Source organism: Muntiacus reevesi, chromosome 20, assembly GCF_963930625.1.
Source record: "Muntiacus reevesi chromosome 20, mMunRee1.1, whole genome shotgun sequence".
Lineage (NCBI taxonomy): Eukaryota > Metazoa > Chordata > Mammalia > Artiodactyla > Cervidae > Muntiacus > Muntiacus reevesi.
In genome coordinates this window covers 22,297,244-22,364,360 of record NC_089268.1, presented here as the reverse complement: position 1 = coordinate 22,364,360, position 67,117 = coordinate 22,297,244, and the positions used below count along the sequence as shown (strand labels likewise).

Below are 67,117 nucleotides of genomic sequence, written 5' to 3'. Positions count from 1 at the left end.
CGGACCTTTGTTGGCAAAATAATGTCTCTGCTTTTAAACATGCTATCCAGGCTGGTCATAACTTTCCTTCCAAGGAGTAAGCATCTTTTCATTTCATGGCTGCAATCACCATCTGCAGTGATTTTGGAGCCCAAAAAAATAAAGTCTGCCACTGTTTCCACTGTTTCCCCATCTATTTCCCATGAAGCAATGGGACCAGATGCCATGATCTTAGTTTTCTGAATGTTGAGCTTTAAGTCAACTTCTTCACTCTCCTCTTTCACTTTCATCAAGAGGCTTTTCCTCTTCACTTTCTGACATAAGGGTGCTGTCATCTGCATATCTGAGGTTATTGATATTTCTCCCAGCAATCCTGATTCCCACTTGTGCTTCCTCCAGCCCAGCATTTCTCATGATGTCCTCTGCATATAAGTTAAATAAACTGGGTGACAATATACAGCCTTGACGTACTCCTTTTCCTATTTGGAACCAGTCTGTTGTTCCATGTCCAGTTCTAACTGTTGCTTCCTGACCTGCATACAGGTTTCTCAAGAAACAAGTCAGATGGTCTGGTATTCCCATCTCCTTCAGGATTTTCCACAGTTTATTGTGATCCACACAGTCAAAGGCTTTGACGTAGTCAATAAAGCAGAAATAAATATTTTTCTGGAACTCTCTTGCTTTTTCAGTGATCCAGCGGATGTTGGCAATTTGATCTCTGGTTCCTCTGCCTTTTCTAAAACCAACTTGAACATCTGGAAGTTCATGGTTCACATATTGCTAAAGCCTGGCTTGGAGAATTTTGAGCATTACTTCACTAACGTGTGAGGTGAATGCAATTGTGCAGTAGTTTGAGCATTCTTTGGTGTTGCCTTTCTTTGGGATTGCAATGAAAACTGACCTTTTCCAGCCCTGTGGCCACTGCTGAGTTTTCCAAATTTACTGGTATATCGAGTGCAGCACTTTCACAGCATCGTCTTTTAGGATTTGAAATATCTCAACTGAAATTCCATCACCTCCACTAGCTTTGTTCATAGTGATGCTTTCTAAGCAAACTAAGAACTTTTTCCTTTAAGCTACCTCAAATCTTATGTGATATAGCAGGATCATTGGTGAAGAACAAAGTTCAAAATACCTAGGTCAAATAAATATTAAATTTATTTTTATGCTTTATTGTCAAGATCCAGTAACATAACCTGTTAATGCTGCTTCTCAATAAACCATTCTTCATTTTCTCTCTTCTTAACCTGTAATTTATATGTATATTGCAAATTTATGAATATGCTGATTTTTACCTTAATGAGTTTTACCTCCTTTTGAATTCATTCATTCTTTATTTTTTTTTTTTTTCCTTTTTAATTCATGACATTAGGAGACCTAGTTGAAAGCTGTAAAGTGCATATCCTGGCCACCGGCCTCCTATACTGGAAGGGTGCACAATAGAGCAAGTGATCAATAATAGATAATAGCATTTCTGTTTGTAAGATGGCATGATCAGTGCTGGCTGGCATGATAGAACGATCTAAAGGGCGATTCTGAACCTCCCTCTGCTAGTGACATGCATGCCATTCTACCAGTTGCTCTCCATTCTGCAGCCAAGACCTCTGTAGCTTCTCAGAGGTTCCAGGCAGAGTATAGAAGCAAGGACGTCTTTTTGCAATGTGGTGTGCCTTTCTTTATGACCTCAAAATTGACTAAATTCGAAAGCCAACTTTGTAACCTCTCTTCAAAAGCATTCGTGAGTCTACAATTAGAATAGTCTTTCATTTCTCAATCAGCGGGTACCAGATCCATTTAACAAGCATCAATACTCTCATCCCTGCCTTCTTGGATTTCCATAAAACTTGCTATGAAGGCAAACAAATCAAAATGGACTGCTCCCTGAAGAAAGCCAAGCATATGAAAATATTGATAACTGTATCAAGTAAACTGAAAAGATGCTCCAACTTCTGCTTATTCATTGAAAGGCATCAAACCTTCTCTTAAGTCTTTGGTTATCGTGGTCATAGTTGGTAACTTGGCTGTGCCCAGTCACTCAGTCGTGTCCAACTCTGCGATCCCATGGGCTATAGACTGTAGACCACCAGACTTCTCTGTCCATGGGATTTTACAGGCAAGAATACTAGAGTGGATTGCCATTCCCTTATCCAGGGGATCTTCCTGATCCAGGGATTGAACCCACAACTCTTACATCTCTTGCACTGGCAGGCAGATTCTTTTCTGCTAGTACCACCTGGGAAGTAACCTGGCTAAAAACTGTCATACCTGGGAGATCAGAAGTTGCTTTTTGGTGCTCCAGACAAATATACTGAATACTAGCTGATTTTTTTCCAAAGTATAAAATAGATTCTCATATCATATAAAATACCAAAAGTTAATATAAATACTATTAATTAATATTAGCAAGAACAGCTTACTGAAAAAAATACATAATCACATCAAGTCACAGACTCTTGATATAAAGCAATAATCTCATCTGGTCCAAGGCAATAATGATTATTATTCTTTTTTTTTTAATATCCTTGCTAAAATCATGGCCAACTATTAATTTTTGTCTTTAGAACTTTGAAGGAAAAAAAATCTTGGAAGGGATAGGAGTGGATTGATTGTCCTTATGTGCTCTGACATGTTTTTCAAAGAGATGCTTCACAATTTGTATACTTAGATGGACTTACAATTTCCTAGTAGTTAATGCCATGGAAAGGATTTGTAAAACACACTCTTGTTCCTGACACATGAAGTCCACTAAAATCTTTCTTCTAACATATGTTTCTTCTAGAAGTATAAAGGTATACAAATCTTGAAAGATATATGATTTCTAAAGATAAGTGGGTCAAAATATATATTGAGTCTGGCAACCACTAATGGTGCCATTCACTCCCCTGTGCAGAGAAGCGGATGCCTAGACACCCTCCCACCATGGCTTCTGTCCTGTGCTAATATTGCTGACACGAAAATAGACTACTTTTACAACAGTGATGATGTTATAGAATTGACAACTAACTTTTTAAAGTCAGAAACTTGCTATACATGTTGCTATTGATATGGTTAGATTTTTTTCACCTTTGCTAAGACATAATTGATCCATAATATTGTGTGATTTTAAGATGTATCACATGATGATTTGATACCTCTGTCCTTAGTTTTGTTAACTGAAGATAATATAACCAAAAATAAATAAATAAATGAAAAGGTAATGCAGATCTTGTAGCAAAAGTAGTTCTAAGAGAAAAGTTTAAAGTAGTAAATTTCTACATTAAATAAAAAGGAAAATCTCAAACAAACAACCTAACTTTGCTAGTGAAATGAAAGGAATCAAGGAATAATAATCTGCACATTAGGAATTGCAACATATTTTTAAAATATAGTGGTACCTAATCAGTCGGGGGGAAAGGTATGTTTCACATATGTAATGTTTCTGAGTAATTGAAGCCGTTCATTTTATATCCTTGTTATTTCAGGGATCTTCAATTTTTTTATGGTAGAAATTTGTGGATCGTGTATTATATATTTCTGCCCATCATTAGATTTGAAGTCAATATGGATGATTTGTAAGATAATAGACCATAGGCACATCACTTGAGCTTTTAGTATTTCTGATCCTTACCTATAAACTGGAAATTAAATTTTATCCTCTGGCTGCACACAAGGTGTTTGTGAGGGTCAAATGATAAAGCAGCTTCAGAATTTGAAAGTACTAAACAAAAATAAGAAATGTTAGCTATGGGGCTTTCTTGGTGGCTCAGTGGTAAAGAATCCACCTGCCAACGCAGGAGAAACAGGTTCAATCCCTGATCTGGAAGATCCCATTTGCCGCAGAGCAGCTAAGCCCATGCGCCCCAACCATCAAGCCCGTGCTCTAGACTCCGCGAGCCAAGACTCCTGGAGCCTTCACACCGAGAGCCGGGGCTCAGCAGGAGAAACCACCGCAACCAGAAGCCGGCACAGCGCAACTGGAGACAGCCCCCAATTGCCACAGCTAGAGAAAAGCCCGTGCAACACTGCAGATCCATAATAGCCAAACACAAATAAATAATTGGTTTTAAAAAATGTTAGCTATGATATTCTAGATGATTCAGGGCTATTGTTATCAGTTCAGTTCAGTCACTCAGTTGTGTCCGACTCTTTGCAACCCCGTGAATCGCAGCACGCCAGGCCTCCCTGTCCATCACCAACTCCTGGAGTTTACACAAACTCATGCCCATCGAGTTGGTGATGCCATCCAGCCATCTCATCTCTGTCGTCCCCTTCTCCTCCTGCCCCCAATCCCTCCCAGCATCAGGGTCTTTTCCAATGCGTCAACTCTTTGTATGAGGTGGCCAAAGTATTGGAGTTTCAGCTTCAGCATCAGTCCTTCCAATGAACACCCAGGACTGATCTAAACATCAGTCTTTGTTGTATGCTGGAATAAGTGATATCTTCGGATTTGTCTAGCTCCTCAGCACTCCATATTCCTCACTTTGTAGGCCAATATGCACGGGTTTTGTGAGTTTTGAAGTCTTCTTCTTAGAATCTAGGCTGTGATTATTAAATAAATATGAAAGGAGCAAGAAACATACACACACACATTCTCTGTTTTTGTTTATTATTAATGCTTTAATAATATTAAAAAGGCAGCAACTCTCCTTTTAAAGAATCGGAACTCTCTTCTTTGTACAATTAAAACTCCATCATAAGTTGTGAAATTGCCTACCCTGTATCCTCTTGTCAGGGAAACCATGTAGGTTCTGACTTATTGTCTTGTGAGACTTTTCTTCTTCCCATCCAAATTCAATTCTCTAGTACCTGTGTTTCTTCTCTACTCATGGACTCAGTTCTGAGAAGACAACCTATGAGAGAAATAAAATGAACATTTTATTTGCACCTCCTGAGTCATTTTGATTCACACAGGTAAGAGTCAGGGTTTAAATTAGGCAATTTCTGGCTGTGCAAGTTATGCTGTTCCTAAAATGGAACACAGAGGATGGAGGTGTGACCACAGTGTAAAACGACTCATTGTCAGCCACAATTAGACTTTCTCAAGCGCCTGCCAAGTGCTTGACAGGCCTGGACACAGGGCTGCCTAGCCCCTGCTAAAGACTTCCTTGACTTCTGGTAATCTTCCTCAGCTACTGAAAACTATTGATCTCGTTTCCACACATCTCAATGGTAATCAGCTTCTCTTCAAGCGTCCCCATGGATACCACAGACTAACCCGACCTCCTAAATAAGCAGAGTTGTTTCCTATTAATATTTTCTCTCATCTGAGTTAAAGAGTCAGACACCACCAACTGTGGCAACTTTTAATTTGTTCTTAAAATAGGACAGACATTTCCAGATGACCCACTCATATGAGTCCCTATTTCTGAGAGTGATTCAGCAGTATAATTGGTACCCAGAGAGATGGTGGTACAGGTTACATCTAGGTAGTACCTAAATGAAAAAGAAAAAGAAAAATCACAGAATAAACTAAATAAGCCGTGTGTGTGTGTGTGTGTGTGTGTGTGTGTGTGTGTGTATGTCAGTTGCTTAGTCATGACCAGCTCTTTGCAACCCCATAGACTGTAGCCCACTAGGCCCCTCTGTCCATGGGATTCTCCAGGCAAGAACAGTGGAGTGGGTTGCCATTTCCTTCTCCAAAAGGAACTATAGAAAGAAAGAAAGTGAAGTCACTCAATCGTATCCGACTCTTTGCGACCCCATGGACTGTAGCCTACCAGGCTCCTCCACCCATGGAATTTTTCAGGCAGGAGTACTAGAGGGGGTTGCCATTTCCTTCTCCACAAATAAGCCATAGGGGTTTTGAAATCTGTTTAAATCCTTGAGCTATCACTTTTTAGCTATTTGTGATTATCTATAAAAATTGCTGTTGTTCAGTTGCTCAGCCACATCTGACTCTTTTCGACCCCATGGACTGCAGCATACCAGGCTTCCCTGTCCATCACCAACTCCCGAAGCTTACTCAAACTCATGTCCATCGAGTTGGTGATGCCATCCAACCATCTCATCCTCTGTTGTCCCCTTCACCTCCTGCCTTCAATCTTTCCCAGCATCAGGGTCTTTTCCAAGGAGTCAGCTCTTTGCATCAGGTGGCCAAAGTGTTGGCGCTTCAGCTTCAGCATCAGTCCTTCCAACGAATATTCAGGCTTGATTTCCTTTAAGAGTGACTGGTTTGATCTTGCCATCCAAGGGACTCTCAAGAGTCTTCTTCAACACCACAGTTCAAAAGCATTGCTTCTTCAATACTCAGTTTTCTTTATATATATTTATATTTTTATGTATGTATATATACACATATTTGTTGTTTAATTGCTAAGTCTGACTCTTTTGGGACCCCATGAACTGTAACCTACCAAGCTCCTTTGTCTGTAGAATTTCCCAGGCAAGAATACTGGAGTGAGTTGCCATTTCCTTCTCCAGGCATCTTCCCAACCCAGCATCAAATCTTTGTCTCCCGAATTACCAATGAGCCACCAGGAAAACCTATATATATATGCACACTTAGGTTATTTTCATGTCTTGGAGATTGTAAAGAGTGCTGCAATGAGCATTAGGGAGCATGTATATTTTTGAATCATGTTTTTCTCCAGATAAATGCCCAGGAGTGGGATTATGGAATCATATGATAGCTTTATTTTTAGCTTTTTAAGGAACCTCATATTGTTCTCCATAGTAGCTCTACCAATTTACATTCCCACCCACAGTGTAGTATACCATACCCTCTTTAGCATTTATTTTCTTTTGGTAATAATAATAGATAACAAAATATAGATTTTGTGATAAATGGCCATTCTGACCAATGTGAGGTGATACCTCATTGTAGTTTTAGCTTGCATTTCTCTAATAATTAGGGATTTGAGCATCTTTTCACATGGTGACATTCAGTTGAGAACTCTGACCTCCAGAACTTTAATATATAATATGCTGGGGGATTCTTTGCTGTCGCTGTTTTGATTTTATTTATTTTTGGTTATGCGGGATCTTTTGCCATGTGGCCCTTTCTCTAGTTGCAGGGAGCGGTGGCTACTTTTCAGCTGAGGTGCCGCGGCTTCTCATCGCTGTGGCTTCTCTTGTTACGGAGCACAGGTTCTAGGCGCGCGGGCTTAGCTGCCCTGGAGCATGTGGGTTCTTTCCAGATCAGGGATCAAATCCACGTCTCCTGCATTGGCAGGCAGATTCTTTACCACCAAGCCACAAGGGAAGACCAATTTTGTTGTTTGAAGCCACTACATTTGTGGCAAGTTGTTATAATAGCCACAGATAGCTGGCACTCATGCCTATCAAGGCCAGCCCACCTCTCATCCCTTCCCTGGCCTGCTACTACCCATATCTCCTGCTTTCTGCCTCCTGTGTACATATATCGTTAACAAAAAAATACATATATATTTTTCACAATTTTCTTATACAGAGTTTCCATACTATATACAAACTCTTTGCACCTAGGATGTTTTTTTTTTCTTCTTTTACTGAACAACATACATTCTTTGTTAGCATCTACACAGGACTCCACAGTGAGGATGTTCTATAACTCATTCAACCAGTCCTTAAATGATCAACATTTAGGTGGATTCCGATCTCTGCTGATAAAAATGGAACTTCATAAAGAATGACTTTATGAATATGGTCTCTAATAATCAGGGAGGTGCATTATCACACTAGATTTTTAGAAATGTTTCCCTACAGTAAAAGTATATCTGTGCTTGCTAAAAATGCTTCAGTTGGGTCAGACTCTTTGTGACCCCATGGACTGTAGCCCACCAGGCTCCTCTGTCCATGGATTTCCCAGGCAAGAATGCTGGAGTGGGTTGCCATGCCCTCCTCCACGGGATCTTCCCGACCCAAGGATCGAACCCGGGTCTCCGGCACTGTCGGGCAGGTTCTTCACCACGAGCACCACTTGGGAAGCCCATGTTCTTTTGTAAATACTGTCAAGCCCCTCCATAGAAGTCATACTAGTTTTCACTCCAACAATCAATACATGAGAATCCCTATTTCTTCACAATCTCTCCAAAAGCAAGAGCTGTCAAACATTTGTATTTTTGCTGATCTGATGGTTGGAAATACTTTTTAGCGTAGTTTTTAATTTTCATTGTCCTTATGAGTGACAGTAAGACACTCATATAGGCTATTCATGTCCAGGCAGATTTCCGTTTTCTCTGCGGAAAAGATCTAAGGGTGCTTTCTAGTTAAACATGGTTGAATACAAAATTGAGAAGTGTTGATTGTGCATAACTAGTATCAGGAGAGTAGCGGTCTGATAAATCTGATGGAGTAAGTAAGGCTTGAAGGGAATGAAAGTTCCCCAGCCACCATCGTCATTGGCTAATGGTTCATAGGCAGGTCTTAGGAGCAGCCTGTGTTCTATCAGGTCCTTGTAATAAAAGGCTGTATCCCTGAATGTGTGTAAGTTGAGCTTCTTTTTCCACTGTATTATTAGGTAATCCATATGAACCATTTCAACCGTATTTCATCATCTGATCACAATTAGCCTCCTGCCCTGCTTGGGGGATCGTATCCCTGCTCTTTGTGGGGAAAAGCTATGGGCAGACATTTCAGGTCCGTCACTGTAAGATTTCAGCCACCAGAGGGCGCTAAAGAGCTTAATTAATTCAAATCAATCGTTTGCACTGTCCGTTTGTCAAGACTGCGACTAATTTGCCTGTGAATTATTTATGACAATGTAGTTACAGCTACTCTATTAGCTTCCTATCACTACTGTAACAAACTACTACAAATGTATTGGCTTAAAAAAATACAACATATTATCTTACAGTTCTGCTGGTCAGAAGTCTAAAGTAGGTCTTGCTGCCTTAAAATCAAGGTATTGACAGAATTGCATTCCTTCTAGAAGCTCTAGGAGAGAACTCTTTTTTTTTTTTTTTGCCTTCCCCAGATTTTAGAGGCTGCCTGTATCTTTTTACCAGGATTGTCACTCCCCCCATAGAATGCTTTGTATGATCTCAGTTTCACCAGGCAGAGGGCCCTGACCACTAGTCCTCCATAAAATGTACATTGGATTGTGGGATTAAGTGACTAAAGTAGTTCAAGAACGGGACTTATCTTCTGTATACTTCATTACTCTGAAAACTCTTATTATCCAGGTAGAGTTCTTTGCTCTCTGGCACCAGCTTCCAGATCCAGTTTTAACTTCTGTTCCTTGCTCTGAAACCTTGTCCATTTTCCTATCTTGGGGACCTGGCCAATCCACTAGAAGCACATTGAAAGGCCTCCTCTGACCCTTGCCCTTCAGTCTAATGAAAGCCCTAGGTCCTCAATTTCACTTCCTTATGAGTTAGTCCACACCACCACCCAGCTTGCTGCAGAATCAAAAGCTCTGCCACACAAAAAGCAAAGCTCTCACGCCCCATCCCCAGACAGGTGGAAGGATGGGGAGGGGAACTAACATTTCTCAGACATCTACTATGGGGTCAGGGTCATTCATAGGCATCTCTTCTTTGCTCTCCACAATACCATAAAGCACGTTTCATAAAACCATTTAATAGAGGACCAAAGTAGGAGACTCCCAGGGACTAAATAGCCTCCCCAAGTCACTCATTAGAAGGTGGAGAGGATGGACTCCCTGGTGGCTCAGGGTTGAGAATCCACCTGCCAGGGCAGGAGGAATGGGTTCATTCCCTGATCTCGGAAGATCTCACAGGCTGTGAAGCAAAGCCCGGGTACCACAGCTGCGGAGCCTGGGTTCCAGAGCCGGCGCTCTGCGACAGGAGAAGCCACTGCAACGAGAAGCCCGTGGACCACAACCAACCCAGCCTCTCCCTCCCCCACCGCAGCTAGAGAGAAGTCCTCGCAGAAGTGAAGACCCCGCACAGCCAAAAGTAAATAAAGAAAATTGCAAATTTAAATCTTCCACAATTAAAAAGAAGAAGGAGGTGGTAAGGTAAACATTGAAACACACATCTGTCTTCAAATCCTGTTTTCTGGCCCACACGGTTTATGTATAAAGGGCATCAGTGAACCAAGGCTCAATCCATGCTTCCTCTTCCCCAAATTCCCCAGGCCCAAAGGCTGAGGTGTTTGTGGTCTTCACCCCCTGAGTTTTACAGCCCATTCTTGTGTCTGAACAAAGGTTCTACCCACTGTCTTAAAATGGCTTCTGTCAACACGTGACTGTTTCCTGGTGAATGGGTTTCAACATTCTTCGTTTTGTTTTATCAGCTGAGAGCTTCTCTTTGCTGCCTCATCACATCCTGTGCTGAGGGCTCTTAAATCTTAGCAGAAGATTGAAGAGGAAATTGTGGGAAAGAGCAGGATATGTTTCCTTCTCTGTTGCCTCTTTAAGTGATTTTGCTTTCTGACTGACTGGTTCCCAGAGATCTTATAACTCTCTAAAAGCCAATTCCCCTCTCCCTGAGCAGTTTTTAGCTCTTGGAGACTTGGGCTGGGAAACCAAACACTAAGTGAAAGCCACGCCTGCTGTTTGCAATGCAAACTTTTAGCCACACCACTTTAGGCAATGAATGGAAGGTGGGAAGGTAGAAAGAGATGGTCAAGTATCACCAAACCACCTAACAAGGGTGAAAAATGTATTTCTCAATGGACTCATCGAGTTATGTCCAAAGATGAGAATTACCAGGAGGGGAAAATTTCCAAAAAGAAAATTAATCTTCAAACTGAGCTGCTCAGGTCTGAGATATCTCTGCCTAAGGTTCACACCTGGATGTTGGAGCCAGAAAACAAGATACTAATGCTTTGAAGAATGTGGGTATTTCACTTCTGAAAGCATAGGATTATGCAGGAGATATTGTATGTTCTATTTTGTAATATAATTATTTTAAATAAAGAGACAAAAAAGAAAATAAAAGTTTTCATTTTTACTTCTAAAATAACAACCAAAATAGTTGTACATATGTACAGTGGTTTAAACAGACACACACACACATGCACACACAAATAATAACACCTACAAGAATTTTTTTTTTCTGCTTCACAAGTGAAGGAAGTAAGGTCCCAGGGGCAAAATTATTTTACTCAAGATCTAAAACAGAGCAAAATAGCAATCACACTGAAAAGTCCTCTTGGGAATTGCCTGGTAGTCCTGTGGTTAGGATTCCACAGTTTCACTGCTGAGGGCCCAGGTTCGATTCCTGGTTGGGGAACTAAGATCCCACAAGCTGCACAGTGAAGCTACTCCCGCCCCAAATAAGTCCTTTTTTTTTTTTTTTTTTAATTGTTCCCTATCTTTAGGAAACCTAGCATGCTTTAACTGTCTCCAAAGTAAATTAAGTATGTTCCCTGCCACCCCATCCCCATGCCTATCCCCAACCAGCCCCAAACCTGGATCCAGATCCTGACCTCCCAAAGTGCCCAGGATCCATGCAGAGACATGGGAGGTTGAGCCAAGGAACCGCAGAGCAAATCCTGGGGGGTGGAAGGGGATTAAGTCTTAATCTTGCCAACACTGACCAAGAAGCTAGGCTTTTGCAGGTCATGGGTAGATCAAAGGGTCCATAAATCCACGTCCTTAAAGCCCAGTCACCAAATGCTCTCCTCAATTTTTCCTCGGCAAACCTTCTTACTGAAGCCATCATTTCTGGCAAGAAGAGAAAGTCTTCCAAAGAAACATGACTGTCCCTCTACATTGCAGCCTGTCTTCCAGCCTCCTGCAGGAGTTCAACTCTCCAGCCAGGACCCAGGACTTTCATGAAGCATGGGGGAGCCTAGGCAAAATGATTGACATGCTGGTTAAGTCAGAATAATAGCTGGCATGTACGGATAACTTGCCTCCCAGGTGGCTCAGTGGTAAAAAAAAAAAAAAAAAAAAAAAAACAATTCTGCCTGCCAAGGCAGGAGACACAGGTTCAATCCCTGGGTCGGGAAGATTCCCCTGGACAATGAATTGGCAACCCACTCCAGTATTCTTGCCTGGGAAATCCCATGGACAGAGGAGCCTGGCAGGCTACGTTCCATGGGGTCGCAAAAGAGGCGGATACAACAACTAAACAAAAAACAACAAAAACCGATAATCTGAACCAGGTATTAGTCTATGAATCTTGAATATGTTGGCTCATTGAGTCCCGAAACCTGAGAGGTATGTACTGTTATTATTAGCTTCATTTTACAGATGAGGAAATGGAGACACAGAAACATTGAGCAATTTCTTCAAGGCCACACAGTAGGAAGGCTAAGCTCCCAGCTTTATTTTTCTGGGCCTTTTGCCTTCCCCATGCCACTCCTGCATGCCTAAATTCTCAAGGCCCCCTCTCACCCTTCTGTTAAGTAAGCTTGATCTCTAGAACGACTCAGTCCTCTGAATTTCCAACTTTCTAGGAAAATCTTGGTGCTTCTCTCCGGGTATCTGTTCTATCCGTCCCGTTTCTCACTTGCAATAAAGAGTTTTTTTAAGTGAAGTTTAACCACGAATACGTGGAAGAGATTTCAGAAGAAGGGAGGAGCCATCCTAGTGACTCTGAAATCCCACTAGGTTAGTAACAAGCTAATGACAAGCTCTACTGGGTCCTTTTAAAGGCAGGCCCTCCGAATGAACAGCAGAGGGCGCTGTGCCGCGTTGGCTGCGTGTTAGAAACGCCCTTCCCTTTCCTCCCCTGCTTCCCAGCACGGGGTCCCCCAGTTAGGATGTGGGGAAAACGGCCCGGTTTTCACGCCGCTGCTGTCCTTCCACAGTCCCCAGACCTCTCCTAACACGTGTCCAGACCTTGTTCCTAATAACAGTCCCACCTGAGGTCCCTGGGATATGTGGTGTTTCCAACAATGGGGGGCCCTTTATCTGACCTCCGGCCCCTTTTCTGACCCAAGACCCCTTCAATCTAAGATTTTGTGTCCTGGTTTAAGCTCTGAAAAACTGCCTTTGCCTTGTGATTAACCCCAGCCTCGACCGCGATCCAGCCTTATGCTCCCCAACTGCCTGTGTCTTGAGCTGTAATTCTGTTCTCAGCCCCCTGACGGGAGACCTGCTTTCTGCTGAAAGACCTTCCCCAGGGCTGCAGAGGATCCCTGGTCATGAACTTCCCGTCCTATCCTCTGAGCCTGTTTTGCCTCCAGCATGGTGCCAGCTGCTGCTTTTGAGCGATTCTGATTCTTCCTGGGTCCAGAGGTAAAAAGCAGAGAGACTGCAATTACCGGGAAAATTCAATAGGCCCAGGGTCACCCACAGAAGATGTGCTGAAAGAATCCAATCCTCATCCACCCCCCACTTCACAGGGTCAGAAATAGAGGTTGAAAGCTGAAGAATGAGGCGCTGAGCATTTCTTTGGGCAAAATTGTTAGTGTGTTGCCGCCTCCTTCCTCCATTTCCTCCTGATCCCGGCCAAACACTGAGCACCTCCGATTCTACTAACTGGTGCAATCCCGGATCTTGTCTTGTGCTGGTTGTCTCCAACAATTAATACAGTCAGCCAGGTGTGCTGAGCTAGCTAAAGTGGAGACTTCATCTACACCTCTCTTCTCTAGAATCGTTAGAGGTCATATCCCCAGGTGGCCCAGCCTCCTCCACCCAAGATAGTCTAATCCAGGGGTCCTCAACCTCTGACATCTAATGTCTGATGATCTGAAGTGGAGCTGATTAGAATAAAGGACCCAATAAATGTAATACTCGTGAATCATCCTGAAACCATCACCACCCCCAGTCCGTAGAAAAAATGTCTTCCACGAAACCAGTCCCTGGTGCCAAAAACACTGGGGACTTCTGGTCTAAAAAGCTTCCCCAAACAGATCCAATTAGAACCTTGATGGAAAGATTGGACTTCCCTGGTGGCTCAGTGGTAAAGAATCCACTGCTAATGCAGGAGATGTGAGTTCAATCCCTGGTCCAGGAAGATCCCCTGGAGAAGAAAATGACAACCCACTTCAGTATTCGTGCCTGGGACATCCCATGGACAGAGGATCCTGGTGGGCTACAGTCCGTGGGGTTGCAAAAGAGTCAGAAATGACTTCCAACAACAATGGAAAAGATCGGCTTTACTTGGTCATCTGAACTACCTCTCCTCAGGGACTAATCAAGAAATTCTATAGCAATGTCCCACCATGGAAGATCCCTATGGACTAGGATATGGACAGAAGTTGGGGGCGTTAGCTATTCAAAGTTCTACTGAATCCTGCCCTTTAAAGTTCTAAAAATTAAAATTCAAACATGAAGGTGATTAACTAGGGCTAATACACCAGTGTTTTCCCCTCTCTTTTCACAGCACCAGGGACGTGCCAGTCAATGTATATGAAAGAGCCCCTTCCCTCTTCTGGGGACCACGTGACAATGGCCACAGCAGCATGACAGCAGGTTTGTATCATCTTTAATCCAGGAGGTCCCTTAAAGTTTCTTCCAACTCAGAGAGTTTTTCATTCCATGAGATTGTTTCAACCCCTTCCTTTGCCCCATTGCTCAATAGATGGGCCATGATTCAGAAAGGAAAGGAATGTGAAAGAGGTTGTGCCTGTTGCTGGGTGGTGTTAAAAAAAAATCTGAGACTCCTCTGCATCCATGCAGAAAGGCAGGAAACCTCTCCAATTACCCTGCCCACATTCCCCTTTTACCTCTCAGGCTTCAGGCTGCCACCTTGTGATTTATCCTCCCCTGCACGACTGACTAATATTTGTTTTCCCCTGATTTCGCCTGTGTAGAAATAAGGCTCAGAGGGTGGCTGTGAGGAGGCAGCTGATTTGCGCAACTCCACCCTCATCCCTTTAGGGATGATTCCGAACACCAGCTTCTTTAGGGAGAGACGTGCTTGTTGCTTTGTGATTCCGATCAATGAGGTCTTCCTGCTCAACAATGGGGCTACTGTAAGTATCAACACTCACTGGCAAGAGGGAATTAAGGTGTGTGTAATCACTGCAGATGGTGATTGCAGCCATGAAATTAAAAGACGCTTACCCCTTGGAAGGAAAGTTATGACCAACCTAGACAGCACATTTAAAAGCAGAGACATTTCTTTGCCAACAAAGGTCTGTCTAGTCAAGGCTATGGTTTTTCCAGTGGTCATATATGGATGTGAGAGTTGGACTATAAAGAAAGCTGAGTGGGAAGAATTGGTGCTTTTGAACTGTGGTGTTGGAGAAGACTCTTGAGAGTCCCTTGGACTGCAAGGAGATCCAACCAGTTCATCCTAAAGGAGATCAGTCCTGGGTGTTCACTGGAAGGACTGATGCTGAAGCTGAAACTCCAATACTTTGGCCACCTGATGCAGAGAGCTGACTCATTTGAAAAGACCCTGATGCTGGGAAAGATTGAGGGCAGGAGGAGAAGGGGACGACAGAGGATGAGATGGCTGGATGGCATCACCGACTCGATGGACATGGGTTTGGGTAGACTCTAGCAGTTGGTGATGGACAGGGAGGCCTGGCGTGCTGTGGTTCATGGGGTCACAGACAGTCGGACATGACTGAGCGACTGAACTGAACTGAACTGAAGCAGCAAGATATATCCTGTATCAGAATGGGGATAATGACTGCATCCTCTCACTGAGGACAGAAAAAAAAAAAGATGTATTCTTGAGATCTGATCAAGTAAACTGAGCTGACGTGGGTTTTAAAGATGTGTGTATTTTCATTAATGTGCTCGGCAATAAAGACGTTTCCATTCTCTGAAAGATGTCCCTAGCTCCCTTCCCGAAGCTTCTCCTTGATTTTTCAATACTCACGTCTTATCCTCAACGATTCATTAATTTAGATCCATAGGCTGGGCTTAACGATGCATTCTAAATTGGGGGAAAAAAGTAACACTGATGTCAATGAAGAATGGCATTGGCCGGAAAGCACATAGATTTATATTTATGTCTATGCCTGACTGAAGATAAACATGTTAACAATGGAAACATGAAGTACCAAAGTTGACACAGCTACCCTGAATTAAATTATCATATTTCACTGAATCTCACATTGTAAGCAGCATCATTATAATTTATGTCCGTGGAGGAAGGACATGAAAAAATAACTTGCCAATTAAGTCATGCATGCCACTGATTACCCAATGTGTACCAATTTCAGAAATATTCAAAGGTAGATAAAAAATGGCTATCTTAGAATCGATGGTCTCTGGCACTAAAAGTCACTCTTAGTACTGACTATAAATTCTGACTCTGTACGTCTCCAGAGAGCTTTTTATTTGTTTGTTTTAAAAGCGGCTCTTATTGAGAAACTGTTGATTGAGTAAATGACTTCTTTCTCATTAATATAACAACGGTGGCAATTTCAGTTGGTAGTTGATAAGACAGATAACTAGGTCAAAAGTCATCTTCAAGATGTTTAGATACACAGACACTTCAGTTCAAGGGAGTGTGGTTTGCTGCAGAAGCCCGGGGCAGGAAGAATGCTAATTCTCACAAATTGCTGGGTTGCTCTGGTCAAATCTCATAAGTACTCTGGGCCTTGGTTTCCTTACCTCTGAAATGACAAGGGTGGTCTAGTATCTCATTTCTAACTCATGTCTTATTTCCAGCTCTGGCATTTTATGAATCTATGGTCTGCGTTCACATTGTCTCTCTCTCAGTGGTCCAAATGTATTTAGTTGAAATACAACCAGTATGGAAACTTTGCTTTTTTTCTTTTCTTGCCATGCTGCAGGGCTTGCAAGATCTTAGTTCCGCAACCAGGGATCAAACCCAGGCCCCGAGTGTGAAAGCATGGAGCCCCAACAACTGGGCCATCAGGGAATTCCCTGGAATTCCATTCCAGGATTCCCTGGAAACTTTTCTTGAGGGGTATGTTCCAGTGACCCTAAGCTCTAGCAGAATGCTCCAAATTTGTTGATTGAAGAAATGAATGAATAAAGGTATGCCCTCATGATTCTGTTTGCTAACAAATCCCAAATATTGAGCTATAGTATTTGTCTGCATGACTCGACTGAGAACACTGACCTTCCAGTTTTGAGACTGAAAGGGAGAGGCTTACCTCTACTACCCTCGACTGCCCCTTCAGTGAAGACATCCTCATCCTCAAAGCATCTCGTATCTAAAGAAGCAATGAGAGTGAAGAAATGACAACATCCTCAGACCTGGGTCCTGAAACTTTGAGGCCAGCAACTCTGGCAGAAGCAGCATCGGATGGTTCAGCACCGTGCTTGAAAAATAATGAAACTTGGATAAAAGTTGAGGTGTAATCATAGCTAGATTTGGGATTAAGATTAAAGTTCTGGTCATGGTTTCTATTTTTTTCACCGGCTATATTCAAATATAACCTCCAGTTGACTTGAGAAGGAACAAGACAAGAGAGAGTCTAGCTCTTCTCCCCCACCTCCACCCCCAGCTGATGCCTCGAACCACCCCACAAACTCAACTCTTCTCCACTGTCCTCTCTGATCAAGGCTGTTTCATCCTCCTGCTCCCCCCAACCACAAGGAAAACATTTACAGTGAGTGACACAAATTCAAATTACCTTGTGGTCCATAATGGTTCCAAACAGCAAGATGAAGAGCCCCTGTGACAGAATTCAACAAAAGTATGAGGGACAGTTCTGCAGACTATAACCCAGTAGTTGTTTTAATACCACTCTTCTAGATTCCATCAAAGATAGTTATCATATATTAGAAACTTCAGTGTCTACTGACTCTCATGCACTAATGAGTGTTTTCTTTGAATGGACCTCAAAAAAAGAGGACCACCTTCATGTTTGTGCGTGAGAGTGATTGATATTTCTTGAATGACTTCAAATGTAGGATACTTTTCAAACTTATTAAATCTGTTTAGTTTCTTCCCAGGTATTAAGGTGGTTGTTCTTACTCATGATGATAATAACACACACGTAAAATTTTGTCATTCAAAGTCACAATCAGGGAAGGTGTCATGGGAAAATGAAATGTATTCTAGCCTACTTTCAATGGAAAAGTCGAGAAACAGGCAGCTAGAGTCTCTAAAACTGGTGAAAGAAGTTACTGCATAAAAAAAAGAGAGAGAGAGAGAGAAGTCTAAAGAAACCTGTAAGACCAAGGTCTCTTGTAGTTTAAATTATGTGGTCGCCTACAAAGTCAGAATAATTGACAGTCAATCCTTTTAAGTCATGGGAGTTAGGGGTCCAAGAAAAATCTGAATCCTGCCACAAGAGTGAAGGGAAGTCTGGTTTCTAAGGATGGTTTCATGGAGAAGAAACACTGATCAGAAAACTGAAAATGTTTAATTGTGAGCCACAGAGAAAGCTTGTTTTAGAAAAATGGAATGTGTATAACTAACGGGAGTCTAGAAATTTTCTTTCTATCAAGAAAATAGAAACAGAAATTATCCAAAATAGAAATGTAGAACAGAATTTCCTGGGGTTTAATTAAATTGCAAAATAATGAGGTGAGGTCAGTGGTAATGAGTATAACTTCAAGAGCAGGCGAGATTTATGTGAGTCCAAGAGCTTTTGATCCCCACCCCCAAAGAAAACCTTAAGTAAAAGGTTTCTCTTTAAGGCAATACAGAGGAAAGATTGAAATAAATGTTCTCCATAGCTATTAAGGAATTATGAATAAGGTATATAATTGTACTGAGTTGGCATTACTTTAAAGTTGGCTTTATTATTTCACATTAGGTTTTGAAATAGAGTAATTGTGACATGGAATATTTTGTTGCTTTATTAAACAGTTACATTTATTTTATTTAAAGCATTGGTCAAAAATTTTTTGAAGATATTTTTCTGAAAAGAAGCAGATAATAAATATTTTAGGCTTTGCAAGTTCTACAGCCTCTGTTCCGACTATCTCACCCCTGCCACTGCAGCACAAGAGACACCACAGGGGAAATGTGTGTGTGTGTGAGTGTATTTCAATAAAACTTTTTCGAAAAAAGATGTGTTTGTAAGCCTGTGTGTAAGGTGTATTTCAATAAAACTATTTACAAACACAGGCGGCAGGCCAGTTTGCCAGCTCCTGATTTAAAATATATTTAAAAAATATGAACCTTCTGGGATTTCCCTGATGTCCCAGTGGCTAAGACTCCACACCACTAATGCAAGGGGTCTGGGTTTGATCCCTGGTCTGGGAACTAGACCCTACTTGCTGCAACTAAGACCCAGTACAGTCAAATAAATAGATATATTTAAATATATATACATAAACTTCCTAAATTTTCTATTACCCATGGGTGCAGAAAGCAGCCTAATGACAGCTTCCTAAAAGTGGCTTAGTAGCCAAGATGAAGTGGAATGACTTTTAGATGGATAATCTTATTAAAGCAAGCATGGTAAACAAGAAAAGACATTGGAGATCATTTTAGATCTATCTTTATCTTACAGAGGAGAAGTCTGAGGACCAGAGAAAGTGACATTACTGGGATCCATTTCTGTGAATAACAAATGACATTTATTTTACAGAGAATAGCAGGGAGGGGGTACGAGAATCCCTGACTGATTAACATCCAAAGTGAGTAGCACGGGCCATCATCTCTGCATGCTGTGAAAAAATGACTATTATTTCATAGATTCCCCAGACTATTTGAGAAAGGATAAAAATTGTGCTTGTTTTGAGACATAATATGTAACTGTAGCCTCACATATCCCTAACCAAAGACTAGTCCTCCATAAGTGAAGGCCAACGCCTTTTCACGTGGAAACTTTAGAAAAGACAAAAGGAGATGCCTGCCCAATCAGCCTGATCATCAAAATCCAACTAGACAGTCAAAGGACAAAGAGATGTCACAGATAAATGTCTTTAAGATATGAAAGGAAATGGAAGGAATATGTGGTATTCTATATTTTTAAACCATAACCATATTGTGTTGTATAGCCAAAACACCAAATTATAAGATAATAATATCTTGTAAATAAAAAGTGGCTATTAGTATCAATAGTATCAATAAAATAAATCTCTCTCCCAAAACTTACCTGGAAAGCATTGAGCAGGGCAAAGATTATATGGAATATCAAGGAAGTGCCTTCTATGAGCGTAGCTATTCCAAAACCCCAGGTCAGTCCCAACAGTGGGGTGAGTATGGCGACATTTTTGCTGATCCTCAGGATTATGGCCACATCTTGAGACTTGGAACTGCCAATAGAGGGTCTCTGAGTGTTGACAGCAACAACCAAAACCACAACAAGATTCACAGCCACAATGACCAAGGCTGGGATGGCAAAGGCTAAGAGGGCTTTGGTGTCATCCCAGTTAAGCCAACAGGCACCACGTCTCACGTAGCCTTTCCCCGGCACTGTGATAGCCACGGTGGTGACCGCAATGACTAACGGGCACCCATAGCCAACGGCAAAGCCAATGGCCAGCATGCGGGACTTCATCATCCTCCGGAAAACGACCAGTAGTCCATAGATGATGAGCAGGGCTTTGAAGAGCATCCAGAAAAACAGACAGAGATAGAAAAAGTGGCTAAAAAATGTCACTGCAACACACCAGTTGTAGTCCTGGGCCTTTTTGTTGAAGTTGGAGCCTAAGATGAACCACACATTGGCAGTCAAGAGCGACACAGCTATATTCACAATGCACACATGTCGCATATATGATATGTCTGTCATGACCACACGGGACCAGACAGTGGCTTCAATAATCAGGCAAAGAATCAAGCTAAGGATGGAGATGCTGAGTCCAACGCAGGTGATATAGTCCAGGACTTCGTTGTCCACAGATATGGGGGACATGAGGATGGAAAAAGACATCATCACGTTGGTGTAGTTACACCGGCATTTCACTCGATGCTTGCTGTCCAGCGTTGTTTTGCAGACATTCTCATCCCACCTCCTTTTCCTGGAGTGCCAGCCAACACATTGGGCCCTGGCATTCTGGGATTTGTTGATCTTCTCAAAGGTGAGTAAGATTTGCTCCAATCTTTCTGGTAAAATCACCGAAAGGACCAGTCCATTTACCAGCCTGGGAAGGTGGGCATTTTCCAAGTGGGCCTCTTTCAGGACAGCCCCCAAAGTGGGAAAAGCTATGCCAACAGCTTGGGAGGCATTTGGGGGCAGCTTCCGCAGCTCTTGCCTGGGAATCTCTATGATTCCTAGGATACCCTCCACTGTATTGTTCAAGTTCATGGAGAAACTGAGACTTCTCTCCGAGGTATTGTTGTTGATGGGAAACCCTTTTGTCTGAATGAAGAATTCATCCACAATGTGCTCAGGTTCGTTTTGGATGTGGAGTTGCCTCGCAAACCAGTTCACTGACTGCAACAGATTGGAGCTGACATTTTTGTCTGGAATGAAAGCCCAGTTTGGAATGACCGCTGGGTCGAGGATGTGATTGGCCACTTTGCTGTAGCTCTGCAGTGGAGAAAAGTGGACACTATACTGGGTATGTCCATGCTGTGGTACAAAGTTGATTTCTAAAACCTCAAGTTTCTAAAAATCAAATGATTTGCTATTATGTGACATGTTTCTCTTCAAATTCACTGTTTATTAGAATTCTCATACTAGTAGGACTTCAGAGAGAGGAAAAAAATTAGAAATGTGAAAAACAAAATATGATAAAAAGAAATGAAAAATGCAAAATAAGATTGAGGGTTGACATATATACACTATTATGGATAAAATAGATAACTAATCATATTGATAACCTGCTGCATAGCACAAGGAATTCTGCTTAATGCTCTGTGGTGACCTAAATAGGAAGGAAACCCAAAAAAGAGGGGATCTATGTTTACTTGAAGCTGGTTCACTTTGCTGTACAGCGGAAATTAACAGAACACTGTAAAGCAACTATACCTCAATTTTTAAAAATCAATAAATATAAACTAAAAAAATAATAAGACAAAATAAAATGAAATAAGCAAATAAGATGAAATGAAACCACAGAGCAGGGTTACCTGCTTTATCATATGCCCCAGGCAGCATTTCCAACTTCAGTTTGTGTAACCCAAGTTTTCCATGAGATATTAATGACTGTTTAAGGAGGAAGTTGGGAGTAGATCCTATGACAATCCAAGTATAGCACACCATATCCCTATCCGCCACCCCCACCCCGACCCTTGTGAAGAGTGCCAAAGTTTATTAACACATTTAAAGCTCTATAAATTCCTGCCATAAGACCTACTTGCCTTCATTTACCCCAGAATTCCTATATCTGCTGTACTAGAGATCTCTCTTTTAAGAAATGGAACCTCCACTAACATTTCTCAGTCCAATTACATTTTACAAAAATAAAATTTGGGAAACTTTATAGTAGTCAAAGGCTTCCTCACAGGATTACTATGTGATAGGTCCTTGCAAATATTCAGTCTGTACAAAAACCTGTATCAAAAATATTCTTATTTCAGGGGTTTCACTGAGAGCTCAGTTGATAAAGAATCCATCTGCAATGCAGGAGACCCCAGTTCGATTCCTGGGTTGGGAAGATCCGCTGAAGAAGAGATAGGCTACCCACTCCAGTATTCTGGCCTAGAGATTTCCATGGACTGTATGGTTCATGGGGTCGCAAAGAGTTGGACACAACTGAGCGACTTTCATTGTTTCTTAAAAACGTCCACAAACTAAGATGAATCCGTACCCAAAACTGAAATGAACTGTTATTGTGGTTATGGTAGTTTTTACCCTGAAAACTATTTTGAAACTATTAAAGTGCTAGATTTTGAAAAAAAAAATTGTTAGATTTTTTAATGAAATTAACAAAGAATACCTTCATTTTCTCTCTGGTGACATTATCAGACAAATCCGTAGAAATGTTTTTTAGTAACTCCACTATAAATGCAATATTTCCGGATGTTGCTTCTGATGATTTCACAGCATTAATTATGCAGGCGTAATCCAGTGGGCAGTTCTTTTGGATTCCTTGAGCTACACTCCTGATGGGCTCTGGGGCTTGGTAGTCAAGAATGTGCAGAGTTATAGACGGTGCTGCCACGGAGAGGCGTGATGCACTGTTTGAGTCCTGTTGGTAAAAAGATGGTTGTTTCACTCAAAAATGATTAAGCACCCAACATGTCAGATGAAGGAAGTTAAAGGCACAAATAATCCACATGAGAAAAAAAGAGGAGCAAGAGGTCCTGAAAAGTGGTTTAGAGGCTGAAAAATATGGAGAAGGTAAGGGAGCTCACAGCAGGGCAGGAGATTCCACCAAAATCCCCACAGAGGTCAGGATGTGAACCTTTCTTACTAGAATCTGCTTTCAGGACAGTGATTGTAGCTAAGTATTACAACAAGACAGTTTTCTCCAGAGATATGGAGGAATTCTAGAAACAAAAATTGTCTAATGATCTTCATTGTTTTGTTAAAGAGGATCTATATAAAACTTCAGAGGGGAGTAATTTTTGGAGGTTGACAGTTAAACACAGAAGACTAAAGCACTGTAATTTTTAAGAGTTTAGAGTTCACTAAATAGAAGAAGCTGGGCTTCCTGACGGCTCAGTGGTAAAGAATACACCTGCCAATGCAGGACATGCAGGTTTGATCCCTCAGCTGCAAATATCTTCTGGAGAAGGAACAACCCACTCCAGCATTCTTGCCTCAGAAATCCCATGGACAAAGGAGCTTGGCAGGCTACAGTCCATGAGGTTGCAAAGAGTTGGACACAATTGAGCAACTGAACAACAGCAAAATAGAAGTTGTTTGCTCACTTCCTCATACCTTTTACCTAGAATTTCCCAGACTAGGCTTTAGGATAGGCCAAAATAATAATTTACTTCATTTAACTCCCTTTTAAATGGGCTATAGTTGCAAGGACATCTATGTGATTAGCCAAACAATTATACAGTGGAAATGAGAAATAGATTTAAGGGACTAGATCCGATAGACAGACTGCCTGATGAACTATGGACAGAGATTCGTGACATTGTACAGGAGACAGGGAGCAAGACCATCCCCAAGAAAAAGAAATGCAAAAAAGCAAAATGACTGTCTGAGGAGGCCTTACAAATAGCTGTGAAAAGAAGAGAAGTGAAAAGCAAAAGAGAAAAGGAAAGATATACCCATTTGAATGCCAGAGTTCCAAAGAATAGCAAGGAGAGATAAGAAAGCCTTCATCAGTGATTGGTGCAAAGAAATAGAGGAAAACAATAGAATGGGAAAGACTAGAGATCTCTTTAAGAAAATTAGAGATACCAAGGGAACATTTCAAGCAAGTATGAGCTGAATCAAGGGCACAAATGATATGGACCTAACAGAAGCAGAAGATATTAAGAAGAGGTGGCAAGAATACACAGAAGAACTATACAAAAAAGATCTTCACGACCCAAAGATAATCATGATGGTGTGATGACTCAACTAGAGCCAGACATCCTGGAATGCAAAGTCAAGTGGGCCTTAGGAAGCATCACTATGAACAAAGCTAGTGGAGGTGATGGAATTTCTATTGAGCTATTTCAAATCCTGAAAGATGATGCTGTGAAAGTGCTGCATTCAGTATGCCAGCAAATTTGGAAAACTCAGCAGTGGTCACAGGACTGGAAAAGGTCAGTTTCATTCCCATCCCAAAGAAGGGCAATGCCAAAGAATGATCAAACTACCACACAATTGCACTCATCTCACAAGCTAGTAAAGTAATGCCCAAAATTCCTCAAGCCAGGCTTAAACAGTACATGAACCATGAACTTCCAGATGTTCAAACTGCTTTTAGAAAAGCAGAGGAACCAGAGATCAAATTGCCAACATCTGTTGGATCATAAAAAAAGCGAGACAATTCCACCAAAACATCTACTTCTGCTTCATTGACTGTGCTAAAGTCTTTGACTGTGTGGATCACAACAAACTGTGTAAAATTCTTCACAAGAGGGGAATTCCAGACTACCTTAGCTGCCTCCTGCGATATCTGTATGCAGATCCATAAGCAACATTATAACCGGACATAGAACAACGGACTGGTTCCAAACTGGGAAAGGAGAACGTCAAGGTTATATATTGTCACTCTGCTTATTTAACTTATATGCAGAGTACATCATGAGGAACGCTGGGCTGGAAGAAGCACAAGCTGGAATCAAGATTGCCGAGAGAAATATCAAGCACCTCAGATATGCAGATGACACCACCCTTATGGCAGAAAGTGAAGCGGAACTAAAGAGCCTCTTGATTAAATGAAAGAGAAGAGCGAAAATTTGACTTAAAGCTCAACATTCAGAAAACTAAGATCATGACATCCAATCCCATCTCTTCATGGCAAATAGATGGGGAAACAGTGGAAACAGTGGCAGACTTTATTTTGGGGGGCTCCAAAATCACTGCAGATGGTGACTGCACCCATGAAATTAAAAGACGCTTACTCCTTGGAAGAAAAGTTATGACCAACCTGGACAGCATACTAAAAAGCAGAGACATTACTTTGCCAACAAAGGTCCATATAGTCAAAGCTTTGGTTTTTCCAGTGCATGGATTTGAGAGCTGGACTATAAAGATAGTTGAGCACCAAAGAACTGATGCTTTTGAACTATGGTGTTGGAGAAGACTCTTGAGAGCCCCTTGGACTACAAGGAGATCCAGCCAGTCCATCCTAAAGGAAATCAGTCCTGGGTGTTCATTGGAACGACTGATGTTGAAGCTGAAACTCCAATACTTTGGCCTCCTGATGCAAAGAGCTGACTCATTTGAAAAGACCCTGATGCTGGGAAAGATTGAGGGCAAGAGGAGAAGGGGATTACAGAGGATGAGATGGTTGGATGGCATCACTGATTCAATGGACATGAGTTTGAGTAAACTCTGGGAGTTGCTGATGGACAGGGAGGCCTGGCATGCTACGATTCATGGGGTTGCAAAGAGTCGGACACGAATGAGTGACTGAACTGAACTGAACTAAAGTAAGAGACTGCATTGATACTCCTATTCTAAAAACACTTGACATTTTAGGATATGCAGAAATCAATGTGCTTCTACAAGGATGAAGGAGAGGCAGAAGGAAACAGTGGCTAAGTGAAAGGATACAAAATAAAATATTTCAATTGAGAATTGTTTTATTCATTGAATTTTTATTCTTTCTGGAACACGCACCTCTGTCTTCCTTTGGTCAAGTGACTGAAAGTATTAGAAAAAGATATTAAAGTGAATTTAACCCTAGACACATTCTGTTGCTTAATTCATTAGCATAAGAGGTATAAAAATCCATTTGGAAAGCTAAGACTTTAATCTTTAAGTGTTTATCACTCTCAGAATGAATTTCAGGTCCTTTTTTGCTGTTGTTGTTGAGAAAAGATTTTGAGAGAGAGAAATAAAGTGGTTGAGAGTTTGGATGAGGAAGGAATGATAAAAGACAAACTTGAACCCACTCTGTAGAATTTCTCAAGTCCAGATCTGAAACTTATTATCATGCTGAACAGAAAACATTTAAAATGTTTCTGGTAGGATATGCAAATAAAGTGCAAATATGCAAATACATCACCATAAAGAGTGTTTCCACAGAAAGGCTTGTACATGTTTCAGTTGATTTCTGCCACTTGTTTCCATTACAGATAAATCCTATTTCTCCATGAAAGTGCTGAGCACAGGGCTCGCTGCAGTTAGAAGAAGGGCTGCAAGGTCCATGGCATTTTCCTTAGAAGAGAGAGAGAGGCCTGATTAGCATTTCCACACTTTGACAAGGACACCTAACTCCTTCCTGGGGCTTGGGGGTTGCTTCCCAGAGGAGACGACTTAGAACTGGGTTCTCAGCCACCAACCACTAAGACGTTTCAGGCAGACTGTGAAGCTGATGTCTAGAGAGAGTGAAGAACATGTGGAAAGGAGGGTCATTCATAAAGACTGGTTCAGAGCGTCTGAGGGGAGAGTGGCAAGAGATGAGGGTGGGGAGGAAAGCAGGGTCAAGTCCTGAAAGACCTTGGATTCTGTGCTTATATGAGGGATACCAGGAAACATGATTAGATTTGTATAAGATAATTAACCATGCATGGAGCAGGAGTTAGTAAACTTTTCTGTAAAGGACCAGGTAAAGGACCAGGTAAATAGTGTTGACAGATAAAATACAGGTTAAATGCCAGTTAAATATTGATTTTATTTTCAGATACAGTCAATTCTCATTATTTGCAGCAGTTGTAGTCTATAAAGTTACTGCCACAAACACTGAACTAGTGAATATGTAACCATCGCTTCTAAGAGAAACACAAGGTAAGGTGCCTGTAAGCTTTGCTCGCATTTTCACCAGCCAATCAATATATCAATATATAAGCTTGTTTTGTGTGTTTCCATTTAAAGACACCTTATTTAATATATGCTTTTGATTCACTGACATTGAACTCATAGCCAAGGGCACTATAACTAATGACAACACATTAACAAAGCTTATCTAGCATATTTTCCCCATAAGGCACATCACAACCTTCTTAGGCACAGTACACATCGCTTTGGAACTATATTTGGGGGCCATTTTAAGCAGCAAAATCACCAACTAAAAAACACAAAACACGTGACACTACATAGACCACAAAAAACACTTGTTTATAGTAGGAAGGTCAAGTACCGCCTCATTCAACTGGGAGCATGCACCTTGGCTGACAATTTTTCTGTTATTCTGTGCATGTCTGTTAAAGATTCAGAGAGCACTGTGACTGCTGATTTGGAAAAGATGCAAATACAGAATCCATGAATAAAGAGAACCGACTAAATATGTTCAGTAGAACAATGGGTAATTTTTCATTTATGTATAACCCATGAAATATTACTCATGGCTTATCTGAAATTTAAATTTCACCAGGCATTCTATGTTTTTGCTAAATACAACAAAGATAACCAGAGAGTAAACATTTCAGTTTTGTGGCCATATGGTCTCTGTCACAAATACTCGGCTCTGCTTAGTAGCATAAAGGCAATCAAAGACAATGTGTGAATGAGTGAGCATGGCTGGGTTTCAATAAAACTTTATTCAAAAAAACTGGTGGCAGCCTAATTTGGCCCATGAGGAGAGTGGATTGACTTGATGCAGCTGTTGAAGTATTCTCAGGAAGAATTACCTTCAGATAGCAGCAGTGCAGTAGGAAGAAGTAGATGATATTGAGAACTATCGAGGTATTGAAATAAATGCAAAGTGAAGTGCCCCACTGGCTGTGAGCCAAAGGATATTGATGACCAATATTTATGATTCAGACAGAAGAATAGAAGCAGGTTATTTTGCATCTTTCTTTGACATCTACCCAAATGTATTCATTGTTGCAATTTCTTTAAGCTGAATGCATCTCATTTTTTCATTCATATAGTTTGGAGATAATGCCATAGTTTTGTTACAAACATTGAATGAGACAGCATCTTGTACAGCACTTAGATCAGTGTTGTCATAAATGTTCAATGCACATTAGCTACATTTCTCTCCTCTTTCCTTTCTTAGTTCCAAATCTGTATATATTTGTATTTGCCCCCAGAAATATACTTGGCCATGACTGTGCAGATTCCAGTAATCTATGCGGGTGAGAGCCACAGGATTCACTCTTACTTCTCATGATCGTTCCGTCGTTTGTTTCTCACTTCTCTAGAGTTACCAATCTTGCCAGTTCAGTTCAGTTCAGTCGGTCAGTCGTGTCCGACTCTTTGCAACCCCATGGACTGCAGCATGCCAGGCTTCCCTGTCCATCACCAACTCCCAGAGCTTGCTCAGACTCATGTATATCAAGTTGGTGATGCCATCTAGCCATCTTATCCTCTGTCAGTCTCGCCAACATGATACCTATTACATCACTTGAAGAGATCGCTGAGCCTCAGAGTGCTATGTGCTTTTGAGAACCTTGAAAGTATCTTTGAATGAAGGAATGAATGATCCTGTCCTCTTCACTCTTCTGCCTCTTGTTAGCTCATTAGTTCAGATTTCCCTTTCGAGTTTTAAAAGGGACTCTCGTCTACTATTCTAGAACATGTATGAATATCTCCCAACTTGTTTCATTGACTGTGCTGTGGGTAATAGTATAATTGCAAGAAAATCTATTGATGATGTTTAACATTTAGAACTTATTTGAGATGGTTATTCTATGTGAAAACTTGTGGTCTGGGGATTGATCTGCAATATCCACGCCCTTTCTTTATTCTGCCCAGTCTTCAAATGGAAGAAGACTGTTCTGTAGCTACATACCTTGAATTCTTCCAGTCTTGGGTTTTCTTTCAGGACCTTGAAGTTTATCTCCATCCTGTAAAACATAAATTCTCAGAGGTTTTCTTTACAGTGGGACTCTACTCTCTCATCTCAACTTAGAGACTCCATGTGAATATGAAGAGAAAATGTGTTCAGGACTAGGAAGAAAATGGCATCTGATATTGCAGGAATTTGCTGAAGGGATGTGAGCCCTGACAGAGAACACGCTGCCCCCAATAAAGGCTAGAAACTGGGTGTGGTCACTTAGGCTCTGAAGGTCAGGGGATGGGGCACATCTGTTGGAAAGTTTAAGGACCCATGCAGAGCACAGTGACAACAATTAGAGCACTAAACTCTTCTCTGCTGTATTAACTGTAGCTAGGATAGGGAACTAATATGGTTCACCCAATACACAGAGAAAGACCTGAGCAGATACTAGGAATCAGTGCTAGGTTGCAATAATAGAATCATAAATTTTTTGGTAACTATGTGCTGTTGTTTAGTTGCTAAGGGTGTCCAACTCCTTTGCAACCCCATAGACTGTAACCCGCCAGGCTCCTCTGTCCATGGGATTTCCCAGGCAAGAATACTGGAGTGGGTTGCCATTTCTTTCTCCAGGGGGATCTTCTTGACCCAGGGATCAAACCTGAGTCTCCCCGGTGGTTCAGTGGTTAAGAATCTGCCTGCCAATGCAGAAGATTTGGGTTCAATCCCTGGGTTGAGAAGATTCCCTGGGGAAGGAAGTGGCAATCCACTCCAGTATTCTTGCTTTGGAAGTCCTATGGACAGAGGAGCCTAACAGGTTACAATCTATGGGGTCACAAAAGGGTCAGACACGACTTCCTGACTAAGCATCTTGTAGCTATAAAGGACTATTAAAACTCTAAAAGAGAAAAAGACACTCTTCGTGTTATAGGTAAGGAAATTAAGACCCAGAGAAGTTAAGGTTTGAACCTAAATTGCTTGACTGCCAAGTTAGTGCTTCTGCCTCTCAAGAGCTGCCTGTCTACATACTCCATGGCTTGCAAAGTGGTTTTTCTACTAGACTGTTGCACCCTGTGACAATACTGCACTGTCACAAGCCCCAGCCACCTCTCAACTTTTCATTGTCCCTTTCTTTAGAAAGTTGCCATCAGAAAGGGTAACATCGTAATCATTTGAAAATTTCTTTGAAATGACATGTTATTTATCATAAATCAATCGTCTCAGAGAACTGATTGATTTCTCATGGGATCACATAAGAACTGATCAAACTTACTTTTGTGCGGATATGGAATCTACTATGAGAATATTCTGTGGCCAGAAATAATATTAAACAGCAAATCGTGGTTGCCTGGGACTTCATTTTCACACATGAGGATCTTCACCTGCAACAGAAAAGGGTGGATCCAGCTGAAGATGACAACACCACATAACTAACCTAATATTTAGTCAGCTAACCAACCACTGAGTCTGCAGCAAACGTAAATTTCCTTATGCTCTAATGGAGATGCACTCACTCTTATCCATTTAGGCTCCCAAGGCAAACTGACCAGGAAGCAGATGAAACTCATGGGTCTTGGATCAAAGCCTTCCTGACTGGAGTCAAGACTAAGAGGGACTTTCACAACTCCACTGTGCCTTCTGCTGAGATGATGATCCACCGACACTTACAGAAAGGCTTCCAAGTTGTCTTTTAGTTTAAAATTGCCTTTGAACTGCTAACCAATGAACAAAAGGAAAGTATATTTTGATGTACACCATCATCTTGTAGAACAACTCTGAGCAGGAGAAAGGGAACATGGCAGAACGACAGGCAAAGTTGGTAATGGATTTGCATAGGTGTTGAAATAGAATTGTGGAATTCATAACCTTACAGTGTGGGTAGAAAGATGTTTTCATGTATGCAACCAGTTGGTGGATAGGCACAGAAGGCAGTTTTCAATATCATTATTGTTTAGGATGGATTTTTAACTGATCCTCACAAACAGAAGTAACAGAAGAACCAGTATGAGTTGTCTTAAAATAACTGTATGGTTTACATATAATTCTCCTGTAGCTTTCAAGATGATGCTTTTGAACTGTGGTGTTGGAGAAGACTCTTGAGAGTCCCTTGGACTGCAAGGAGATCAAGCAGTCAATCCTAAAGGAAATCAGTCCTGAATATTCATTGAAAGGACTAATGTTGAAGCTGAAACTCAAATACTTGGGCCACCTGATGCAAAGAACTGACTCATTAGAAAAGACTCTGATGCTGGGAAAGATTGAAGGCAGGAGCCGAAGGGGACAACAGAGGATGAGACGGTTGGATGGCATCACCAACGTGATGGACATGAATTTGAGCAAACTCCGTGAGCTGGTGATGGACAGGGAAGCCTGGTGTGCTGCAGTCCATGGGGTCATGAAAAGTCTGACATGACTGAGCAACTGAACTGAACTGAACTGAACTTTCAATAATTTTTTACCATAACACAGTAATAAACAGATCTTGCACTGTGACTCAGTGTGTACTGACAAAAATATGTGTGTATAAAGCTATGTCTATATAAACATTTAAAAATAAATAATTTTTATATTTTGAAAACTTTTATGTTAAAATACGATTCTTCCTATCTGCAAGAAAGACGTTCTGATAAAGTCACAATTTTTATCTTGTATTCCACTTTATTCCATCTGACATTCTCTCCAAAATTGGTTGCTACCCACTAAATGGACTTCACAAACTTCTAATGGATTGTAACCTGCAAACTGAAAAACAGAAATATAGACTATAAGATTCATTTTCCTTTTCAGGTAAAAACTGTTCACTTCTCCTGCTGAATTGGTCATGTTGATCCTTTCTCTTTGCTTTTCTTCACAGTTCAATCACAATCTCCTTCCCCACGTACACTTCTCAGGGAGAAAAGATACCTACATTCAGAACCAAAGAACAGGACTGATGGGTGAGTGCAATTCTCCTCTACCTGGAGAACACTGTTTGAAATGCACAGTCAAATGATCAAAGTCAAGCCAAAGGGAGGCATTTAAAAATATTAATGCCTGCTATCTAAGGCTTCAGGTGACAGACCACTCTTATTCTTCATTATTTTCATTATAGGAATCCTGCTTAAAGCTAATCTTGCTGGAAGAAAGTCACGGGTTTGGCATAGTGACATGATGTGATTTATGGAATCCAAAAATATTCCCCAACCAGTGCTAGGGCCTCGAAGGCCACAGTTTCAAAAAATGTTCAAGGAATAAATAGCCCAATAGCCATGTCATTTTCTGTAGATCATTATGCTCTTTGTGGAAGACTATGAAATGATACATTCTATGTATTCATATAAACTAAAAAACTTTTTACTGGTATAAATATTTATGCAATATGAAATCATAAGCATACACATAAGAAGCACAAATTTTGAACTAAGCACTCTTGGTTAGTTTGAGGTTAATTTGCTACTTAATCATTCATGTTATCATTGTCTGGTATGAGCAACCCACATACCACATGGTATGATAATTATACGGTAAATTTCCTTCAGTGACTACAAATCCTGGGGAGATACTGTTTCATGATATTACTCAAGAGAAGTCATAGCATTCTCATCTTTGTCCAGTTTGACTGATGGGGGTGAGTCAGATGGATAGATGTTTTTAGGTTAGTTCCAAATGGGTTGTTTCTCTTCTCACCAGAAATGGATGGAATCCCTCCCATCAGAATTCAGATGTTGGCTGAGGCCAAAAGCCAGAGTGCTCTGCAGAGCAATGGGGAAAACTTAAGACCCCTGAGAATGAGGAATTAAAAAATAATAAACACTGCCGGCATAATCCATAATCAGAGGTTGATATTGTACAGAAAAGAATGGAGGAAACGTGTTTCCTTAGATTAATCATTGATAAAGCCTTGATGGGGGCTTCTCTGCTGGCTCAGACAGTGAAGAATCTGCCTGCAACAAAGGAGACCTGGGTTCAATCCCTGGGTTGGGAAGATTCCCTGGAGAAGGGAATAGCAAACCCACTGCAGTACTCTTGCCTGGAGAATTCCATGGACAGAGAAGGCAGGCGGGCTACATCAGTCCATGGGGTTGAAAAAAGTCGGACATGACTGAGCAACTAACCCACACAAAGCCTTGATAACTAGAACAAACTTTGAGTTTGTATAATACCAAGCTTAAAAATTTCTGGAAGTACAAATAAAATGCCTCTCCAAGGCCTAGTACAATGTCTACATATAGTAAGATTCTCCTTGAGGCTTAATGCTCCTATCTTATCCTCAGTGATTCATTAATTTAGATTCATTGGTTGGGCTTAATGATACCTTCTAAAAAGGAAAAAAAATAACAGTGAAGGCAATATGAGAAGTGACATGGACCAAAATGCACATATATTTATATTCATGTCCATGCTTAACTAGAGATAAACATGTAAAGATGGAAACAAGAAAGTACCCAAATTGACATTGCTACACTGAATTAAATTATCATGTTTCATTGAATCCAACATTGTAAGCAACATCATTATTTTCATGTCCACTAAGAAAAGAAAAGAAAAGAAGCTTGCCTATTAAACCATGACATGCCACTGACTGTACAATATATTCCAATTTCAGAAATGTTGAAAGGTTAGAAAAAAATACCTTAGAACCGATGAACTATGGCACTAAAAGAGGGCCTTCCCAGATGGTTCAGTGGTAAAAAAAAAAAAAAAAAATCTGCCTGCTAGTTAATACAGGAGCTGCAAGAGACTCGGGTTTGACTCCTGCATCAGGAAGATCCCCTGGAGTAGGAAACAGCAACCCACCCAGTGTTCCTGTCAGTATAAACCCATGGACAGAGGAGCCTGGCGGGCTACAGTCCAAGAGGTCACAGTCAGACATGACTGAGCTCTCACATATGCAGCTCTAAAAGTCTCACTCAGCACTAGCTGACCATAAATTCTGACGCTCCGTGTGTCCAGAAAGCTTTTTATTTGTTTGTTTCTAAGGAAACAGCTCTTCTTGAGAAACTTGGTTGAGTAAATGATTTCTTTCTAATGAATATAACAATGATGGCAATTTCAGTTTTTACTGAAAAAGATAGATAGCTAGATCAAAATTCACCCTCAAGCTCTGTAAATAAATACCCGACACTTCAATTCAAGGGAGTGTGATTTTCACTGAAACAGCCCAAAGCTAGGAGACTTCTGATTCTCACGAATTGCCGGATGGCTTTGGGCAAATCTCACAAGTGCTCCATGCCTTGGTTTCCTTACCTTTGAAATGACACGGTTGGACTAGAATCTCATTTCTAACTCATGTCTTATTAGAAAGCTCTAGGGTTTTTTTGAATTTAAGGTTCTGGGTTCACAGTGTTTCATATCAATGGTCCAAATCTCAAGTTGAAATGCAACCAATATAGAAAATTCTTTTGAGGGGTATATTTATATAATTTAATTCCTTAAAACATAACAGTCAACTCTCTTGAGGCCCCACAAGCCAGCTCCAGCCTAGAAGTAGACTAGCGCTGCAATCATGTATATTTATCACAGGATTGATGCGTATTATTCACCAGCTGTTGGGCAATAATTTGTCCCCAGGCATCAAAAAGTGAAGACAAAAAGGATGGAAGAAAAACAACACTGAGAACTTTTATATACTTAAATGTTCTACAAATTCAGGAAATCTCTCTGCTTCACTCTTAGTAGGCAACAATACAGAATTTAGTGTCTAATGGATTTTGCCAAGGCATTCTGGTCTCATAGAAGAGCAAAGGGGCCCATGGTCAGGTCCATTTGGGAAACACTGCATACCAGCACCACCACCACCCACCCCTCACACACACATGCTTTCATATAGCAACGTTCCGAGAGTTCTTGAAGTGACAAGATTGGCACCCAGGTTTTACCAAATTTACTCCATCATCAAAAGTGCCTTGGGAGCATTGAAAGCTGCTATCCAAAGGCAGTATATGCTATGTGGGAACACATTGATCTCCCTAGATTTGGTCTTCCCATGTCTTTGTCAGGCCCCTACCCCATTCTACCACCAGGGACTTCCCTGGTGGCTCAGATGTTAAGGGGTCTGCCTGTAACACGGGAGACCCCGGTTCAATCCCTGGGTTGGGAAGATCCTGTGGAGAAGGAAATGGCAACCCACTCCAGTATTCTTGCCTGGAAAATCCAATGGATGGAGGAGCCTGGCCAGCTACAGTCCATGGAGTCCCAAAGAATCGGACACGACTGAATTACTGCACTTCACCCCATGCTGCTAACTGCTAAGCCACTTCAGTCATGTCCAACTCTGTGCGACCCCATCTCTGGGATTCTCCAGGCAAGAACTCACCCCATGCTAGTCCTGTGCTAATTCCTTCAATTCACTCAAATTGTGATACAAAGTAGCCCAGCAGAGGGTGATAGTCCCGGTATTAGCACACCCCGAAAGAAGGAGGCAGTGTAGGGGTCATCATTAGCCCATGAAATAAGCAGAATTATCTTGAAACTCGAGATGGTGCTCGGAGTAAAGAGGGAGGGGAGGCAGGCACAGCTACGCGGCAGGTAGAAGTTTGGGATGACCACACGGAAGGGCAAGACAGTCTCAGAAATGAAGGATAAAGAAGAGGAAAAGAAAGATGCAAAGAACTCTCACCAGAGGCCATCTGCGGTAATTAGGTAAATAAATAGCTATCTGATTTACAAAGAAACTCCCTCCAGCTTCTATACTCGTCACCCAATAAAGGCAACTCCACACTTTGTCCCAAAGTATCCATAAGAAGATTTATTTCAGAGATAAAAGCATCAATCAGGGGACTTCCCTGGGGGTCCAGTGGTTTAAATCTCACCTTCCAGAGTAGGGTGTGTAGGTTTGATCCCCGGCCAGGGACCTAAGATCCCACATGCCTCTCGGCCAAAAAACCAAACAAAATATAGAAACAGTGTTGTAACAAATTCAATAAAGACTTTAAAAATGGTCCACATCAAAAAAATCTTTAAAAAATAAAATTAAAAAAAATAAAAGCAGCAAGCAATCAATCTGAAATGGTAACTTCTCAGGAACTAGAAAATTTCCAATTATTCCTCCTTAATCCCGAAACCCACCTCTCTTTGTGCATCCTCATAAAGGTGTGAATCACTACCTTTTGCTTTTCGCTTAATAATAAGCAGCAATTCTAGGTGGCTGAATGGAAGCCAGGCTCCCTGCTCTAACATGGCGATTACTTCGGAGAGAGAGAGAATATAGTGTTTGCAGCCTTCAGAGGCTTAAAGGAAAATATAGCTGCACTCAAAAGTCCCAGAGGGACTGCATCTCAGGATTTAACTTGCTGGAGAATTCAATGCCATAGGCACCTTGCACGTCATTCACTGCCTGTGCTCTGAGCCCTAAGGCCATGGGGTCAGCAGAGTACTGGGCTTAACGCTTTTAGCCCCAGAACCCTAGAGAAAGTAGGCTGCACCTTGTGGGAAACTCAGGGTATCATTAGTTAGGAGGTAAACACAGAAGGACATTTCTCTGTTCCCAGCATCCAGCAAAGCATAAAGTGTATAATAGACTCAGTAAATACTTGTTGGAGAAATGAATAAAGGAGTGAATAATGCCAGTTTCTGATGCTTTTCTTTTAAAACCACAGAACCATTTTCCCCAGGTGGAAGGAAGGTCCGAGAAGGAGGGGATATATATATTTTATATATATAATTGATACATATATCAATTCTGCTGTACAATTCAATTCATTGTATAGCAGAAATTAGCATAACATTGTCAAGCAATTGTATGCACTCAGTTTCTCAGTCACGCCTGGCTCTTTGCGACCCTTTGGACTGCATCCCTCCAGGCTCCTCTGTCATTGGGACTTCGCAGGCAAGAATACTGGAGTAGGTTGCCATTTCCCTGTCCAGAGGAACTTTCCGAACCAGGGATAGAACCCTCATCTCCTGAGTCTCCTGCATTGCAGGCAAATTCTTTACCTGTTGAGCCATTGTGCAAGCCTGCCAAAGCAATTATACCCCAACAAAAATTAATTAATTAAATGATTAATTTAAAAATAAAATCACAAGACAACTTTCCTATCTTAGGGGAACAGGTGAGCATATTTGCAATGTTAGGTAAACTTCAGTTCAGTTCAGTCGCTCAGTCGTGTCTGACTCTTTGTGACCCCGTGGAAAGCAGCACGCCAAGCTTCCCTTGGATAAACTTGGAACCTGGTAAAGTAAGTTGAAATGCACCCAGTCTAGTGGACCTCCTCTTTGCTATACTATGTGAAGTTTTATGTAAAAAAAGATTTCGAGGTCTCATCTAGTTTCAGTAAGAAAGTATGTGTTGTCAGATTAGTGATGTCTTCCACAGGCATGACTGCAAATGTCTTTCCACTGTGACCATAAAGTCGGGAATCACAAAATACTGTCTCCCTGGACAGACATAGAAGATGCTGGCTACGTTTAAACACCATCTTCTAACTGTCCCACCTTCCTTGTACCTGGAACTGAGTTTCTGAATGAGTTGGAATTCAAAAATACAATTAGCCTTCGTGGGTCCTGGAACTGTTTCTGATACTAGATGCTAGACGGTCTTGGAGCAGGTGACTCACACAGACTCAGGCGCTCCCCGCCTGTCTGAACATGCTGAGCGAGGGCTGGCATCAGGACTCGCCAAGAAAATAATAGGAAGTGCAACCTGGGAACTGTAAGTGCAGTCAGGCAGGGAGGAATGCAAGGAAATGTGTGATCTCTCAAACCTCTTCATGCGAAACGCTCTGAGGTGAGCTGCCTGAGAATGCTTGTAAACTCCCTGGCCACTTTCCCAAGGCGTTGCACTCCACTGAACTTCACCCCAGGGTGAGAGGGACAGAAAGCTCATTTTCAAACCTTCTAGATGGCACCTCACCGCATACTCCTCAGCCAATCCCACTGGTGGGAAGGATCAATTCAGAAGGGGTAACTGGAGGCTGAGGAACTCAAAGAGTTCAGTGATCCACATTTTGGGGTGTGTGTGTGTGTGGGTATGCTGCCCTCAGCTTAATCTCCTGTCTATCCCACTAGTGTAATTAAAACTCTGATTAAATAACCAGATGGCAAGCTATTTGTGCGTTTCTTGGCCTCGATAATAGAATGTATTCAGTCTCTTTTGCAGGTTCTCCCTTGCCATGGATGAGTTGATTCATAGAGAGCCTTGGGGGAGGAAAAAGATCCAAAAGATTTGCTAGAATCAGAAACATCTCATCCTAGGTTATTTTAGATGGCATCCAGCCAGGGTCTTTGTAGTTGAGCATCTTCTCTGAAAATTGCAGTCTGGATTCAAATTCTGATAAGTCTGAATAATCACATCATCTCAGAGTTGGAAATCTTCCAGCATCTCACCAACTATCTTGATACTTATATGATGTTAAAGAAATTGATAAGACAGGCAATATCCCTGCTTCATGAAGAAAGTTCCCTGGAGGGTTGACACTTAAGGAAAAAAAAAAAAAATAACGTCTCAAGATGCACACTTTAGAGGTTCCAGAATTGTCCTCAAAGTATAAGCAATATATGCCATCAAATGACATAGTATTGGTCACAAAATGAGGGGGAGATGCCTTTGAAAAAGGTTTCAGCAGTTAAGTGGAGGAAATGTTTCCCCTTTAAGGGCAGATTTGTCAGTCCCACTGAAAGAAGAAACTACTAAAGCACGCTTCATTAAAAAAAAGAAGAAGAAGAAGAAGAAAGAAAGAAAACATCTAGCTTTACACTCAGCCTAAATAAGGGAATTGAAAGCTAGTTTTCTCATCCAATTATCAAGCAAGGGGGACTATTGGAAAATAGAGGATTTAATTGACATTTTCAGCCCTAGGAGTGAGCAATTTAGAGCAAATGACGAATGACTTTTTAAAGAGAAACCAATGTAAAAGAGATGGAGGAAATACTCCAGACCTGAGTTAGCCAATCTCTAAATAATAGGAGGGAAATTTCCTGCAGAGTCAAGCATTCCAGAAAATACCATCATAAATCACACATCTTCCCCACTCTGGGATACGTCTAACAACAGTGCTGTCTTCGGCAGGAAAAGGTGTTGGTGTGGCGTGTGTACTCACGGCATCCAGGAAAGCCCGCAGCCCAGCAGGGGGTCGGCGCTGGGCTCCCCCCCAGGGTGCCCCACCATCACTGTGTCCGCCCTGGACCCCCCACGATCCCGTCAGCGGCTGTGATCTGTCTTGTCCATGATTGAAAGGAAGCCGAGGAGGCCCTGGTGCTCACCAGCCTTGGTGAGACGCCTATGTGAGAACGGTAAGCCTGCCCTGGGTTTCGAGGCTTGTGTAAGTCTGTGATTCACTCCTCAGTGGGTCGGTCAAACACGCCTAAGAGAAATTACAGGTTCCTCTCGTCTGAAGCAAATCCATTAAAATGAGTCAGTTGTTTGTCCTTTCCTTCCTCCTCTTTATCTCGGATAATCACATGAGACGGTTGCACCTACTGCACTGGGGTAATGAGAACTCAGGCAGGCGGGTGGTAAACGCAAGATTGTGCCACTGCTGTTATCCATGTTAAATTGTTAAAAGGCGATCCCGTTTTTGCCTGCACTGACGTTAAACTTGGAACACACTGGCTAGGACGTGATCCAATCCCTGCCTTAACACCAAAAATATCTCTGGTTTATTTTTTAATGACTGATCCAAGGAGTTCTTACTGAGCCTCTACCTTGGTGCACATCCATGGGGAATTGAGATGGAGAATTTCGCCTGTGGGAAACTTCCCTTGGTCTGACTTGGGACAGGGTGGCCAGCTGGATTGTCCTTGTTACCCCCAAATGGTCCCACACCTCCCGATTCTAGCCCCTCCCATTAACCTACCTTCCTGGCTCCATATGACTGTTGCAAACTTCCATTTGACTATTACCAGGGGAGATGTAGACATGAAGAAGAAATAGTGAGAGAGTTTTATTATGTCTGTTGTACTCATGAGGCTCAAGGAGACCATGCCTGTGGAAATAGGTCATTCCATTTAGGTCATTAGTTAAGTGCCGTGTCATTTGGAAATTTTGAAAAATCAGTATCATCAAATTTGGTTGTGTAATCACAGGACTTTATTAAACATATTCTATGTACAAAGCACCTTGTTCTGCTCTTTGGACATACAAAGCAAGTGACTTATCGAGTAACAAGGGTAAATCTGTCTCCAAAGGTTTATGGTCTTATTTGGGAAAGAAAATATATGCACACAAGAAGGCTAAAAGTAAATAATACTACACAATAAATACTGACTCAACAGTGAATGGGCCAGATATACATATTGCAGGAAACCAGTGGAGAGAATCAGCACTTCTGGTTGGACTGACCAGGGAAGGCTTTACAGGGAAGGCAAAAAGCGATGCACGATTCAGACACAGAAGGCCCTGGATATGGGTATAGTCTCTGAAATATACTTCTCCCAGGGCAGGATACAAAGTATCACGATTCTGTAAACACTGAGTGAAAAGATCCTTCAGTAGATTTTGCTGGCTAGTCACCCTGATGAAAGAAACTGAATCCAATGCTCAACACTTTCATCTAGATGTCAGTGAACCAAGATTTCCCTGGTGGTCCACATTTCTGAAGCAGGGGGCACAGGTTTGATCCCTGATCAGAGAACTGATTTTTGGCTTCGCAGCCAAAAAATTTTCTTTAAAAAGAGAAATTAGACGTCAATGAACCAACTCCTATGAGAGTGTCTCATCCACACTCATGCACATACATGAATTCATAGGTACTCTATTACAAACAGCTTACATTTTAATGCCAATTATTATTTGCCAAGTCCTATTCTCAGTATTTTATCTACATTTGTTCATTTAATCTTTCCAATAGCCCTATAGGGTAAGCGCCATTATTCTCAATTTCTGGTTGGGAAAATCAATGTCCCGGGAATTTAAATAACTGTCCCAAGGATTATCAAGTACTAAGTGCTCTGCCCAAGAATCTGTCTTAGACACCGCTAGCACCAGTTTCTCCTTGAGCCATCTGGCCAAGTCACTTCCTTGGTGAGATGTGAACGGGGCGTTCCACGTATCTCCACCCTGGGTCTTCCACGGTCAGCCTGATCCATGCCGTTCTTTGTCACCTTTCAGGATGGGACAGACTGAAGTGTGGGCCGCAAGAGGGAGGGGGGACTTCTCCAAGGGATCGTCAAATGATTGTGGGGTTTCTCTGTTAGCATCCATGAGCTTTTATTCAATTATTTTTTATCTTTAGGTCACACCACGCAGCAGGTGGGATCTTAGTTTCCCTACCAGGGGTCTGACCTTCACCCCTGCACTGTCAGCGCTGAGTCTTAGCCACTGGGCCCCCAGGGAAGTCCTTCATGAGGCTTTCTTAATGAATAATAACCCCAACATAGAGTCTTTCGCACCTCCTCTCTTAGGGAGTGAGTGCATCAGAGCAGAGGGTGCTTTCACATGAGATGTGTTTGCCAAATGCACAATACAGATGAAAGGCCAGTCTCACTCTCTCTGTCTCTCAGCCTCTCTTTCTCATGCTCAGACTTTCCATCTGTAAATTGAGGCCGTTGGACTCAGTCTTTTCTAAAGTTTTTTTTTCAGAATTATAAATCCTAAAACCATCTAGTTCCATGACATTGCGTCCTTCCTTCAACATGTTGATTTGGGGTAAGTGACCTTTCTTATGGAAATCTCTGCATCGGGAAAACCAGGACTGTGTCTGCTTCATGCTCTTCCCTTGAAGAGACCCTACAGAGACACTGGGAAATGTCAAATTAAAACTTCTTTCTGACCTCGTCTGCAAAGGGTGCAATTGTTGTCCCAAGATGAACAATACCGCTTAGAAGATGACTCATTCTCCCGGTTGGTATATTTTTCTACCTTCTGATTATTATATTTTTGCTTTCTTAAACATTCCTACTTAGAGGAAATTTTCTATAGTAAAAAAAAAGAGAGAGAGAGAATAAAAAAGTTTTACTACAGTTTTCTGTGGTAAAAGAAAAGCATGACACCCCTCATTCACAAAGTGAGTCACCCTTTTCCATTTGTAATGTAACATCATTAATACTGGCTTCTTTTGTATATAACTTTAAAAAATCATTTATTTATTTGGCTGTGCAGGGTCTCAGTTGCAGGATTCGGGCTCTTAGTTGCAGCACGTGGGATCTAGTTCCCTGACCACAGATCAAACCTCAGCCCCCCTGCATCAGGAGCTTGGAGTCTTAACCACTGGGCCACGAGGAGTCCCAATACTGACTTCTTGGGGAGATAACTAAGGGCTACTCATTGCCCCTGTCCTTTATCCACTAATTTCTTTTTCCTGCTGCATCTGACTGTGTGCTTGCTTTAAAAAGGACCTTTTTTTTTTTCCTAGAAGGACTTTTATCTGTAATACTGTTCTCCTATCAGGTGACTCCTGATTTGAACATTGAATTTGTTTACATACAAGGTAAGAAAATCAGTAGCTCTCTACTTGAAATATAATATTTCTCCTTCCTCATCGCAGGTTTCAAAACACCATATTGTTCGGTGGGGGTTCATCTTACATGGGCTTCCCAGGTGGCGCTAGTGGTGAAGAACCCACCTGCCAATGCAGGAGACATAGGAGACATGGGTTCGATTCCCGGGTCTTGCAGATCCCCTGGAGAAGGGCATGGCAACCCACTCCGGTATTCTTGCCTGGAGAAGCCCATGGACAGAGGAACCTGGCAGGCTACAGTCCATGGGATGATAAAGTCAGATACCACTGAAGCAACTTAGCATGCAAACACCTCTTACATAGTCAGAGTAGACAGAGAGACCCTCGGTGGCTCCGTGGTCTTGAGGAGAAAGCCCAGGGCTAGGAATCAACAGTCTTGGGTTTTTACCTCTGGCTTAAACCTCTATTAGCTGTTACTTATCACTGCAGCCTTCAGTCTCCTTAACTTAAACACCTTTCTGGTTCCAAAGCTCTATGGTTTTGCTTGGTTCACGGCCAAAGAAGTTGTATCTAAGCCCACGCTAGGCTGACCATGCAATCAGTTTAAAAGTGGAGGAGTGGAACATACTGGCCCTTGAATTCCTTTTGTCCAAAGAACAATGACCTACTTAGAGTCGGCCCAACGTTGGTGACTATGCATGAGGGCCCTCCCTCAGCCACCCATAGAATCCAGCTGGGTGACATCCAGCTAGCCACCACTGCCAAGACGGGCCAGAACTCTCTTCCTGATTCCAACAGCACGAGGCTGGAGACCCCGGCAAGACCAGGATTCTGCTGTCCGCTGTTGGATACCCAGCATGGCATATATATGTAGACGGTGGATGGGGAAAACGTCAGCAACACAGAACAGCTTAGACAGAGAGGCCTTCCATCCTCTCTTCACGTCCTCCTCCATCAGCACCACCAAGAGGGAGGCCTCCTTCACACTCTTCGGAGGCAAGAAGACTCGAGACACGAATCAGGACATTTCTCCTGGGGTCTTGGCAACTCCTGAAATGTATGACCTGGTCAAGAACAGAGAATCAGAAAAGAAGAAAAAAAGAACAGAGAATCACAACTTTAACATACAAGCAGCAACATCTAAAAGCATCATGACGACTGCATCATGGATTGACTCTTTCTTAAACAAGAAGCCCCTTTGGGTAGAGCCCCCTTGGCAAATGAAGACTCGCTTCCCTTTAAGTCCCTTGGGAATCCAAGAATCAGCTTTGTTCTCTTGCCTGCAAAAGCTGTTACAGAACTTGTCTGTCTCCAAGTTGGACCATGCCCTTTCCTCTTGGGAAAGACCTCTTTTTTGACCAAGGCCCTGGGTTGCTGCAGAAGGTCTCAGCCACACTGGCTACTAGAGCCCTGATGTCCTGGGATCAGGGAGGCAGGCTCTTTCTATATTTCTTTCTCAGGCAATCTACATGTGTCTGTGTGAGTCTCTGTGTGTGATGCTGTCTGTGTTTCTTTCTGGATTTCTCTATGTCTCTCTCTGCATCCCTGAGCCTCTCTCTGTACCTCTTTGTCTCAGCATGAAAGTAGGGGTCCTGCTGTAGATGTCTCCATCTCTCTGCCTGGTCTTCAGTCTCTAGATCTAGAGGGACACGGAGACAGAGGATTGGAAGTCCTGGCTTCACGTCTGTTTGCTCTTCCAGCTCTGAGCTGCCGTCCCATGTCCCTAAGGGTCCCTGTCTGTCTGTCTATCTCCCCCGTGCCTCCCTTGCCTTTGTTTCTGCCTGTCTCTGACCCTCCTGCAAATGGAAACTAACTTCTGCATTATCTCCGAGGGCCTCCCACAGACAGTGTGTATCATAATGCCTTGATCTTTTAACACTGGGGAAGAGAGGGTGACAGTAGGAAATGTGGGGATGTTGTTGATATCATGGAGGATGTCCTGGGGATGGGAAATAAAAAGCGGGGGAAAGGGAGCAGCTGGGACCACGGGTCCCTCTGCTCACTCCCCTCTCAGATACTCCTGCTGATTTTGGAGGCACCCCCTGCCCCACGCCCCAGACAAGCCTGACTGTTTTACAGGTCAATAACAATTTCAGACGTCCAAGAATTAGAAGTGTGAATATATCTCCAACCAGAGCTAGGTGGGAGTAGATTGCCTGAGAAGAATCATTTCAATCAAGAAAACATCATTTCTGATTAGAATGAATCAAATTGAGATTTTTTTTTTTCAAGAAATGTCACATACAGGCCATGTATATGGGGGCCCCTTTGATGGGTACTCACCTCCCAAGTTAGGAGTATAGCCTGGCTTACTAGCTTGGCCCTTTGGTGGGGTGACGAGAGAAATCAGAAGAAACATTCTGAGGAAGACACAGGATAGTGGACTTGTCACCGGCAGTCTTTTCAATTATTCAGTCATTAATATGATCACAGTTATTCAAAGCACATGGAGAATTATTTCATTAAGCCCAGTATTGTGCTTACTAAAACATGTCAGACAAAGGCAAACCCTGTATGTTATCACTTATATGTGGAATCTAAAAAAAAATAAAACAAACCAGTGAACAGAAAAAGAAGCCGACTCACAGATATAGAGAACAAACTATTACTTACCAGTGGGCAGAGGGGTAGACTAGGAGTAGAGGATTAAGAGGTACAAACTACTATGTATAAAATAAATAAGCTGCAAAGATATACCGTACAGCATGGGGAATAGAGCCAATATTTGGTAATAATTTTAAATGGAGTATAATCTGTAAAAACATTAAATCACTATGCTATACACCTGAAACTAACATGATATTGTAACTCAATTCCATCTCAATTTTTTTTTAAAAAGCGCATGTAGAATTGTGACCTACAGAGGTTTATTTCTTGCCTTCACCTTCTTCCTGTCCTTTTTTATTTTAGAACCATTGACAACATGCGAATAGGCTGGTGTGAGAGGCTCTCCTCCTCCCTGGCTTGGATCCTTCTCCTGAAGCCTCTAGTTTGAGACGGAGGTGGGGAGAAGGCAATTGACTGGCATGGAGAGAGTGAAACAGGAAAGTGACCCTGAGTCTTCAAACGACTCCACTTTTTCAATTAAGTTTTATTGGAGTATAGTTGCTTGGCAATATTATGTTAGTTTCTGCTGTGCGGGACAGCGGATCAACTACACAGATACACATATCCCCTCTTTTCTTTATTTCCTTCCCATTTCGGTCACCACAGAACAGAGAGTCCCCTGAGCTATACCTAGAGGCTGTCAAACAAAGTGAAGTCAGAAAGAGAAAAACACATGTCAGTATTAACACATATATGTGGAATCTAAAAAATGGTACAAATGATCTTATTTTCAAACAGCTCCTTCTCAGCTACTGAAATTCTCAACAGTACCATCAACTCCTTGTGCTAAATTATCCTTGTGCTTCAGATACATGTTGTGGATTGGGAATATCGCCTTGTTGGTGGAATTATCACCATGTGAACATGGCACCCCACTCCAGTACTCTTGCCTGGAAAATCCCATGGATGGAGGAGCCTGGTAGGCTGCAGTCCATGGGGTCGCCAAGAGTCGGACATGACTGAGCGATTTCAGTTTCACTTTTCACTTTCCTGCATTGGAGAAGGAAATGGCAACCCACTCCAGTGTTCTTGCCTGGAGAATCGCAGGGATGGGGTTGCACAGAGTCAGAAACGACTGAAGTGACTTAGCAGCAGCAGCAGAACATAGATTAATTCATCACACAGGATATAAAATGAACACAAACAAGCATGCTTATTAGTATTAGTATTAGTATTAGCCCAAGAAGAAAGACTTAAATCTGGACTGTAGGATATGGTGACCTAGAAGTCAGAGACCTACAGATAGGAGAGGAGGAGACAGGTAATAGCCTACTTCCTCTGATTAGGGCTAAAACACCAACTTACTAAGGCTACAGTTGGTGACAGAGTGAAGGAAGGACATAAAAAGGTAAAAACAAATTTGCCTAGGACCCAGAAAAGTGATTCTCTTTTTTTCACACTTATTTTTATTTTATTTAGCTATGCCAGGTCTTAGATATGGCATGTGGGATCTAGTTCCCTAACCAGGGGTCAAACACAGGCCCCCTTCATTGGGGGAATGTGGAGTCTTAGCCACTGGTCCACCAGGGAAGTCCAACAGACCAGTGACACTAACAGTACATTAGAATCCCTGGGGAGCTTAAAAAGTATAATAATAACTCGGCTCTACTCTAAGACTTTCTAGTTTAATTTCTTGAGTGAAACCTGGAGAGTGGTATCATTTACAAGCTCTCTAGGTGTTTATGAGGTGCAGCCAGTCTAGAAAACCACTGATTCAGACAATCAACAAGCTAATAATGAAATTCTGGGTATTATCCTGACTTACCTAGCATATAAAGACACAAAGAGAAGGATAGGAGGAAATCATTTTCTATAACACCACCAAACAGCAGAGCTTCCCTGTGGTAGCTGAATGGATAAATACCAGACACATGTAAAGGAGTGAAACTAGGCTGAAAGAGATTGGAAGAGTCAGACCCCTCTCCTGAGAGCATCCTGGCAGACCCAGGGAAGAGGTGGGTGTACATCAGATAGGGTAGCTGGAGGCAAACATTTACATTGCTGAGATACTTCAGGAAGGCTTAGATAAGTGAGTCTCAACCCTGACTACACTAGAACCACCTAGAGAGCTTAAGCATCTCCCCAAACCCAAGTCACAGTGCAGACCAATGCAATTAAAACCTCGGGGGACGGCAGGGGTGGAGCAACATTTTTTTGGAAGCTTCCCAGTTGCTTCTGATATCCAGCCAACGTTGAGAATCACTGCTTTAGATAATCATTAGTGTTTCCACTCAGTAAAAGTTGGCTTTTTTTTTTTTCCAGCTGGAAAGCATGTAAAGGTATCAGCCATCTCCCAGGTATGCAGACCAAGGACTGGGAAGGAGACCAAAGCTTCAGTAACAGTAAGGCGAAAAGGTATTTGCAACAACATGAATGGACCTGGAGATTAGCATACTACATGAAGTAAGTTAGGCAGAGAAAGACAAATATCGTATGATATCACTTATATGCAGAATCTTTAAAAAAATGATATAAATGAACATATTTACAAAGCAGAAACAGACTCCCAGATATAGAACACAAACTATGGTTACCACAGGGGAAAGGTGGGAGGGAGGGATAAATTAGAAGCTTGAAATTGACAGATACACACTGCTATATTTAAAATAGATAACCCACAAGGACATACTAGATAGCACAGGGAACTCTGCTCAATAGTCTGTAAGAACCTAAATGGGAAAACAATTTGAAGAAAGAATAGATACATCTATACTGATAACTACCTTTGCTGTCCACCTGAAATGAACATGAAAGTGCTAATCAACTATGTTGTTGTTTCATCTCTAAGTTATGTCTGACTCTTTTTGGGACCCCACGGACCTTAGCCCACAGGCTCCTCTGTCCACGGGATTTCTAAGGCAAGAACACTGGAAAGGGTTGCCACGCCCTCCTCCAGGGGATCTTCCTGACCCAGGGATCGAACCTACCTTTTCTGCTTGGCATGCAGATTCTTTACCACTGAGCCACCTGGGAAGCCTACTCCAACACAAAATTTAAAAAGTTTTTAAAAAATAAGACAAAAGTATAGGAAAATAAGGAGGAAAGGAGGGGAAGAGAAGATGAAAGCTAAAGAAATCAAAGGACAGGAACCAGAAAGACAAGGAATCTAGGGAGGGAGCAGTGCTCTTACTCAGGGCCACTGACCCAGGCCCCTTTCATGCAGAACTCCTGCAAGGTTAATCCACACAGAACCACAGGGATTCCTTCAGATGCTGGCAAGGGAAACCCTAGATCACCCCTCCTCTTATTGCTGGGTTTGTTCTCTAGGTCAACCCTGAATCTGTTTTGTTGCCATTTAAATTTTTTCCAGTTTTTCCCTCACTCAGAACAGCTGAAGGGTCACACCTTTGCATAACAATACATGGTTTCAAACTTTATAGGGACTTAAGATAAATGATAGGGTTTGTATACTGTGCAATGACCGAACCATCTCTACGATATCCTGACCAGGTCCCTCACCTTCTACAACTTCAGTAACCATGGAAACAAGCCCTCTTGAGCATCAAGTTATTGATATTAGGGAAATCTTTGTGTAAGGTTAGAATTTGTTCCTCTGGAATTGTCACAGCTTGAATACGGGTCAACCGATCAGAGTCACAATGAACGAGTGAGCTGTCACGGGGACCCAAGACTTTCCATCTGCTCTCGTTTCTGTTTCATCACCTGCTCTCCTGCTCCATAGTTTGAGGGTCACCCCCTCCAGGCCCTGCTGCCTTGTCACTCTCCTCTAACTGCATTTAAGTCTACTTTCTGTCTATGGATGTGGTCCCAGCGCTCCACCTAGATTCTGAACAGCTCAAAGAGGCACTCACAAAGCTCTTCTGAAAAATCCATACCGCAAAAGTGTTAGGTGATGGTTTGAGCAACACTCCAGGTGCCAGAAACTCCAATGTGGCTGTTACCTCGTCAAACTTTTAAATACAAAAATGAACGTGAAGGCTTTACCTCTGATATCCTGGAGATCCATTTTGCAGAGTTTACTCGATCCTTTAAGGCATCTCTTATCTGGGGGGTTAACAAAAGGAATTAAGGATTAGAAGATTATGAAGAACTAATGCATATGCTTGAGATAGGCAAACACTATGGTGAGAGTGTGTCTCCAGCAAGTGTTGTTGGCGGGATCAACAGTAATAATGCTGTTGTTGATACTTTGACTACAAATACTAGTCGTGGTATTCGATTCATTTCAAAAGTAATCATATGGTCTATAACTACAGAAAACCTTAAATGCTTTTTATGCAGTTTCACTTGCAAAATTGCATTTGTTCTCTATCCTAATCTAGCAGAGAAGGCAGGGCATCCCAGGTGGCTCAGTAGGTAAAGAATGCCCCTGCAGTGCAATTGCAGTGAGAAGATGTGGGTTCAATCCCTGGGTCAGGAAGAGCCCCTGGAGGAGGGCACAGCAACTCACTCCAGTATTCTTGCCTGGATAATTCCAAGGACAGAGGAGCCTGGTGGGCTACAGTCCGTAAGATCGCAGAGTCAGACACGACTGAAGTGACTGAGGAGCATGGAAGGCAGGGAAAGCATTATTATGTCTGTGTCCCATTGAAGAATCTAAGGCTCATGAGTTAAGGATTCTCCATCAGCACACAGCTATTCCACAGAAATATCAGGATGAAAGGGCTAATTTCTTAACCCTTACCTCTTTTACTTTTAGGTTGATATTGTATCCTCATGGGAAAACAAAAGAACCTCTGTGAAATATGTCTTTTACAAACCTTGCATATTAACTTAGTAGTAAAACAGCATTGATAGTACCATAAATAGATACATAAAATTTAAAAAATAAAAAATAATCCCTGCAGTGTGAGTGTTTGCATCTACAATTTAGGAGGTTTGCTTTTCTCAATCCAAGAGGCAATGTAATAAAATAGAAAGAGGGTGATCTTAAAAGCCTGAATAAACATCTGACGTTTTATTCCTTTTTTTCACTTATTTTCATCACACCATCTACACACACCCATCTGTATTTGGAGAATTTTCTTCCTTAAGTCCACTGCTCTTTAATGTAGAAGACAGCAACTCACTTTCTCAGCCTCTCTTGCAGCTAAGATGTAGCCATGTGACCTGGGCTCAGCCAATCAGACATGATAATTAATGCAAGAAGCAAATATCAGTTGTCCTCCCCAGGCAGTGTGGAGGGGCTGCAGTAGCAGGAACTCTAGCTTTAGCACACACCGTCTGATGTTGTCCCGCTGAGCTGTGCTCTCTGTGCCCAGAAAAGTAGGAAGGGGCAGGGGCGCCTCATGTGGAGTCATCTGTGCTGTGAATCAGGAACTACTCTTTATGCATAGCCTCCATGCCTCCCAGCCACAGAGAGACCTTCCCAAAGATGTTATTGTGAGATGTAATAACTTTTTCTGCTTCAGCTAGCTAGAGTGGGTTTCTGAGAAATCGTGAGCAAGCTACTTCATCACTCTGAGTTTCAAAATTTCCTCATCTGTAGAACTAAAAATAAGAATAACCAGGATTGCTTTCAGGGTGAGAGCTAATGAATATAAGAGCTTAGCCCCATAAGAGCTTGAAAGCTGGTAGCATTACTTGCATCATTGAGACCTCGATGTCCTGCTCAAGTGTCTGCACAAATGATTGAGCTGAGAGACTCCCAATAAGTGGTCTTTACAAGTGAGCATTTCAGGGCCAAATATTGATAACGCAGAAAACAGAAGAAGAACTTATTGTACCTTTGGATCCAGGATTGTTCCAAACACCAGGATGAAGAAGCCCTGAGAAAGATGGAAGAGGGATAAGAGCCATTAAACAAAATAAAATGATAATAATAAATACCAGTACTTATTATCAGTTCCTATTCTTGTAGAAGGTAAAAATAATTTTACTAAATCCTTAAATAGAAAAACAAAGACCATTTTATTAAATCTTTGACTCTCTCATTTTAAAGTCACAACACCTAGATTGATCCATTCAACAAATATGGATATAGAATTTTTCATGCACCAGCCACTGCTCTCGACACTTAGAATACTAGAGTAAACTAAGCAGATTGAGGTCCCTGATGCATGCAAGAATACTATAGGAAGTTTTTATTTGGGCAAAATAAAGTGTTTTGTGTTTATCAGGAGTTGTGCATCTCATCAGAGTATAATGGCCCAAGAAAGTCCAAGGAGACAGGCTATGCACAGCCACCTCAGAGTTCTTGAACAATCAGTAATGAAAGAAACTTCCACAGAAAATAACAAAAGCAGCTGTGTTCAGCTTTTATGAACACCCCCAACCACCTTCCCCCATCCACAACTAAAAACTGTTATAAAACTTGTGAAGAAAAATTAAGTCCATGGATACTCATAAAAATTCTAGAGTTTCTAAGTCAACTAACAGGTGCTCAGAAATGGGTGCTCCAGATATTTTACTATAGAGAGAATTTATTAGTTCTCATATCTCTTATCTCATACCAATCCTTTGGCCATCTGATGTGAAGAACCAATTCATTGGACAAGACCCTGAGGCTTGGAAAGATTGAGGGTAGGAGGAGATGGGAGTGACAGAGGATGAGGTGGTTGGATGGCATCACTAACTCAATGAATATGGGTTTGAGAAAACTCCAGGAGATAGTGGAGGACAGGGAAGTCTGTCATGCTGTAGTCCAAGGGGTTGCAAAGAGTTGGACACGAATTAGAGGCTCAACAATGACAACATCTCTTACGATTCATACAAAGATAGACCCCATTAAAGTCACACAGCAGCTGTCCTCCTATCATTATAGTCCATTTGAGTTTTCAACTTTTTTTTTCATGGAATTGGCACAAAAGCACCCTGGGAGAAGGAAGGAAATGTATTTGTCCCATTTTTCACCTAAGGAAGCTCAGAGATTTAACTTTCAGAATGTGAAAGGCAACAACAAAATACATTAGACAAAATTCCTCTTGGAGATGAGGTTACTCAGGTCTTGACTCACCAGACAAGAGATGTAAGATAATGACCTTTGATTTAGGCATCCTTGTTAAGCTGCTTCTATTTCATAATCAAATATGATCCTTAAGCAGGCTGAGGCCTGCTAACATACCTAGTTTGAGACAAACGGCACCATAAAGGTATTACAACCAGGTGACCATCAGCAGAAACAATATAAAACCGCCTGCAATCATGATCTGTAAAAACCTGGCTGAAGGGTGGAGGACTTCAGAGACCAGTACATGGCTATACAACTCAGCTATTCCTCCAAACACACTAAAATATGCCTCCCTGTTCACCCAGTCCATCGAGCGCTCCCAAGCATGGAATGATTCTATCACATTACACTTTTTAGTGTTTCTCTTAGCCTACAGGAAAACCATTGAAATCTGTCATTGTGTCTACTAAGAAAATGTCATTGATTTCGTGAACCATTCAGTTATAAAGTATCACTTGTATAAAGATGCTTGGGCCAAATATATCCCAGTCTGATTTTGGTACTAGGAATACATTTTAAACCAAAATCTTCATGAATTAATTAATTAATCTTCAGGAATTAAAGTTTAAAAGATCTAGGAACCACAATTCTAGCCTGTTTCCTGAAGGCTAAAGGACTAAGCTCTCTCTTTGAAAGATCTTTAATTTCTTGAGTTTGGATTAATTATATTCGTATCTGAACATTTACCATAATGCTCAGCACAAAAGAAATAATAAATGTTGTGTCTCAGTGTATTTCTGTATGTACATGTGTGCATTTAATTGCTTTATTATACAACCTGCATCTATAGCAATAAATACATAACAGGAAAACATTCCACAAGGATCACTTTTCATTGGTCCATGCCACCTTGGGAAAAGTTACAAAAAATACCCTTCCAAAAATTCAGATAAGATTTTAGTCACAGTTTTATATCTGAGTAAGAAGAATTCACTGGTAGCTTCTTTGAATTTCTTTTAGTAGATAAAGCACAATTTGAGCAGGTAAATCTCAAGATGTTCTCCCAGGTTTTAAAATATATGCTTTAACTGCTGTAGACTGAATATTTGTGTCCTCCAAAAATTCATATGTTAAATTCTAGTGCTGAATGTGAAGATATTTGGAGGTGGGGCCTTTGAGAGGATTAGTCATAAGGACAGAATCTCATGAAAGGGATTTAGGGTCCAGATAAAAGAGGCCCCAGGGAGCTCCTGGCCCCTTTCACCAGGCAGGGTTATGGCATGAACAAAACTGTCCATCTGTAAACCAGGAAGTGGGCTCTCACCAGATACTCAATCTATCTGTGTGTGCCTCGATCTTGGACTTTCCAGCCTCCAGAACTATAAGAAATAAATATCTGTTGTTTATAAGCCACCCAGTCTATGGTATTTTTTGTCATAGCAGTCCAAATGGACTGAACCATTTACTTTTCTCCCACCAAAACAGCTAGAGGGAGTCCTCAAATCTCACCCAGCCAGTTATTCTCAGTAAATATGAGGGAAGACACGGGTCAGAAGTTATGGATTGACAAATGAACAGTCAACGTAGCTCCTGACTACATAATAACACTTCCCTATCTAAAGGTTGGGGCTTCCCCAGTGGCTCAGAGGTCAAGAATTCGCTTGCAAGGCAGGAGCCACAAGAGTTGCGGGCTCAATCCCTGGGTTGGGAAGATCCCCTGAGGGAGGAAATGGCAACCCACTCCAGTATTTTTGCCTCAAGAATCCCACAGACAGAGGAGCCTGGTGAGCCATAGTGAGTGGGGTCACTAAGAGTTGGACTTGGCACACACGCAACTTGAGCTTTAAAACCCGTGGTGATGCTCCCACAGAGATAGAACCATGAAATCTTTAAGACCTTTCTCCTACATCCTGTTGACCTCCTGTATGTTTAGGAGTCTCCTCCGTCTGCCCCGTCAGCCTCAGCTGCCCCACATCTCAGTTCATCTTTAGTCCCCGCATGTCCTGCTTCTTCTTGCTCAACTGATTCCATCTCCTCCATCAGTGAGGGTTGACGACTGTCCTTTCGCTCCTCTGGCACTGGGCATCCTCAGGATACTCTGATCCACAGACTTGCTGGTAAACAGCGATAACCAGCTCGCCTACTTTGTAGCACTTGCCATTCTCCAAGGTTAAATACCTCCACCATGGCTGATTTAAATCTAGCAACACTACCATGTGTAAAATAGATAGCTGGTGCAATAGATAACTGCTGCATCAGCTGAGCTCAGTGCTCTGTGATGATGGGTGGGGGGTGATGAGGGAAGGTGGGAGGCAGGCCCAAGAGGGAGTGGATATATGTGTACATACAGCTGATTCACTTCCTTGTATAGCAGAAACTAACACAATATTGTCAAGCAATTATACTTCAATAAACAAAGATAAAAAATGAAAATAATATCAATCAATCAATCCAGCAACATGGCATCAATGAACATGGAGTCAGGAAGAGATGGACACACAGTGTTCCCACCACCCAGATATAATGGTTGCCAATAACCTCAAAAGCACAGTGAAATGTAGATGCAAGTACAAAGTGATGCATTTTGAGGATGTATGACCTTTGTTTTCAATCTAACTTATTTAATTTGTAAGGATGTCTGTGTTTACAGTCAGCTCCGAAAATTCCTGAAAGGTAGCAGTCAGCTCTCTTGAGTCAGTACAAGCCAGTTCCAGCCCAGCACTGCCTCATGCCTGCCCCAGTGTCTGACCTTCACCCAGACTCTGCTCTCAGCTCCTCACCGTCCCAAGGGTCCTGGCATTTAGATGGATGGCCCCACCCTCCTCCTTGTCAGGAGTCAAGGCAGAAACAGCTGAAATTACAGGTTGACCCTGTAATAATAGGTAAAGGAGTTCATGGTATCAAAATAAATACTCACAGCCTGGTTTAAAACAAAAATCACAGTAAAGTAACCCCAAGGGAGACAAGGGAAAAAAAGGCTTAAAAGTGAAACACGAATTCATTAAGCACTCATGATGAATGGCCATGGGGTACCCAGAAGAGAAGTTTTAGGAACATTACATTTTTTAAAATATTTTTTATTTTGGGAGACTTGCTGCACAGCATGTGGGATCTTAGTTTCCCAACTCATGCCTCCAGCAATGGAAGCGTGGAGTCTGAACCACTGGAGTGCCAGGGAAGTCCCTCGGAACACTACATTTTGAACCCAGTTCTACCAGTGACTAGCTGCATAAATGTGGGTAAGGCAATTGATAATTACAAAGAGCTATACAAAAAATGTATGGTGCAATGAATATTTTCCATAGAAATGAAAAAACAAATTCAAAAGGTGAAACACCTCTATTTTTGTGTGTGTTTTTTAAAAACTGGAGGATAGCTGCTTTACAATTTTGTGTTGGTTTCAGCAGTACAACAACATGAATCAGCCATAAAAGTACGTATATCCCCTCCTTCTCCAGCCTCCCTCCCACATCCCCATCTCACCCCTCAAGGCTGTCCCCAAGACATCAAAACACTTGCTGCAGAATGAAATCATGTACACTGAAATTCTGAAAGAGTAAAATGAGAAAACATTTGACTTAAAATTTCTAGTATAAATAAAATATTTATTTGAAAATAACCTTATTTGAGATAATAAAATAATAAAAATAAGGTTATTTAGATACACAATTAGGAACAAAAGGAATATTTTAGAAGCCTTTAAAAAATAAAAGCTCACTTTTCAATTAGTTACTATACAGTTAGCATTCAGTAGAAGAAACTATGGTATACTATAACTGAAAAAATGAAAAAAACATTTCAGTCAGGTAGGGAATTATTAAAGATACATACATAGTCACCTGGTAAAATGCTCGGAAGTATTTTTAAGTGAAAACATACATTGTTTTTTAACCCCTATGCTATGTGAAAGCATATTTGTATGTAAGCATAGAAAAGTTCGCAAAGATACATATAAAACTGTGAATATCACTTAATTCACAGAGGTGAAAGATGAGAAGAAAGGCTGTCTTTAAAATCACTCTGGATGGCTTGCCTCATTAAAATAAGATGGTTTCCAATGACCTGTAAAAATTCTAAATGGTGATGGGGTGGGAGGGAGGTTTAAGAAGGAAGGGACATATATGTACTCATGACTGATTCACATTTTTGTACAGGAGAAATCAACACAACAGTGTAAAGCAATTATCCTCCAAGAAAACAATTTTATAAAAAAGTAAAAATAAATTTAAATTTTTTTAAGTTTAAATAGAAAGAAATATAATATATGGGCACATTTTAATACCTCCACTTACATACCTAGATTTTGGGGGAAGTAGTTTTATTTAGTTTCTAAACAGCAACAGCTCAGCTTTTAATATTTTATTTAACTATTTCGCTGTTACAAGTCTTAGGTGTGGTATGCAGGATCTTTCAGTTGGGACTTGAGGAATCTTAAGTTACAGCAAGTGGGATCTAGTTCCCTGACCAGAGAACAAACCTGGCCCTCTGCACTGAGAGTGCAGAGTCTTAGCCACTGGACCACCAGAGAAGTCCCCCATTCACTGTTTTCTTTCATTTTTAAACAGTCCTATAAAATGGGAATTCTTCTACCCATTTCATAAGGAAAGAAAACATGGCTTGGCAAAGTTAAGCAAATATCCCAAGAGAGTGTTACATATTCATAAGTCAGAGAATCTAGATTTTAATTCTGGTCTTTCTGGAACAAAAGCTTACTTCCTGCCTCAATTTCCCTTCCAGGAGCAGGCTCAGTCAAATCAGTCATGTCCTACTCTTTGCCACCCCGAGGATTGTAACCTGCCAGGTTCCTTTGTCCATGGGATTCTCCAGGCAAGCATACTGGAGTGGTTGCCACTTCCTCCTCCAGAGGATCTTCCTGACCCAGGGATCAGCCTTGAATCTCCTGCGGCTCCTGCATTGGTAGGCAGATTCTTTACCACTAGCGCCACCTGGGAAGTCCTCCTGACTCAATAGGCTATTTCAAATTCTTTGCCTTCTATAAAGAAATAGGATGCTACGAGCTCCTGATCACAATAATTTCCCCTAAAGTCTCTCACTGTGGACTCAGTCAGAAGGCTCTGGACTTACCTGGAAGGCATTGAGCAGGGAGAAGATGATGTGGAAAGCCAGCAAGCCGTCATTGAGGACCGTGGCTATGCCGAACCCCCAGGTCAGTCCCAGCAGTGGCGTGAGGATGGCGATGTTCCTACTGATCCTCGCAATGGCCCTCACCTCCTGGAACATGGAACTGCCGATGGCCACTCGCCGGGTCTTGACAATCACCACTGTGACTGTGATCAGGTTGACAACCACAATGGCCAGAGCCGGAACCACAAAAGCCAGAAGGGCCTTGGTCACGTCCCAGTTGAGCCAACAGGCCTCAGGCCGGAGATAACCTTTGCCAGGCTCAGTGGCAGCGACCGTGATAGCAGCGATGAGCAAAGGGCACCCGTAGCCCACCGCAAAGAGAGCCGCCACCAGGACGGACTTGGGCAACGTATGGAAGACAATCAGGATTCCGTAGAGGATGAGGAGTGCCTTGGCGAACATCCAGAAAAACACAGAAAGGTAAAAGAAGTGAACAAAAAAGGTTGCTGCCACGCATGCGCTGTGGCGCCTCATTGGACCACTGAGAAAGGAAGCCACGATGAACCACACATCAGCCATCAGTAAGGTGGTCGCAATGTTAGCAATGCACACGTGGCGTAAGAATGAGATCTCTGTCTTCCTCACCTGGCCCCAGACCAGGGCCTCGATGGACAAGCAGAGGACCAAGCTGCAAATAGAAACACCCAGGCCTATGTATGTGATGTAAATCAGGATCGGGCTCTGCACGACGTGGGGTGCCATCAGAATCGAGAAAGAGGTAAATATCTTGCTTGGGCTACATTTGCAAACCACCTGCTGGGAGTTCTCCTGAATCATTTGGCAGACCTTGCGATCCCATCTGCTCTCCAAGGAGTGCCAGCCTGCACACTCTGTCCTCCTGTCCTCCGACTTGCTGATCTTTTCAAAAATCAGAGAGATTCTTTCAAGTTCCTTGGGTAGAATGACAGACAGGACAAGCCCATTCACGGTGATGCTTTCCAAAACACTGGTTTCTAAGATGGCCCCGAGAGTTGGAAATGCGATGCTGACGGCCTGAGAAGGAGAAGGCACCTCTTGAAGTTCCTCTCTACTGATCAACACCTTCCCCGTGACCACGTCACTGGTGTCATTAACTCTCATTGAAAAGGTGAAATTCTTTCCGGCATTGTCTCTAGAGAGGATGGTTCCCAACGTATGGATGAAGGTCTCTGCTATGTCAATGGGATGCTTATTGAAAAATAGCTTTCTTGCAAAAGAATTGATTGAATGTAGCAGGATGCAGCTGCTGTTTCTATCGGGGATGAAGGTCCAGTTTGAGATGCTTTTGCTATTAAGAATGTGGTTGGCCATGATGCTGTAACTCTGTCAATGAAGAACCGGGATTAGTACTGAGCCACTCTCTGAATCTGCCAGGACAATCAAGATTTACTTTTAAAATGCATGGTCCTGGGACTTCCCTGGTGGCTCAGTGGTAAAGAATCTGCCTGCCAGTGGGGAAGACACGGATTGGATCCCTGAACCGAGAAGATCCCACATGCCATGGAGCATCTAAACCCATGCGCTACAACTGTTGAGCCTGTGCTCTGGAGCCCAGGAGCCACAACTACTGAAGTCCACACACTCCAGAGCCCGGGCTTCGCAATAGGAGAAGTCACTGCAATGAGAAGCTCTCGCACCGTAACTAGAAAGTAGCCCCTGCTCGCTGCAAGAGAGCAAAGCCTGAGCAGCAACAAAGACCCAGCAGAGCCAAGCCTACATAAATAGATAAATAAATAATTAAAATTATACATTAAAATGTGGTCCTCCAGCTGGCAGCAAAGGCATCCCCTGGAACTGCCTAGAGATCCAGAATCTCAGGCCCCACCCCAGACCTAGTGAATCAGAATCAGCATCCTTTTTTACAACTGAAGTATTGTTGATCTACAGTGTTGTATTAATTACTGTTGTCCAGCAACAGACTCAGTTACACACATATATATATAAAGACACATTCTTTTGCATTTCTTTTCCATTCTGATTTATCACAGGATATTGAATACAGTTCCCTGTGCTATACAGTAGGGCCTTGTTGTTTATCCATTCTCTATATCCTAGTTTGCATCTGCTAATCCCGACCTCCCAATCCAGCTCCCTGTCACCACCCTCCCCCTTGGCAAACCACCAATCTATTCCCTCTGTCTATGTAGAACCAACATCTTAAGGAGACTCCCAGGTGAGGTTAGCGCTGCAAGGGAATTGCCTTCCTCCCCATTTTGTGCAATGCCTTCCTTCCCCATGCCCGTTGCCATCATCAATTCCTTTTCATACCTTCGTGAAACTAGCATTTGCTTACCGCGGTCAGAGCACCCATTAAGTAATTAGCATCTAATGAATCCCAGTTGTGAGCAGCACCCTGTATAGGAACATTTGTTGTTGCTTAGTTGCTAAGGCGTGTCCGACTCTCTTGTGACCCCATGGACAGTAGCCTGCCAGACTCCTCCGTCCAGGGGATTTCCCAGGCAAGAATGCTGGAGTGGGTTGCCATTTCCTTCTCCAGGGAATCTTCCTGACCCAGGGATCGAACCAGTGGCTCCAGCACTGATGGCTGGGTTCTTTACCAATGAACCATCAGGGGAGCCCATGTATAGCAACATACCAATCTGGATCCTAGAGGCTAAACTTACTTTTTAATGTCCTCTGCTCTGAAGATCAAAGCAAAAAAAAAAAAAGGATCCAGTTCCATTTTATATTCCTGAGGCAGATATGCATGACTGCTTTCTTTGCACTCAGTTATTCTTCTTTTTTGCAACCTGTTCTGACTCCAAATGAAAGTAAGAAAAGACTCTTTCTCTCTGCTACTGTGGTTCTTAGTTTTCCATAGCCAAATAGACACTGGAAAGATGTACGCTGGGGTTTGATCCACACCCCATAAGTGGTCTCTCTAAATGTTGTTTGAATGTTTCCACATTTTCATTCTTCTACTCGTTAGCTCTTCATTCACTCTTCAATGGTGATTTATTGAACACTTGCTGTGCTAAGCCCTGGAGATACTGAGATGAAACACATGGTTCTCAGGCCCCCAAAAGCTCATAGAGTATCCAGCTCGACTGCATTCCTTTTCATCAAGATGATACCCGACCACATCCTCACCACCACTCACCTGCATCTTTGCCTCACCAACATCCGCCATTGGCACAGTGGAGATGTTGTGTAAGAGCTGCACAATTATAGCGATGTTTCCTGGAATCCGGGGAGACTTCTGAATGTTCCTGACCACGCAGGACAGATCCTGTGGACACTTTTCCATTAACAAATCTGTAATGGTCTCAGGCTTCTTGGTATATTCACTGAATTTTGATCCTCCAAATATTTGAACATGAGTTGAATCTTCCTAAGGAATGGCAAAAAACAACAAAAAGTTTCTTAATGTTCATTTTGTTTTAAACAGAAAAGGAGTTTTACTAAAATTTACAACAGACTGATTACCATTGTATATTGCGTAATGTTTTTGTATTTTACATTCTCAAGCTCATACTCGCTGTGAATAACCTGCCCAATACCACGGTGTTTCAACAGAAAAGGAAAGCCCTCCCTTGCTAGCCACCTGCTTCCTGCCCAAAATAGCAACTGCGGTCTTTAGTACACCCCTTCTGACTTCTTCTATGTATGTATGCTGCACATTCATTCTGTAGCTAGATTACTAGTGCCCTCTAAGCTTATTTCTACTATTCTTGAGGGGCAAAGCATGAGATATGAGCATATTTTAAAAATAGAAATTCTGAACTGAATTTGGATGAATCCTTTGGAACATCCATACAGAAGGACTGAAAGTATTGATAGATCTCCCATGGATTCAGGCTTGAGTCTCACCCTTGTGAGCAAGCAGGTCAAACTATGACCCTAGGATAACCACCAGATTTGGGGCAGGAAGCGGGGCAGGGCATGTTGCATGGCTTGTGGGATCTTAGTTACATAACAAGGAATCGAACCCAGGCTCTCAGCAGTAAGAGTGCAGAGTCTTAACCCCTGGATCACCAGGTTATGGTGATAGTCACCAGGTTATTATCACCAAAAATGGCCTGATTTCTGGTAACTATAGTTTTATTGGAATTGATAGATTTATTGGACAGGTACAAACACACTTACCAACTGCACAGCCTCATGTCCACTTTCCCCTTATTGAATGCTACATGCATTGCTAAGTTCTTATTTTTAATTGAAGTATAATTGCTTTGTAATGTTGTATTAGTTTCTCCCGCACGACAAAATGAATCAGCTATATGTATACCTATATCCCTACCCTCTCGAGTCTCCTTCCCACCCCTCTAGGTCATCACAGAGCAGTAAGCTGAGCTCACTGTGCTACATAACAGCTTCCCACTGGCTGTCTATTTTATTCATGGTAGTGTATATATGTCAATACTACTCTCCAGTTCGTTCCGCCCTCCCCTCCCCTGCCACAGCCACATGTCCATTCTCTATGTCTGTGTTCTTATTCCCGCCCTACTAATAGGTACATCTGTACCATTTTTCTAGATTCCCTATGTATGCATTAATATACAACATTTGCTTTTCTCTCTCGGGTTTACTTCGCTCTGTATGACAGATTCTAGGTCCAACCACATGACTACAAATGATCCAATTTCATTCATTTTTATGGCTGAATACATATAAATATTTTATGGTTGAATATATATATATATATATATATACACAATACAAACAGTATACACAATATTGTATGTATATACCACAACTTCTTTATCCATCTCGCTGTTGATGGACATTTAGGTTGCTTCCACGCCCTGAGTATTGTCAACAGTGCTGCTAGTCTGGGGCGCCACTTTGCAGGTGGGAGAAAGGATACTACCTCGAAGATGTTGAAGGCGGTGAGAGTCCGGCAGGTGTCAGTAACTTTGTGCCATTTCTTTTGCCTGCATAAAAACCCCACATCCCCTGGAGTGTCTGGAGGGCAAGGTTGGCTGCAGTAGGAATTGTCCACACAAGCGCCATGGCATTCACCTGAGAAAAGAAAAGGTGTCAGCGTCGGATGGAGAGGTCTGGGCTCTGGATCACATGGGCCGGTTACCATGGTGTCTGCACAGTGAAGGCACATCAGCCCTATGGACATCAGGTGTCTTTTCTTTGTAAAGTGCAGGACGATTGAAATAGATCAGGGATCATCATCTATTTCAGTGACAACCTCTTATTATTTCCAACAAACTAGTATCCTGAACTCTAAGGTTTAAAATAGATAAAAATGGTACCATCCCAGCGCAAGTAAGAGAGAAGAGCCCACAGTTCAGTCCACTAGCTCCCTCTCTCTCCTCACAGGAACCCCTTAAACATGCCTCACACCTGCAGCTAGCTCCCCAAGAATACAGTTTGGAAGCCAGAATGCCTGATATTCTCTAAGAAATTTCTCAGATCCAATTCCTTAAAAAGCTAGGAAGAAAATCACATATGACCCAGCAATCTCACACCTAGGCATACGTCCTGAGGAAACCAAAACTGAAAAAGACACATGTTCCCCAATGTTCATTGCAGCACTATTTACAATAGCTAGAACATGGAAGCAACCTAGATATCCATCGACAGATGAGTGGATTAAGAAGCTGTGGTACATATATACAATGGAATATTACTCAGCCATAAAAAGAAATGTATTTGAGTCAGTTCTGATGAGGTGGGAGAACCTAGAGCCTATTATATAGAGTGAAGTAAGTCAGAAAGAGAAATGTAAATATCATATACTGACACATATATGTGGAATCTAAAAAGATGGTGCTGATGAATATATTTTCAGGGCAGCAATGGAGAAGCAGAAATAGAAAACCAACCTATGGACGTGGGGGGAAGGGAGGAGGGAGAGGATGAGATGCATGGAGAGCATAAAATGGAAACTTACAATACCATATGTGAACTAGATAGCCAGTGGGAATTTGCTCTATGACTCAGGGAACTCAAATCGGGGCTCTGTGACAATCTAGAGGGGTGGGATGGGGCGGGAGATAGGAGGGAAGTTCGGGAGGAAGGGGACATAGGTGTACCTATGGATGATTCTTGTTGATGTGTGACGGAAAACCACAAAATTCTGTAAAGCAATTATCCTTCAATTAAAAAAGTAAATTTTAAAAAGTATTATAAAAAAAAAAGAAATTTCTCAGTTCCAGAACTTTACAAGGAGTTATGTCATCGACGGGGTCTCATAGGACCCCCCCCCCCCCCATAGCCTCTGCTCTATTTTGAGTTGGTTCAATCCAAAGGATTTATGGCAAAGAACTCTCAGACCAGGATGGAGCAAGAAGGGAGCAGGGGTCAAAGGTACAATTTAAGATGAGAAGAGTAAAAGGAAAGTCCAGATGCATGCCATCGAGGTGTGCCATCTACCATGCCATGAGAGGGAGGGCTGAGAAGAGCTCTGTGTTAACAACAGATGGATAGGAACACGCCCAAATCTTAGTAACTGCTGCCAACATACCGTGTGCCCTGGTAGATACCTGCTCCTTGCTCTTGCTGGCAGCCTAGGAAGGGAAAATTAAAATTCAGGTCAAGCGCAATCACTAAAATGTGCACCCAGTGATTCACTTTCATCACATCTGAATCAGCTCTGATGCCAGCATGCCACTAAATCTAAGACCATGAATTTGTCACCATGGTTCCATTTCCCCTCAGCCTGAACAGATTTCTTTCCACAGCTATTCAGCAGGAGAACTCCTTCCACTCCATGAAGAATGATCTGCTTTCTATCCAGGAAATACACCCTGGGTAGATGTGGACTTATTGGAAATTAGTGAAGGTTAAGCTGCAGAACCCCTAGCTTGCATGGGCCCCTTCCATGCACTGAAAGAGCATCTAGCAATGTTTTCACGTGATGATTGTTGTTGTTGTTTAGCTGCTAATTCGTGTCCAACTCTTTGTGACTCCATGGACTGTAGCCCCCCAGGCTCTTCTGTCCATGGGATTTCCCAGGCAAGCATATTGGAGTGGGTTGCCATTTCCTTCTCCAGGGGATCTTCCTGACCCAGAGATCAATCCTGCATCTCCTGCATTGACAGGCAGATTATTTACCATTGAGGCACCAGGGAAGCTCCATCATTATCATATGTTTTATTACATTTTCAGAAGCAAAATAGTTTAGCCATCATCTGTTCAGTCCTTCTTTTTTCTTTTTCCAACTCCCCCTCCTTTACATTCTCCCTTCTTTTGGATAGCACTCAAAGGATGTAGCTGTTTTTGGTAGAAGTTGAGTTGGGTTTGTGTTTAGTTTGGATTCAATAGGATATATTTATGTAGCTTGCAGTCATATCTGCATTACAAGGAGGACATCAACATATAAGTGGCATTCATTCTCATAGTATTTACAATTAGTCATAGAACAAGAAAATCCTAAGTGCTCGAGATACCTTGCAACTAACATATGAGAAAAAATTTGGTTTCCACAAATTTGACAACCATCTTTCTTACATGTTTACATGACATTATTAACAATGAATTGAGAAGCTGAAAGCTACTTTTTTAAAATTAGCAATAAGAATGAAAAAAATTTGATCATCAATTTTAGAGGTAAAACTGAATCATCTTTCTCTGTTTGTTATAGAAGAAAACTACAAAATTATTGACATGTAAGTATGCAGCCAAAAAATGTAGGGAGGAAATATTGCAGTTTATTTATAAAAATATTGTTATTAATTTATTACTGGAGGGACTGCCCTGAGGGTCCAGTGGTGAAAACTTCATGCTTTCAGTATAGAGGACACAGGTTTGACCTCTGGTCAGGGAACCGAGATCTCACATGCCACTTGGTGCCAACCAAATAAATAAATAAATAGATGTATGGAAGTGCTAGCACTTCAAGATGCCCTCAGCCCATCTTGAGAGGATCATGGTCTCCAATGAACCATAATAAAGCACTTCAAAATGAACAATTCTGGATAATACTTGGCCCATTAAACAGACTCCAGTGAGGTCACATCCTGCTAGTCAGGTAGGAGGGCAGAAGGTGATGGCGTGCTGTTTCCAAGGAATTCTGGAAACTGTCTTCTTAAGTGAAGGAACTGATTCACTTCCAGTTAATTTGCCAAAGTCCGTGTATACACAACTCCATGTGACCTCTTCATTTCTAGGGTGGTATCCGATGGGGCCACTTAAGCTTCAGCTAGCAACAATGCACAGACACAGCAGCTTACAGTCCATGAGGTCGCAAAGAGTCAGACACAATTGAGCCACAACACACACACACACACGTAGCAGCAATCCTCGGACTAATACTGTGAACAAGACACTTGCAAACCCATCACCCACTAAACCCGCAGAATTGCCTGAGAGAAGTTGGAAGACAGATAGCACCCCAAAGAAAGCTCAGCCCCCCCAGCAACTTGTAAATTGAAAAGAAAATGATGGAACATTTCTGGTAAGGTGAGTCCCAGTAATCAAGAAAACAAAGCCAGCCTCCCATGCTCAGCCTCCAAGCTCTGTCTTGTTGAAGAGTGTGGATGAGGAAATGAAGAGTAAATAGTACAGAGCTGTGGGGTTGGGGTGGTAAACACCTTTCTGAGGGGGTCTCTAATCTTTCCCAGAAACTGGGCTGTAACTCAGTATTAGGGGGAGGGGAGTCATGGAGAAAATTCCCATCCAGGGGCACATTACTCACAGGGTGAATATTATTTGGAAACTTCTAGAAAGAATCCTTTATTTAGCTTTTTATTTTATATTGGACTATAACTGATTAACAATGTTGTGATCATTTCGCGTGAACAGCAAAGTGACTCAGTCATACATACACACGTGTTCATTCTCCCCCAAACTCCCTCCCATCCAGGCTGCCGCATGACCAAGGTGCTCATCGCTCCTTCCTGCCCATTGGTGGTGTTCACCATCAGGCTTCTCAAAGGAGATGCCATTTTGGGTGCCACAGTGTTTCACGGTGTCAGGACCATTCCTAAGTCCTGCTCACTCAATGCCATTAGCCATCTCCCAGTCAAGGTTGGAGACTTCCCAATGGTTCAGATGGTAAAGAATCTGCTGCAATGCAGGAGACTCAGGTTCAATCTCTGGGTCAGGAAGAGCCCCTGGAGAAGGAAATGACAACCCACTCCAGTATTCTTGCCTGGAGAATTCCATGGACAGAGGAGCCTAGCAAGTTACCATGGGGTCTCAAAGAGTCAGACACGACTTAACTAACACACACACACAGTCAAGGTAACACTCTTCCCAGCCTCCACATTCTCCAGTGCCTTTAAGGGAGAGGCACCACCCTGTTTATCAGCCACTGAAAGCTTCACCATCAAAGGATATGGGAAGAAGAGTGGATTACCCTTACATCATTCGGACCCCTTTGTATCTCAGGAAGTTATGGAAAAAGCAGATGGGAAAACAATTGGCAGCTATTAGCTAAAATGGGTTTCAGTGACCTGCAGTTGCAGTTTCATCTGGTTGGACCATTCTACCCCATCTTCGGGCTTCCCTCACGGCTCATTTGGTAAAGAATCCACCTGCAATGTGGGAGACCCCAGTTCAATTCCTGGGTCAGGAAGGTCCCCTGGGAAAAGGATAGGCTACCCACTCCAGTATTCTTGGGCTTCCCTTGTGGCTCAGCTGGTAAAGAATCTGCCTGCAATGCGGCAGACCTGGGTTCAATCCCTGGGCTCGCAAAGAGTCAGACACAACTGAGCAACTTTCACTTTCACTTTCACCCCGTCTTCTACCTACCCTTCAGCTCAGATGGGCTGGCTAACTCATGGGTTCTAGTTTCCATTCGGTCTCCCCACCAGCTCATCCTCCCACCTCCCTCTTCTTACCTGGCATAACGTCCTGCAGGACTCTGTGGCCAAAAGAAACATGAAGCCATACAGCAAGAGCAGAAGCATCTGAGTCATCGTCTTCAGCACAGTTGCCTTTCTGGCTACTAGAAGAACAAACGAAAAGGCAAAATGTCTCCAATCGGAAGCTTTCAACGTTCCATGCAGAACCAGTCGGCCTGAGACTGGGTTCTGTCCTTAGCGCTGCCTGCTTGGGCTCCTCTGCTCCAGAGGTGGGGTCCCCGTGGTCTCCCTAGACCTTACCAGGATGCCGCAGGTATGCGCACCAGCTGGCCCTGGGAGGTGCAGACAATCGCTGTGATAGCCTTCAGGTTCTGCTGTTGTCTTGAATGTAGCACCTAGCATGGGAATCCCTCCAAAGGCATCTGCCTACTGGGGTGTGACATATCCAGCCCATATTTGGGGAGCAGGGAGGATGGTGCTCTCTCTGGGTTAGGCAGGGCTGAGAAAACTGTAGGTGGCTAGGTGGGAAGGTGAGCTGGCGTTCCCACATGCAAACTCAGGTTAGAAATCGCTTTTGAAGGAGAGTAAGCACCAGGCTTGACCTATGCTCCCTCCTTCCCACCTAACTCTAGAGCTATATTTTCATAGGTAGGTAGCAGCTTCTTCAAAACTGATTTTAGACGTGCCCTGGTATTTGTTATTTCTGCCAAAATTGATGTCAAAACAA

At 42.2% G+C, this 67,117-nt stretch overlaps 2 protein-coding genes across 2 annotated transcripts; both read right to left on the bottom strand.

Annotated features, from left to right (window-relative positions):
• Positions 1 to 15,578: 15,578 nt before the first annotated feature.
• LOC136151038 (adhesion G protein-coupled receptor F4-like) lies at positions 15,579 to 30,152 on the bottom strand. Its single transcript, XM_065911884.1, has 8 exons — positions 30,066 to 30,152; positions 28,808 to 28,862; positions 26,138 to 26,289; positions 22,454 to 22,705; positions 19,723 to 21,102; positions 17,302 to 17,343; positions 16,819 to 16,878; positions 15,579 to 15,626 (listed from the first exon to the last, which is right to left on the bottom strand). The coding sequence occupies exons 1-8, from the start codon at positions 30,150 to 30,152 to the stop codon at positions 15,579 to 15,581; spliced, it is 2,076 nt and encodes a 691-aa protein (XP_065767956.1).
• Positions 30,153 to 42,853: 12,701 nt separating this feature from the next.
• LOC136151175 (adhesion G-protein coupled receptor F2-like) lies at positions 42,854 to 66,504 on the bottom strand. Its single transcript, XM_065912133.1, has 8 exons — positions 66,427 to 66,504; positions 63,108 to 63,150; positions 61,497 to 61,648; positions 59,787 to 60,017; positions 56,648 to 58,009; positions 50,400 to 50,441; positions 48,658 to 48,717; positions 42,854 to 43,093 (listed from the first exon to the last, which is right to left on the bottom strand). The coding sequence occupies exons 1-8, from the start codon at positions 66,502 to 66,504 to the stop codon at positions 42,854 to 42,856; spliced, it is 2,208 nt and encodes a 735-aa protein (XP_065768205.1).
• Between the last annotated feature and the right edge of the window lie 613 nt (positions 66,505 to 67,117).

Bases quoted from the DNA above. Each gene is read 5' to 3' on its own strand.
- LOC136151175 (XM_065912133.1), bottom strand. From the start codon at position 66,504: ATGACTCAGATGCTTCTGCTCTTGCTGTATGGCTTCATGTTTCTTTTG. The intron at 58,010-59,786 runs GTGAGTGGTGGT...CTTCATTGACAG, and splicing joins TTGGTGAGGCAAAGATGCAG to AGTTACAGCATCATGGCCAA. The intron at 43,094-48,657 runs GTAAAGCCTTCA...TTGCCTCCGAAG, and splicing joins GGATCTCCAGGATATCAGAG to AGTGTGAAGGAGGCCTCCCT.
- LOC136151038 (XM_065911884.1), bottom strand. From the start codon at position 30,152: ATGAAGTCCCAGGCAACCACGATTTGCTGTTTAATATTATTTCTGGCC. The intron at 16,879-17,301 runs GTAATTTGAATT...TTGCTTCTTTAG, and splicing joins GAACCATTATGGACCACAAG to ATACGAGATGCTTTGAGGAT. The intron at 15,627-16,818 runs GTAAGCCTCTCC...CCCCCAATTTAG, and splicing joins GGCAGTCGAGGGTAGTAGAG to AATGCATCGTTAAGCCCAGC.